General features: G+C 46.4%; 3 protein-coding genes across 3 annotated transcripts in view; 1 reads left to right on the top strand and 2 right to left on the bottom strand.

Annotated features, from left to right (window-relative positions):
* Nucleotides 1–3646, top strand: part of LOC123110776 (cellulose synthase-like protein D4) — a 4267-nt gene extending 621 nt beyond the window's left edge. The window contains exons 1-3 of the mRNA XM_044531387.1: nt 1–638; nt 743–1571; nt 1692–3646. The exon at nt 1–638 is cut by the window's left edge and continues 621 nt beyond it. Of these exons, the coding sequence (XP_044387322.1) occupies nt 1–638; nt 743–1571; nt 1692–3488 (3264 nt within the window). The 3' untranslated portion in view covers nt 3489–3646. The remainder of the gene's footprint in view (nt 639–742; nt 1572–1691) is intronic.
* Nucleotides 3647–18855: 15209 nt separating this feature from the next.
* LOC123114700 (leucine-rich repeat extensin-like protein 5) lies at nt 18856–35068 on the bottom strand. The gene is made up of 3 exons (XM_044536136.1): nt 34977–35068; nt 19712–20565; nt 18856–18912 (listed from the first exon to the last, which is right to left on the bottom strand). The coding sequence occupies exons 1-3, from the start codon at nt 35066–35068 to the stop codon at nt 18890–18892; spliced, it is 969 nt and encodes a 322-aa protein (XP_044392071.1). The 3' UTR covers nt 18856–18889.
* A 19-nt stretch (nt 35069–35087) lies between these two features.
* On the bottom strand, nt 35088–35893 carry LOC123115831 (major pollen allergen Cor a 1 isoforms 5, 6, 11 and 16-like). Its single transcript, XM_044536911.1, has one exon. It carries the CDS (start codon nt 35831–35833, stop codon nt 35318–35320), a length of 516 nt encoding a protein of 171 aa, XP_044392846.1. The 5' UTR covers nt 35834–35893; the 3' UTR covers nt 35088–35317.
* Between the last annotated feature and the right edge of the window lie 36196 nt (nt 35894–72089).

The raw sequence follows: 72089 nt of genomic DNA on the forward strand, positions 1-72089 counted from the left end.
AGCTACGTCTCCGGCACCATCTTCACCGGCGGCCTCAACTGCGCCACGCGCGCCCACGTGCTCAGCAACTCCGCCGACGGCGCTCGGCCGGCCGCCTCCGCCAACATGTCCTGCAAGATGCGCGGCTGCGACATGCCGGCGTTCCTCAACGCCGGCCGCGGCGGCCACCCGCCCTGTGACTGCGGCTTCATGATCTGCGAGGAGTGCTACATGGACTGCGTCGCGGCCGCAGGCAACTGCCCAGGCTGCAAGGAGGCCTACTCCGCCGGCAGCGACACCGACGACTCCGTGGACGAGGACGACGACGACGCCATCTCCTCGTCGGAGGAGAGGGACCAGATGCCCATGACGTCCATGTCCAAGCGCTTCTCCATGGTGCACTCCATCAAGATGCCCATGCCCAGCAGCAACGGCAAGCCGGCCGACTTCGACCACGCCCGGTGGCTCTTCGAGACCAAGGGCACCTACGGCTACGGCAACGCTCTATGGCCCAAGAACGAGCACGGCGGCGGCGGCAACAACGCTGGGGCCACCTCCGGATTCGTCGGCATCGAGGAGCCGCCCAACTTCGGTGCCCGCTGCCGCCGGCCCCTGACGAGGAAGACCAGCGTCTCTCAGGCCATCCTCAGCCCATACAGGTACCCCCACCGGTTCTTCCTGTAAAAAACAATTGATTTTGGCTCCCTCGCACTCGCACGCTTGCAGCTGCTTGACTCGTCGCTTCTTCCTCTGCTCTGTGCAGGATGCTGATCGCGATCCGGCTGGTGGCGCTGGGGTTCTTCCTGGCGTGGCGCATCCGGCACCCCAACCCGGACGCCATGTGGCTGTGGGCGCTGTCGGTGACGTGCGAGGTGTGGTTCGCCTTCTCATGGCTGCTCGACAGCCTCCCCAAGCTCTGCCCCGTCAACCGCTCCTGCGACCTCGACGTCCTCGCCGACCGCTTCGAGTTGCCCACCGCACGCAACCCCAAGGGCCGCTCCGACCTCCCCGGCATCGACGTTTTCGTCTCCACCGCTGACCCGGAGAAGGAGCCGCCGCTTGTCACCGCGAACACCATCCTCTCCATCCTCGCCGCCGACTACCCGGTCGAGAAGCTCGCCTGCTACCTCTCCGACGACGGCGGCGCGCTCCTCACCTTCGAGGCGCTCGCCGAGACCGCCAGCTTCGCGCGCACGTGGGTGCCCTTCTGCCGGAAGCACGGCGTCGAGCCGCGCTGCCCGGAGTCATACTTCGGCCAGAAGCGGGATTTCCTCAAGAACAAGGTGCGGCTGGACTTTGTCCGCGAGAGGCGGAAGGTGAAGCGGGAGTACGACGAGTTCAAGGTGCGGGTCAACTCGCTGACGGAGGCGATCCGACGGCGCTCCGACGCGTACAATGCCGGCGAGGAGCTGCGTGCAAGAAGGCGCCTGCAAGAGGAGGCCGTGGCTGCCGGTGGCGCGCTGGGAACAGCTCCGCTGGCAGAGACTGGGGCCGTGAAGGCGACATGGATGTCTGACGGCTCCCAGTGGCCCGGCACTTGGCTCACCGGGGCGACGGATCACGCGCGCGGCAACCACGCTGGCATCATTCAGGTGATTGATCGAATCCATACATGTTGTTGCAGCTGACATACTAAATCCTTTCGAAATGCTTGTTCAATCGATTCGAAATGCTCATGTATCTTCTTCTCCAATTGATTGATGAACGCGCAGGCAATGCTTGCGCCACCGACGTCGGAGCCAGTGCTTGGCGGTGAGCCGGCGGAGTCCGGTGCGCTGATCGACACGACAGGCGTGGACATCCGGCTGCCGATGCTTGTGTACGTTTCGCGCGAGAAGAGGCCCGGGTACGACCACAACAAGAAGGCCGGCGCCATGAACGCGCTGGTCAGGACGAGCGCCATCATGTCGAACGGGCCCTTCATCCTCAACCTGGACTGCGACCACTACGTGCACAACTCGGCGGCGCTCCGCGAAGGGATGTGCTACATGCTCGACCGCGGCGGCGACCGCGTCTGCTACGTGCAGTTCCCGCAGCGGTTCGAGGGCATCGACCCCAACGACCGGTACGCCAACCACAACCTCGTCTTCTTCGACGTCGCCATGCGCGCCATGGACGGGCTGCAGGGCCCCATGTACGTCGGCACAGGCTGCATCTTCCGCCGCACCGCTCTGTATGGGTTCAGCCCGCCCCGCGCCACCGAGCACCACGGCTGGCTCGGCAGGAAGAAGATCAAGCTGTTCCTGAGGAAGCCCACCATGGGAAAGAAGACGGACAGGGAGAGCGAGCACGAGTCAATGCTGCCGCCGATCGAGGACGACGACCACAACCAGCTCGGCGACATCGAGTCATCGGCGCTGATGCCGAAGCGGTTCGGCAGCTCGGCCACGTTCGTGTCGTCGATCCCCGTGGCAGAGTACCAGGGGAGGCTCCTGCAGGACATGCCGGGGGTGCACCAGGGCCGTCCAGCCGGCGCCCTCGCCGTACCCCGCGAGCCGCTCGACGCCGCAACCGTCGGCGAGGCCATCAGTGTGATCTCGTGCTTCTACGAGGAGAAGACAGAGTGGGGGCGGCGCATCGGGTGGATCTACGGGTCGGTGACGGAGGACGTGGTGACCGGGTACCGGATGCACAACCGCGGCTGGCGGTCGGTGTACTGCGTGACCCGCCGCGACGCGTTCCGAGGCACCGCGCCCATCAACCTCACCGACCGGCTCCACCAGGTGCTCCGGTGGGCGACGGGGTCCGTGGAGATCTTCTTCTCCCGCAACAACGCACTGTTCGCCACCCGGCGGATGAAGCTCCTGCAGCGCGTGGCCTACTTCAACGTGGGCATGTACCCGTTCACCTCCATGTTCCTCATCGTCTACTGCGTGCTCCCGGCCGTCTCCCTCTTCACCGGCAAGTTCATCGTCCAGCACCTGAGCGCCACGTTCCTCGTCTTCCTGCTCATCATCACCATCACGCTGTGCCTGCTGGCGCTGCTGGAGATCAAGTGGTCCGGGATCACGCTGCACGAGTGGTGGCGCAACGAGCAGTTCTGGGTGATCGGCGGCACCAGCGCGCACCCGGCTGCGGTGCTGCAGGGCCTCCTCAAGGTGATCGCCGGCGTGGACATCTCCTTCACGCTCACGTCCAAGCCGGGCGGCGCCGACGACGGGGAGGAGGACACGTTCGCGGAGCTGTACGAGGTGCGGTGGAGCTTCCTGATGGTGCCCCCCGTGACCATCATGATGCTGAACGCGGTGGCGCTGGCGGTGGGGACGGCGAGGACGCTGTACAGCGAGTTCCCGCAGTGGAGCAAGCTGCTGGGCGGCGCCTTCTTCAGCTTCTGGGTGCTGTGCCACCTCTACCCCTTCGCCAAGGGGCTCCTGGGGCGCCGCGGCCGCGTGCCGACCATCGTCTTCGTCTGGTCCGGCCTCATCTGCATGATCGTGTCGCTGCTCTGGGTCTACATCAGCCCGCCGGCCGGCGCCAGGCCGGGTATTGGTGGATTCAGCTTCCCGTAGTGGTTGGCAGTTACCAAAGTTCATCTGAAGAAGCTCGCATGAAGGAGCACTTGCTTCATGGAGTTCAGTTATTGTTTGTAGCTGTTTGATGGTGGATTCCTAGGTAGCTGAGCTCAACTGCTGATTTATCAAGATATTAAGACATGTTGTTCTAACTATTGTAACTGTATACTGTGATTGGGGGTGTACTGTCAGTGTCATGACATTGCTATTCATCTGTGTCAGTGAGCTAGAAATACTTGGAGTTCAGTTATTGTTGAACCAGTGCAGTTTATCTGCACTGTCAACTCTTGTCACATTTCATGAACTTTGGTGATTCAGAGCCATTGTGAACTTTGGTCACTTGTGAATTCTCAGAGTGATTCAGAGCCATTGTGAACGACTTTGGCCAAGCCAATCAGGATTACTGTAGGATGTGAGCAACCCTGTGGTGTATACAAACAATGTCAGATTTGGCACACTGCGGTGTATACAACTAAAAAAATCAGAATCTGTTCTAAAACAAGGATGCCATTTGTCACAAAACCAAATTGCTCGAATATACCTCAAAATACAAGCATAAAACAGTGCTTGAAGCAACTTTCACACGAAATACAAGCATAAGTGATTAAACACTCATATACCTCAAACAATTTATGCAAAAACCAAACTGCTCTTAAACTGCTCTTAATATGTTGATCAGTCAGTGATTTACTGCCATGCTGTGGTGTTGTTGTACCGGCTGCCACCTAGGAGGATGGTGCGACACTGCCAGAGTGTCCTGAATGTGGGATTTGGCCGTACAGGTGACCTTCCTCCCTTGTGAATGGCGTACAACTCTTGTCGCGGCTTGATTTTGCCTGCTTCTGCGAGCATGGAATCTCATGTTATGACCGTGCACGTATGTACCTGTTTGGTTCGTGAAAAGTGGAGGCGACAACACACATGCGTACTTTGATTTGGTGGTGCTTTTCAAATACATGGTAGCTCCGTGGAGAAACCTAGGCCGACCCTAGTTAGTCATATCGGACATTGTTTGGAGCTTGTTCAGACATGATCTCTAGAGTGAAAGCCCACGATCTGGCCTTCAGTGGCCGGCGACGACGAGGCTTACACGTAGTGCCCTTTGTCCAATTCAAATAGCTAGTGGATTAATTCAAAGTCTCAAAATAAATATTTCTAAGCCTCCAAAAATATTGGCTTGAATTTTACCTCTTGCCAGTATTTTCAAGGTTTAACAGGAACATTTTCTTGGGCTCATTTGAAGAGATTTTTTTTAATGATTTATGAGGCTTTGGAAATTCCCACAATTCAATTTCCTTCGAATTTAACATGATGCATGATGATTATGCAATGATAAGTAATGACTAAGCTAGGGTTGCGACATCTGAAGGTGTTGTCAAGATATGGTTGGTGCCCATGGACGTTGATGCATTTCGTCGTTCGCTATTTTGGTCGATTCAGTTTTCTTCTATTCTCTTTTCTCTTATGTTCATGTTAAACTATTTTGATCTCTGTATAGTTTTGGTTTTGTATGACATTGCTCTTTGCGGGCGTGATTCTTTTTATCTGTATGTTGATTATTTGCGTATTAGTTATACAGAGGCCGGGTGTACAATCAACTTGATGCTTTATTATGAGTTAATAAAACTGCTCCACACAGAACAAACTTTGGGTGATCTGTCACGACTAGATGTTGACAAGATTCATTCGTTGGATTTAATCCTTGTCCCCAAATCGTTCAAATATTATTGTCGGCGTACTACATCCGTCTCGGTGAATAAGGCACTCGCGTAGTTTTAGGTCGACGATTTAACTATCTAAATATGTATTATATGTGACAAAAAATATATATTTAGAAACTACATCCGTGTAGAAATCTAGTGATATATTTTTCATGACATATTGTTGGAAATATGCCCTAGAGGCAATAATAAATTAGTTATTATTATATTTCCTTGTTCACGATAATCGTTTATTATCCATGCTATAATTATATTGATAGGAAACTCAGATACATGTGTGGGTACATAGACAACACCATGTCCCTAGTAAGCCTCTAGTTGACTAGCTCCTTGATCAATAGATGATTACGGTTTCCTAACCATGGACATTGGATGTCGTTGATAACCGGAATCACATCATTAGCAGAATGATGTGATGGACAAGACCCAATCCTAAGCCTAGCACAAAGATCGTAGTTCGTATGCTAAAGCTTTTCTAATGTCAAGTATCATTTCCTTAGACCATGAGATTGTGCAACTCCCGGATACCGTAGGAATGCTTTGGGTGTACCAAACGTCACAACGTAACTGGGTGGCTATAAAGGTGCACTACAGGTATCTCCGAAATTGTCTGTTGGGCTGGCACGAATCGAGACTGGGATTTGTCACTCCATGTAAACGGAGAGGTATCTCTGGGCCCACTCGGTAGGACATCATCATAATGTGCACAATGTGACCAAGGGGTTGATCACGAGATGATGTGTTACGGAACGAGTAAAGAGACTTGCCGGTAACGAGATTGAACAAGGTATCGGTATACCGACGATCGAATCTCGGGCAAGTATAATACCGCTAGACAAAGGGAATTGTATACGGGATTGATTGAGTCCTTGACATCGTGGTTCATCCGATGAGATCATCATGGAACATGTGGGAGCCAACATGGGTATCCAGATCCCGCTGTTGGTTATTGACCGGAGAACGTCTCGGTCATGTCTGCATGGTTCCCGAACCCGTATGGTCTACACACTTAAGGTTCGACGATGCTAGGGTTATAAAGGAAGTTTGTATGTGGTTACCGAATGTTGTTCGGAGTCCCGGATGAGATCCCGGACGTCACGAGGAGTTCCAGAATGGTCCGGAGGTAAAGATTTATATATGTGAAGTCCTGTTTTGGTCACCGGAAAAGTTTCGGGTTTTATCGGTAACGTACCGGGACCACCGGGAGGGTCCCAGGGGTCCACCAAGTGGGGCCATCGGCCCGGGAGGGCTGCATGGGCCAAGTGTGGGAGGGGACCAGCCCCATGTGGGCTGGTGCGCCCCCCCACAAGGGCCCAAGGCATCCTAGGGTTTGGGGAGGGGGTGCTTCCACCTAACTTGGGGGGGGGGGGGCAAGTTTCCCCCCTCTCCCCCCTTGGCCGCCACCCTTAGATGGGATTGGGGCTGCCGCACCCCTTGGGGTGGAAACCCTAGAGGGGGCGCACCCCCTTCCCTCTCCCCTATATATACTTGAGGGTTTTGGGGCTGCCAACACATGAGTTTTGACCTCTCCCTGGCGCAGCCCTACCTCTCTCCCTTTTCCTCTCCCGCGGTGCTTGGCGAAGCTCTGCAGGATTGCCACGCTCCTCCACCACCACCACACCGTTATGCTGCTGCTGGACGGAGTCTTCCTCAACCTCTCCCTCCCTCCTTGCTGGATCAAGGTGTGGGAGACGTCATCGGGCTGTACGTGTGTTGAACGCGGAGGTGCCGTCCGTTCGGCACTAGGATCTCCGGTGATTTGAATCACGACGAGTATGACTCCTTCAACCGCGTTCTCATGAACGCTTCCGCTTAGCGATCTACAAGGGTATGTAGATGCACTCTCCTTCCCCTCGTTGCTGGTTTCTCCATAGATAGATCTTGGTGACACGTAGGAAATTTTTGAATTTCTGCTACGTTCCCCAACAGTGGCATCATGAGCTAGGTCTATTGCGTAGATTCTTTGCACGAGTAGAACACAAAGTAGTTGTGGGCGTTGATTTTGTTCAATATGCTTACCGTTACTAGTCCAATCTTGTTTCGGCGGTATTGTGGGATGAAGCGGCCCGGACCGACCTTACACGTACACTTACGTGAGACAGGTTCCACCGACTGACATGCACTTGGTGCATAAGGTGGCTAGCGGGTGCCAGTCTCTCCCACTTTAGTCGGAACGGATTTGATGAAAAGGGTCCTTATGAAGGGTAAATAACAATTGACATATCACGTTGTGGTTTTTTGCGTAGGTAAGAAACGTTCTTGCTAGAAACCCATAGCAGCCACGTAAAATATGCAAACAACAATTAGAGGACGTCTAACTTGTTTTTGCAGGGTATGCTATGTGATGTGATATGGCCAAAAGAATGTGATGAATGATATATGTGATGTATGAGATTGATCATGTTATTGTAATAGGAATCACGACTTGCATGTCGATGAGTATGACAACCGGCAGGAGCCATAGGAGTTGTCTTAATTTATTGTATGACCTGCGTGTCATTGAACAACGCCATGTAATTACTTTACTTTATTGCTAACCGGTAGCCATTGTAGTAGAAGTAATAGTTGGCGAGACAACTTCATGAAGACACGATGATGGAGATCATGATGATGGAGATCAGGGTGTCATGCCGGTGACGATGATGATCATGGAGCCCCGAAGATGGAGATCAAAAGGAGCAAAATGATATTGGTCATATCATGTCACTATTTGATTGCATGTGATGTTTATCATGTTTAGGCATCTTGTTTGCTTAGAACGACGGTAGTAAATAAGATGATCCCTTATTAAAATTTCAAGAAAGTGTTCCCCCTAACTGTGCACCGTTGCGAAAGTTCGTCGTTTCTAAGCACCACGTGATGATCGGGTGTGATGGATTCTTACGTTCACATACAACGGGTGTAAGCTAGATTTACACACGCGAAACACTTAGGTTGACTTGACGAGCCTAGCATGTACAGACATGGCCTCGGAACACAAGAGACCGAAAGGTCGAGCATGAGTCGTATAGTAGATACGATCAACATGAAGATGTTCACCGATGATGACTAGTCCGTCTCACGTGATGATCGGACACGGCCTAGTTGACTCGGATCATGTAATCACTTAGATGACTAGAGAGATGTCTATCTGAGTGGGAGTTCATAAGATGAACTTAATTATCCTGAACATAGTCAAATGATCTTTGCAAATTATGTCGTAAGCTCGCGCTTTAGTTCCACTGTTTAGATATATTCCTAGAGAAAATATAGTTGAAAGTTGATAGTAGCGATTATGCGATCAATAGAAAGCTTATGTCCTTAATGCACCGCTCAGTGTGCTGAACCCCAAACGTCATTTGTCGATGTTGCGAACATCGGACATACACGTTTTGATAACTACGTGATAGTTCAGTTAAATGGTTTAAGTAGAGGCACCAAAGGCGTTTTTTCGAAACGTCGCGGAACATATGAGATGTTTCGAGGGCTGAAATTGGGATTTCAGGCTCGTGCCCACGTCAAGAGGTATAAGACCTCCGACGATTTTCTTAGCCTGCAAACTAAGGGAGAAAAGCTCAATCGTTGAGCTTGTGCTCAGATTGTCTGAAGTGCAACAATCTCTTGAATTGAGTGGGAGCTGATCTTCCAGATGAGATAGTGATGTTTCTCCAAAGTCATTGCTACAAGCTGCTAGAGCTTCGTGATGAACTATAACATATCAGGGATAGATATGATGATCCTTGAGGTATTCGCGATGTTTGACACCGCGAAAGTAGAAATCAAGAAGGAGCATCAATTGTTGATGGTTGGTGAAACCACTAGTTTCAAGAAGGGCAAGGGCAAGAAGGGATACTTCCTGAAACGGCAAATCAGCTGCTGCTCCAGTGAAGACACCCAAGGTTGAACCCAAACCCGAGACGAAGTGCTTCTGTAATAAGGGGAACAGCCACTGGAGCGGAATTACCCTAGATACTTGGTAGATGAGAAGGCTGGCAAGGTCGATAGAAGTATATTGGATATATATTATGTTAATGTGTACTTTACTAGTACTCCTAGTAGCACCAGGGTATTAGATACCGGTTCGGTTGCTAAATGTTAGTAACTCGAAATAAAAGAGCTACGGAATAAACGGAGACTAGCTAAAGGCGAGCTGACGATATGTGTTGGAAGTGTTTCCAAGTTTGATGTGATCAAACATCACACGCTCCCTCTACCATCAAGATTAGTATTAAACCTGAATAATTGTCATTTGGTGTTTGCATTGAGCATAGACATGATTGGATTATGTCTATCGCAATACGGTTATTCATTTAAGGAGAATAATGGTTACTGTCACGCCCAATATGCGACCCTATCCAAAAGGAACTCGAAGGTCCCACCAAGGATAGACCCACATATTGAAACGCTTTTGCAAGGTGGATATCATTACATCAACATTATATAATAGATGGGGATACATACATAAGGCATACAATGCCACACGAATACAACAATATATCATACACAATATCAACATCCGTCTACGGATAAAACACAAACAGAAGCTCAAACGACATCCACCCTGCTAGCCCAGGCTGCCGACCTGGAACCTATCCCTAATCGAAGAAGGAGAAGAAGAACTCAACGCAAGCAAGCATCGCTCTCGCGTCATGATCATCGCATAACCTGTACCTGCAACTGTTGTTGTAGTAATCTGTGAGCCACGAGGACTCAACAATCCCATTACCATGGGTATCAAGACTAGCAAAGCTTAATGGGAAAGAAAGGGGTAAAGTGGTGAGGCTGCAGCAGCGACTAAGCATATATGGTGGCTAACATACGCAAATAAGAGTGAGAAGAGAACAAGCGAAACGGTCGTGAAGCTAGCAATGATCAAGAAGTGATCCTGAACTCCTACTTACGTCAATCATAACCCGGAAACCGTGTTCACTTCCCGGACTCCGCCGAGAAGAGACCATCACGGCTACACACACGGTTGATGCGTTTTAATTCGGATCTGGTGTCAAGTTATCTACAACTGGACATTAACAAATTCCCATCTGCCTATAACCGCAGGCACGGCTTTCGAAAGATTATACCCTGCAGGGGTGTCCCAACTTAGCCCATGACAAGCTCTCGCGATCAACGAAGGAATAGACCTTCTCCCAGGAAGACCCGATCAGACTCGGAATCCCAGTTTACAAGACATTTCGACAATGGTAAAACAAGACCAGCAAAGCCTCCCGCTGTGCCGACAAATCCCGATAGGAGCTGCACATATCTCGTTCTCAGGGCACACCGGATTGTCCAGACTTCCGGTAGGCCAGCCCAGAGTTGCCCCTGGTGGTCACCAGCGGCCGACAGTTTGGACCAACACTCACAACGAGCACTGGCCCGGGGGGGGGATAAAATAAAGATGACCCTCGGGCTCCGGAAACCCAAGGGAAAAAGGGCTAGGTGAGGCAAATGGTAAAACCAATGTTGGGCCTTGTTGGAGGATTTTTATTCAAAGCGAACTGTCAAGGGGGTCCCATAAATCACCCGACCGCGTAGGGAACGCAAAATTCGGGAACATAACACCGGTATGACGGAAACTAGGGCGGCAAGAGTGGAACAAAACACCAGGCAAAAGGCCGAGTCTTCCACCCTTTACCAAATATATAGATGCATTAATAATATAAAAGATATTGTGATATCCCAACCAAAATCCTGTTCACCATGGAGAAATCTTCAACTTCACCTGCAACTAGCAACGCTATAAGAGGGGCTGAGCAAAGCGGTAACATAGCCAAACAACGGTTTGCATAGGAAAGGTGTCAAAGGTTAGAGGTTCATGGCAACATGGGATGGCTCGACAAACAGATGATAGGTAGCGCAGCAAAGCGATAGAACGAAGCAACTAGCATAGCAATGATAGTAGTGAGATCCAGGGTAGCGGTCATCTTGCCTGAAATCCCGCAAGGAAGAAGAACGAGTCCATGAAGTAGACGAACCAACATAGTCGAACGAATCCTCACGAACGCAATGTTACCGGAACTAAGAAGCAACACCGGAAAGAAGCAAACAACATGGTAAACACACCAGCATAATCATGGCATGATGCACAAACAAGTATGATGCATGTCCGGTTTAATGAGGCATGGCACGGCAAAGTGCAACAAACGATACTACAAGTTAAGTGGAGCTCAATATGCAACGAGTTGCATATTAACAAAACACCACATGGACATATTTAGTTTAATCTCGGTTATGCACCCAATAATATTAAATGTTGATTAACATGGCAAGAGGTGAAGCGTATGAAAAACTACCTATCTAGACAAGTTTAAATGAGGCCGGAACAACAAAACAACAATTCCGAAAATCCCCATGTGCATAAAATGAATTTGGTACTGTTCTGTCCTGAACCACATTTTAAGGTTGTTAAACAGGAAAATAAAGTGGATCATGTTAATCTAGGCATTTTTCCACCCCATTTACATATAAAGTTTAATAAATTCGGAGCTATGGTTATCTAGTTATGAATTAAAGCATTTTAGCATGGCATATTAGCAAATTTAAATAAGCAACAAGTTAACCATTTTAAACATGGGTGAAAATGGCATATTATTAATCTACACAATTTTCTGAGCATCTTACATATAAAGTTTGTTTAAATCCGATGCATGGTTAATTAGTTATTACATGCATGAGGTCTAGGGGGTTTTCTGTAAAACTGATAATGCACTGGATAATGTCTAAAATCGCAGGCAGGGAAAAAAAATACATCGGGCCGAAACTGCAGCCTGGCCCAACATGAGAAAAAAACAAAAGGAGGGGCGCTGGGGGTGGCCTCACCATGGGCCAAGCCCGATTGGAAACAGAGGGAGGCCGACTGGGCTTGGGGAGGAGGCTGGCGCGCTGGGCTGCGAAGGGGAGGGGCCGAGGCCCATGTGGGGAGGTCGGGCCACGAGGCCGGCGGCGTGCTGGCGGGAGCTGGGCTGGGCCGGCTTGAGGCCCACGCGCACACGCGTGCACGAGCACGCGAGGCGACGAGCTCCTCGTTCCTGAACAGGGACGAGGCAGGGTGGCGGCGCAGATGGCGCCGGCGGCGAGCAGGCTCGAGGGCGGCGGCGGGGCGGATCCGGCAAGGGCGGGGCCGGCAGAGGCCGGATCTGGCAGCGGCGGGTCCATTCCCGGCGACGAACGGCGGCGGGGACGAGTCTTCCGGGCGGAGGCGGACCCGAGCTCGGGCGCGGCCATGGCAGAGCTCCTGCGGAAGAGAAGGGGTCAGCGGGGGCGCAGGAGAAGTGGAGGAGGAGAAGGGAGAGATGAGGAGGCAGGGCTCCGGCCTGGCAAAGCTTCGGCGGCGGCGGCGCGCTGCTCCGGCAGGACGAGGAGGCGCTGGGGCGACGAGGGCTCGGGGTCGAGGGGCTCCTCCCCTCGATCCAGATCGGGAGCGAGAGTCGTGGGGCGCTCGGGCCCTCACGGGCTGCGGCGGCGCGGCCTCTGGCCGGGCGGGCCCTGCGGCGCTGAGGGGGAGCGCGGGGAACAGGTCGGGCGGCGGCTGACCGCTCAGGACGTGCCACGTGGCGGAGGTGGGCTGGAGGGCGCCGGATTTGGAGGGGGAAGGCGGCGGCGCGGCCCCCGAGGTGGGAGGAGGTGGTGGCTGCGGGTTGGGGGTGCGGAAAACGAGGAGGAGGGGGGGGGGTAGGCTGGCAAAATTGGAAGGGGAAGGAGTATATAAAGGGTAGGGGCTAGGGTTTGAGGGTTTGGGGGCGTTTCGGGGCCTCAGATCGACATCGGACGGCTCCGGACAGAGGGGGGGACTAGGTGGGCTAGTGGGCTGTGTGAGAGAGAGGCTTGGGCCGAGAGGAGAGAAGAGAAGTGCAGCCCGGCGGCAGTTTCGGAGACCGAAACGTCCGACGATTAAACCGACTATATCGCGGTTATAAATATAACGGTTGGGCAGTCAAACGGACTCCGAATGCGACGAAACTTGACAGGCGGCCTGTCTACACTATAATAAGACCGCACGACAAGTTGCAACCCATTCCGAGAACATTTTTATGCCGCTTATAAAAATAATATTTCGGAGGTGCCGCGGGCGCGTGCGAGTGTGTCTGGACTCCGAACGGACAACGGAGAGAACCGGCGGGACCCGAACGGATGCAAGTTTTATGAAAACGATGCCGATGCAATGCGCATGATGCTATGAGATGAGATGCATAACAAGAACAAAATGCAAAACAACAGAGAAACAACCAACCACGGAGGAAATAACATATAGCATCTCCGGAAAAGGCAAGAGTTGGAGTTACGAATATGGAAAGTTGTATCCGGGGCGTTACAATACTCCACCACTACAAGAGGATCTCGTCCCGAGATCTAGGATGGCACCGGAGGGAAACGGAAGAGGAAGATAAGCGGTAAAAGTAAGTTGCTTCTTCGACCAATGAGTGAAACCATGAACCTTGAGAGGTTGAGCAACTAGAGATGAACGAGATTGCAAACAATCCGTTAGAAAAGAGGAACAAGGGATACGACGAGAACCAAGAGGTTGCAAAGATATGATTGACGAGCACAATGGACAAGAAGGAATTGAAACCACTCTGGTTGCAACGAGATAAGAATGAATAAGAATGATATAATTTTGGCAGCACTCCGACTGAACATGGAAGGAATAGAACATGAACTTGAGAAGATGGGATGATACTTGATGAAATCAACAACACACTGCCTCTGGAACTATTGAAATAATGGCACAATGGGTAAGAAGGATTTCAGACAGCACTAAGGTTGAAAAGAGAGGCAAAACTTGATAAGATGAAAGCCTTGAAGAGATGACACAACACTCCGGTTAACTGGATAAGCACGAAAAGAACACGATCCTCACAATTCGAGATGATGAGTGAAGAGAGCAACATCACAAAGCCTCCGGAACGAAAGAATAGAAGCTAGATTGTTGGGATAACGGGCGGAGAAGAAAATGAAATCTTCTACCACAAATGAACTTGGAAAGCATCCTTGCAAAGAAGAATTGAACAGAGTTGTTGGAAAATCAACAACGAAAGACACAAGTTTGTAGTGGGCTTATGGAAACATCTCAACAGTTGAGGTGAAATTCTGCCACTAACGAAAAACAATTGCTTGTTTGAGATCAAAGAAGAGATGAAAACTTCTTTCACCGAGAAGGATATGGAGAAAGCTTGGATCAATGATAAGCACCACAATTAGCAACATTCCCAATGGAAGGCTTTAGGTGAAATATAACCCAAGATAACTCCAACAAAGAGATTGATTGGTCGAAAAGATATCTTGAACGAAGAGAAAATGATGGATTTAATTAACTCATTCCTGACAACTTGTGAACCACGAAGGGAAATTGTCAAGAGTGACATAACACCACCACAAAAGATATTGTAGAAACAATTGCACTTTGGAATGCAAGATGAAGAATACTTGAGCTCCTCAAAACAAAACATGTGTTGAGCACCATGTTTACTTTCGAGTATAGCTTGGAGGATCTTAACTTCAAGAGAAATCTTGAAGAACAATTGAAGAATGAAAAGAATCCTTGACGAACCATCATGTAGAGCCTCCATGAAGAACTCCGGTAATAAAAGGATGATAGAAAGAAAGAGAAGTTGGAAACACAAGGTGAAGCCTTGCGATGATTTAGATGGAGCTTCGCGACGAGATAGTTGAGAGAGCTTGGAACTCCGAAAAGAAAGATGAAGCCTCTCGAACCGAGAATGTGATATGATGACCAACTCCGGAAAGAAAGATGAATCACTTGAACCAAGAATTACTTCATCATGAACAAACTCCGGAAGAAAAGAATTGAATCACCTCGAGGAAAATAAGAATAAGATTTATTGTATGCTTACCCTTCATCAGATTTAATTGATGACAAGCAACGGATTTGGCATACTACTTATTCTTGTAGAAAGGATGGATTAAGAGAGATATAGCGCAAACTTGGGAAGGTCTTTAACGAGCCACCGGTAGGATTGAAAAGAACGAAAGAACGAATGAATTGACACGATAACGAAGGAAGAGAAATCTGGAACGAACCACCGTAAGAATTGAAAATGAACATAGCAAAGGCACAATTCACCGGGAAGAATTTGAAAATGAATGATGATACTTGAGGGGATTCAGATAAATGAGAACGAAGAGAACATGAACTGATTAGAGGATATTTGAATGATGCACTGGTAAGATTTGGAGAACGAGAGCTGAAAGCTTGAATGAATAATTCTGAGATGATGGGCTACGGAGAATCATTCTGAAAAGACTCTTGAATTGCTCCGGATGGGTGAAAAGAATTCTCACAATCGAAAACAAATATGAGAGGATGGCAATAACGCTAGAACCATGAATCTTGAAGAGAATGGAGCAAGATTTAAGAGAAACTCTTCTTCGGTCTTCACATGTTGAGAATGATGATGAGAACCACCATGAATTGTTGAGATACTCCGGAACAAAGAAGAATAGAAATGATGAACCAACGATGAAAATATTCTGAAAGCGATCTTGGATAAGGAATATGACTGATGAAAATTCATTCTTACGTCAAACTCTGCAATGAATTTGAGAATAACTCCGAAAAGAAATTAGAAGAGTCAGGTAAGATCCTGGGAAAAGACCTGTGGGTTAAGGCCCACTCAAAAGAACCATCGTTGGAAATGATTTAAAGAGATATTACACCGGTTGAATTAAATGACTTGAATGAGGTAATAATCTCGAAATATCTTGAACGGATTGAGAATGGAAACACAAGTCTTCTGAGATATCTTCAACACTCCGGAACAAAAGAATAGCAAGAGGTGAGTGATTGATAGGTGCACCGGTATGAGAAAGCATTTGACACGAGGAAAGGAATATGATCAACACTAAAAGCTTGAATTGGATCCACCGGAGAAGAAACAACAATGGAGGATGATGAACTTGAAGCTCGTGAGCATCTTCACGAGGGATCACCGGATCAAAACAATGATTGAAAAGAGTGAAGAGACTTCACATGAATAAATGGATACTTGATTATAATATATGAGTCCTTGAAGAAAAGGGGTGGGAGGGTGGGGAAAAACAAAGACAACATGGGATGAACGAAACAAACACCGTTGAGAAAACTTAGAATTGATCTTGCGGATGTTGAAAAATGATGGGATCCACTTGAAGAGAAGCACGCCGATTGGGAAAGAATTAACATGACGACCTCGATGATCAAGAAGGATTAGTATTCACATAGCAATATGAGAACACCGTTTATGAAAGGTATGGATTCAACCTTTGACTTCGAAGCAACTCGAATACCAGAAATAAAACAAAACAAAGGATTTGGCTTGCAGAATAAGCCAGAACAAACATATGATAGATCCCATATCATATCATGTGTCTGTTGGAAAGATGTCCTATGAGCTACTTGAATTCCCACCTATAAAACTCCCGAAACTTTCTGGTTATGCAATCTGGTGTTAGGGATACAGGGGAAGCAATATATCTCACCCAAACTAACAATACCTACATCCAAGCTGTATCCATCTGTCAACACATAACCAAGAAACCTTCGGAAATCGTGTACCTCAACCTTCGAAAAGCATCCGTTATACGAGTTATGGCAATACTCCCGAGCTCGCCCCAGTACTGGGTTATCAGGGTTATCTCACCAACAACTGCATAAAAGAGATTTTCGATGTCGGCAAAACTCAGGTATTCCAGAACTGCAACGATAAAATTGTGACGACAACACCTCAGAGCTCGACTCCCCGGGTCAAAGCCACATAAATAGACAGGAGGCACCAAGAACAATGTTCTCGTCACAAAACCATCGGAACGATTCCAAGATACCCGCGTGATCCTAAAAAAAATTAGTGAAATTTGAGGAGAGGAAAGACAAAACATCTACGTCAGGAGACCTCACCAGAGCGACGAAGGGACTGAGGAGTAAAAAGAATCCTACTCTCCGATATATATAATCCTAAGACTCAAAATAGTTTTCTTCTAGACTCAACAACGGCCAACAAACAAGGGGGCTCCTAGGGTCGGTCGAGGCTCTGATACCAACTTGTCACGCCCAATATGCGACCCTATCCAAAAGGAACTCGAAGGTCCCACCAAGGATAGACCTGCATATTGAAACGCTTTTGCAAGGTGGATATCATTACATCAACATTACATAATAGATGGGGATACATACATAAGGCATACAATGCCACACGAATACAACAATATATCATACACAATATCAACATCCGTCTACGGATAAAACACAAACAGAAGCTCAAACGACATCCACCCTGCTAGCCCAGGCTGCCGACCTGGAACCTATCCCTGATCGAAGAAGGAGAAGAAGAACTCAACGCAAGCAAGCATCGCTCTCGCGTCATGATCATCGCATAACCTGTACCTGCAACTGTTGTTGTAGTAATCTGTGAGCCACGAGGACTCAGCAATCCCATTACCATGGGTATCAAGACTAGCAAAGCTTAATGGGAAAGAAAGGGGTAAAGTGGTGAGGCTGCAGCAGCGACTAAGCATATATGGTGGCTAACATACGCAAATAAGAGCGAGAAGAGAACAAGCGGAACGGTCGTGAAGCTAGCAATGATCAAGAAGTGATCCTGAACTCCTACTTACGTCAATCATAACCCGGAAACCGTGTTCACTTCCCGGACTCCGCCGAGAAGAGACCATCACGGCTACACACGCGGTTGATGCGTTTTAATTCGGATCTGGAGTCAAGTTATCTACAACCGGACATTAACAAATTCCCATCTGCCTATAACCGTAGGCACGGCTTTCGAAAGATTATACCCTGCAGGGGTGTCCCAACTTAGCCCATGACAAGCTCTCGCGATCAACGAAGGAATAGACCTTCTCCCAGGAAGACCCGATCAGACTCGGAATCCCGGTTTACAAGACATTTCGACAATGGTAAAACAAGACCAGCAAAGCCTCCCGCTATGCCGACAAATCCCGATAGGATCTGCACATATCTCGTTCTCAGGGCACACCAGATTGTCCAGACTTCCGGTAGGCCAGCCCAGAGTTGCCCCTGGTGGTCACCGGCGGCCGACAGTTTGGACCAACACTCACAACGAGCACTGGCCCGGGGGGGGGGGGGATAAAATAAAGATGACCCTCGGGCTCCGGAAACCCAAGGGAAAAAGGGCTAGGTGAGGCAAATGGTAAAACCAATGTTGGGCCTTGTTGGAGGAGTTTTATTCAAAGCGAACTGTCAAGGGGGTCCCATAAATCACCCGACCGCGTAAGGAACGCAAAATTCGGGAACATAACACCGGTATGACGGAAACTAGGGCGGCAAGAGTGGAACAAAACACTAGGCAAAAGGCCGAGTCTTCCACCCTTTACCAAATATATAGATGCATTAATAATATAAAAGATATTGTGATATCCCAACCAAAATCCTGTTCACCATGGAGAAATCTTCAACTTCACCTGCAACTAGCAACGCTATAAGAGGGGCTGAGCAAAGCGGTAACATAGCCAAACAACGGTTTGCATAGGAAAGGTGTCAAAGGTTAGAGGTTCATGGCAACATGGGATGGCTCGACAAACAGATGATAGGTAGCGCAGCAAAGCGATAGAACGAAGCAACTAGCATAGCAATGATAGTAGTGAGATCCAGGGTAGCGGTCATCTTGCCTGAAATCCCGCAAGGAAGAAGAACGAGTCCATGAAGTAGACAAACCAACATAGTCGAACGAATCCTCACGAACGCAATGTTACCGGAACTAAGAAGCAACACCGGAAAGAAGCAAACAACATGGTAAACACACCAGCATAATCATGGCATGATGCACAAACAAGTATGATGCATGTCCGGTTTAATGAGGCATGGCATGGCAAAGTGCAACAAACGATACTACAAGTTAAGTGGAGCTCAATATGCAACGAGTTGCATATTAACAAAACACCACATGGACATATTTAGTTTAATCTCGGTTATGCACCCAACAATATTAAATGTTGATTAACATGGCAAGAGGTGAAGCATATGAAAAACTACCTATCTAGACAAGTTTAAATGAGGCCGGAACAACAAAACAACAATTCCGAAAATCCCCATGTGCATAAAATGAATTTGGTACTGTTCTGTCCTAAACCACATTTTAAGGTTGTTAAACAGGAAAATAAAGTGGATCATGTTAATCTAGGCATTTTTCCACCCTATTTACATATAAAGTTTAATAAATTCGGAGCTACGGTTATTTAGTTATGAATTAAAGCATTTTAGCATGGCATATTAGCAAATGTAAATAAACAACAGTTTAACCATTTTAAACATGGGTGAAAATGGCATATTATTAATCTACACAATTTTCTGAGCATCTTACATATAAAGTTTGTTTAAATCTGATGCACGGTTAATTAGTTATTACATGCATGAGGTCTAGGGGGTTTTCTGTAAAACTAATAATGCACTGGATAATGTCTAAAATCGCAGGCAGGGAAAAAAATACATCGGGCCGAAACTGCAGCCTGGCCCAACAGGAGAAAAAACAAAAGGAGGGGCGCTGGGGGTGGCCTCACCATGGGCCAAGCCCGATTGGAAACAGAGGGAGGCCGACTGGGCTTGGGGAGGAGGCTGGCGCGCTGGGCTGCGAAGGGGAGGGGCCGAGGCCCATGTGGGGAGGTCGGGCCACGAGGCCGGCGGCGTGCTGGAGGGAGCTGGGCTGGGACGGCTTGAGGCCCATGCACACACGCGTGCACGAGCGGGCGAGGCGACGAGCTCCTCGTTCCTGAACAGGGACGAGGCAGGGTGGCGGCGCAGATGGCGCCGGCGGCGAGCAGGCTCGAGGGCGGCGGCGGGGCGGATCCGGCAAGGGCGGGGCCGGCAGAGGCCGGATCTGGCAGCGGCGGGTCCATTCCCGGCGACGAACGGCGGCGGGGACGAGTCTTCCGGGCGGAGGCGGACCCGAGCTCGGGCGCGGCCATGGCAGAGCTCCTGCGGAAGAGAAGGGGTCAGCGGGGGCGCAGGAGAAGTGGAGGAGGAGAAGGGAGAGATGAGGAGGCAGGGCTCCGGCCTGGCGAAGCTTCGGCGGCGGCGGCGCGCTGCTCCGGCAGGACGAGGAGGTGCTGGGGCGACGAGGGCTCGGGGTCGAGGGGCTCCTCCCCTCGATCCAGATCGGGAGCGGGAGGCGTGGGGCGCTCGGGCCCTCGCGGGCTTCAGCGGCGCGGCCTCGGGCCGGGCGGGCCCTGCGGCGCTGAGGGGGAGCGCGGGGAACAGGTCGGGCGGCGGCTGACCGCTCAGGACGTGCCATGTGGCGGAGGTGGGCTGGAGGGCGCCGGATTTGGAGGGGGAAGGCGGCGGCGCGGCCCCCGAGGTGGGAGGAGGTGGTGGCTGCGGGGTTAGGGGTGCGGAAAACGAGGAGGAGGGGGGTAGGCTGCCAAAATTGGAAGGGGAAGGAGTATATAAAGGGTAGGGGCTAGGGTTTGAGGGTTTGGGGGCGTTTCGGGGCCTCAGATCGACATCGGACGGCTCCGGGCAGAGGGGGGGACTAGGTGGGCTAGTGGGCTGTGTGAGAGAGAGGCTTGGGCCGAGAGGAGAGAAGAGAAGTGTAGCCCGGTGGCAGTTTCGGAGACTGAAACGTCCGACGATTAAACCGACTATATCGCGGTTATAAATATAACGGTTGGGCAGTCAAACGGACTCCAAATGCGACGAAACTTGACAGGCGGCCTGTCTACACTATAATAAGACCGCACGACAAGTTGCAACCCATTCCGAGAACATTTTTATGCCGCTTATAAAAATAATATTTCGGAGGTGCCGCGGGCGCGTGCGAGTGTGTCTGGACTCCGAACGGACAACGGAGAGAACCGGCGGGACCCGAACGGATGCAAGTTTTATGAAAACGATGTCGATGCAATGCGCATGATGCTATGAGATGAGATGCATAACAAGAACAAAATGCAAAACAACAGACAAACAACCAACCACAGAGGAAATAACATATAGCATCTCCGGAAAAGGCAAGAGTTGGAGTTACGAATATGGAAAGTTGTATCCGGGGCGTTACAGTTACTCTATTTATTTGAATAATACCTTCAATGGTCTTGAACCTAAAAGAATGGTTTATTAAATCTCGGTCGTAGTGATACACATTTTCATGCCAAAAGATATAAGATAGTAATGATAGTACCACTTACTTGTGGCACTGCCATGTAAGTCATATTGGTATAAAACGCATGAAGAAGCTCCATGTTGATGGATCTTTGGACTCACTCGTTTTTGAAAAGTTTGAGACATGCGAGCCATGTCTATTGGTGTGTACGCATGAAGGAACTCCATACAGATGGATCGTTTGGACTCACTTGATTTTGAATCACTTGAGATATGCAAATCATACCACATAGGCAAGATGACTGAAAAACCTCGGTTTCAGTAAGATGGAACAAGATAGCAATTTATTGGAAGTAACACACTTTGATGTGTGCAGTTCAATAAGTGCTGAGGCATGCAGTGAATATCGTTATGTTTTACTTCACAGATGATTTAAGTAGATACTGTATATTTACTTGATGAAACACAAGTCTGAACTATTGAAGGGTTCAAGTAATTTCAGAGTGAAGTTGAAGGTCATTGTGACAAGAGGATAAAATGTCTATGATATGATCATAGAGATGAGTATCTGAGTTACGAGCTTTGGCACACAATTAAGACATTGTGGAAATTGTTTCACAATTAATACCGCCTGGAACACCATAGTGTGATGGTGTGTCCGAACATCATAGTTGCACCCTATTGGATATGGTGCGTACCATGATATCTCTTATCGAATTACCACTATCGTTCATTGGTTAGGCATTAGAGACAACCGCACTCACTTTAAATAGGGCACCACGTAATTCCGTTGAGACGACATCGTTTGAACTGTGGTTTGGAGAAACCTAAGTTGTCGTTTCTTAAAGGTTTGGGGCTGCGGCGCTTATGTGGAAAAGTTTCAGGTTGATAAGCTCGAACCCAAAGCGGATAAAATGCATCTTCATAGGACACCCAAAACAGTTGGGTATACCTCCTAATTCAGATCCGAAAGCAATAGGGATTGTTTCTTGAATCGGGTCCTTTCTCGAGGAAAGGTTTGTCTCGAGAATTGAGTGGGAGGATAGTGGAGACTTGATGAGGTTATTGAACCATCACTTCAACCAGTGTGTAGCAGGGCACAGGAAGTTGTTCCCGTGGCACCTACACCAATTGAAGTGGAAGCTTATGATATTGATCATGAAGCTTCGGATCAAGTCACTACCGAACCTCGTAGGACGACAAGGACGCGTACTGCTTCGGAGTGGTACGGTGATCCTGTCTTAAAGGTCATGTTGCTAGACAACAATGAACCTACGAGCAATGGAGAAGCGATGGTGGGCCCAAATTCCGACAAATGGTTAGGAGCCATGAAATCCGAGATAGGATCCATGTATCAGAACAAAGCATGGACTTTGGTGGACTTGCCCAATGATCGGCAAGCCATTGAGATAAATGGATCTTTAAGAAGAAGACAGACGTGGACGGTAATGTCACCGTCTATGAAGCTCGACTTGTGGCGAAGAGTTTTTCACAAGTTCAAGGAGTTTGACTACGATGAGATTTTCTCATCCGTAGCGATGCTTGAGTCCGTCGGAATCATGTTAGCATTAGCTGCATTTATGAAATCTGGCAGATCAAAAGTAGTTTCCTTACCAGTTTTCGTGAGGAAAGTTTGTATGCAATACAATCAGAAAGTTTTTGTCGATCCTAAGGATGCTAAAAGGTATGCTAGCTCCAGCGATCATTCTAAGGACTGGAGTAAGCATCTCGGAGTTGGAATGAGCGCTTTGATGAGATGATCAAAGATTTTGAGTTTATACAAAGTTTATGAGAAACTTGTATTTCCAAAGAAGTGAGTGGGAGCACTATAGGATTTCTGATGAGTATATGTTGTTGACATATTGTTGATCAGAAATGATGTAGAATTTCTGGAAAGCATATAGGGTTATTTGAAAGATGTTTTTCAATAGAAAACCTGGATTAAGCTACTTGAACATTGAGCATCGAGATCTATAAGGATAGATCAAAATGCTTAATAATACTTTCAAATGAGCACCTACCTTGACATGATCTTGAAAGTGTTCAAGATGGATCAGTCAAAGAAGGAGTTCTTGCCTGAGTTGTAAGGTACGAAGTTAAAGCTCGACCACAGCAGAAAAGAGAGAAAGGACGAAGGTCGTCCCCTATGCTTTAAACATAGGCTCTATGGTATGCTATGCTAAGTACCGCACCTGATGTGTGCCTTGCCACATGTCTGGCAAGAGGGTACAAAGGTGATTAAGGAGTGGATCACTGGATAGCGGTCAAAATTATCCTTAGAGGAATAAGGATTTGTTTCTCGATTATGGAGGTGATAAAGAGTTCGGCGTAAAGGGTTACGACGATGCAAGCTTTAACACCTATCCGAATGACTCTGAGTAGCAAACCGGATACGTATAGTGGAGCAACCATTTGGAATAGCTCCAAGTGGAGCGTGGAAGCAGCATTTACAATATGACATAGAGAATTGCGATGCACATACGGATCTGAATGTTGCAGACCCGTTGACTAAAACTTCTCTTACAAGCAAAACATGATCAAACCCTAGAACTCATTGAGTCTTAATCACATGATGATGTGAACTAGTTTAATGACACTAGTAACTCTTTGGATGTTGGTCACATGGCGATGTGACCTGTGAGTGTTAATCACATGGCGATGTGAACTAGATTATTGACTCTAGTGCAAGTGGGAGACTGTTGGAAATATGCCCTAGAGGCAATAATAAATTAGTTATTACTATATTTCCTTGTTCACGATAATCGTTTATTATCCATGCTATAATTGTATTGATAGGAAACTCAGATACATGTGTGGGTACATAGACAACACCATGTCCCTAGTAAGCCTCTAGTTGACTAGCTCGTTGATCAATAGATGGTTACGGTTTCCTAACCATGGACATCGGATGTCGTTGATAACGGGATCACATCATTAGCAGAATGATGTGATGGACAAGACCCAATCCTAAGCCTAGCACAAAGATCGTAGTTCATATGCTAAAGCTTTTCTAATGTCAAGTATCATTTCCTTAGACCATGAGATTGTGCAACTCCCGGATACCGTAGGAATGCTTTGGGTGTACCAAACGTCACAACGTAACTGAGTGGCTATAAAGGTGCACTACAGGTATCTCCGAAAGTGTCTGTTGGGCTGGCACGAATCGAGACTGGGATTTGTCACTCCATGTAAACGGAGAGGTATCTCCGGGCCCACTCGGTAGGACATCATCATAAGGTGCACAATGTGACCAAGGGGTTGATCACGGGATGATGTGTTACGGAACGGGTAAAGAGACTTGCCGGTAACGAGATTTAACAAGGTATCGGTATACCGACGATCGAATCTCGGGCAAGTATAATACCGCTAGACAAAGGGAATTGTATACGGGATTGATTGAGTCCTTGACATCGTGGTTCATCCGATGAGATCATCGTGGAACATGTGGGAGCCAACATGGGTACCCAGATCCCGCTGTTGGTTATTGACCGGAGAACGTCTCGGTCATGTCTGCATGGTTCCCGAACCCGTAGGGTCTACACACTTAAGGTTCGATGACGCTAGGGTTATAAAGGAAGTTTGTATGTGGTTACCGAATGTTTTTCGGAGTCCCGGATGAGATCTCGGACGTCACGAGGAGTTCCGGAATGGTCCGGAGGTAAAGATTTATATATGGGAAATCCCGTTTTGGTCACCGGAAAAGTTTCGGGTTTTATCGGTAACGTACCGGGACCACCGGGAGGGTCCCGGGGGTCCACCAAGTGGGGCCACCGGCCCCGGAGGGCTGCATGGGCCAAGTGTGGGAGGGAACCAGCCCCAGGTGGGCTGGTGCGCCCTCCCACAAGGGCCCAAGGCGCCTAGGGTTTGGGGAGGGGGTGCTTCCACCTAACTTGGGGGGCAAGTTTCCCCCCTCTCCCCCCTTGGCCGCCACCCTTAGATGGGATTGGGGCTGCCGCACCCCTTGGGGTGGAAACCCTAGAGGGGGCGCACTGAAGGAAATATGCCCTAGAGGCAATAATAAAGTTATTATTTATTTCCTTATAATCATGATAAATGTTTATTATTCATGCTAGAATTGTATTTACCGGCAACATAATACATGTGTGAATACATAGACAAACAAAGTGTCACTAGTATGCCTCTACTTGACTAGCTCGTTAATCAAAGATGGTTATGTTTCCTAACCATGAACAATGAGTTGTTATTTGATTAACGAGGTCACATCATTAGTAGAATGATCTGATTGACATGACCCATTCCATTAGCTTAGCACCCGATCGTTTAGTATGTTGCTATTGCTTTCTTCATGACTTATACATGTTCCTATGACTATGAGATTATGCAACTCCCGTTTACCGGAGGAACACTTTGGGTACTACCAAACGTCACAACGTAACTGGGTGATTATAAAGGAGTACTACAGGTGTCTCCAATGGTCGATGTTGGGTTGGCGTATTTCGAGATTAGGATTTGTCACTCCGATTGTCGGAGAGGTGTCTCTGGGCCCTCTCGGTAATACACATCACATAAGCCTTGCAAGCATTACAACTAATATGTTAGTTGTGAGATGATGTATTACGGAACGAGTAAAGAGACTTGCCGGTAACGAGATTGAACTAGGTATTGGATACCGACGATCGAATCTCGGGCAAGTAACATACCGATGACAAAGGGAACAACGTATGTTGTTATGCGGTCTGACCGATAAAGATCTTCGTAGAATATGTAGGAGCCAATATGGGCATCCAGGTCCCGCTATTGGTTATTGACCAGAGACGTGTCTCGGTCATGTCTACATTGTTCTCGAACCCGTAGGGTCCGCACGCTTAAGGTTACGATGACAGTTATATTATGAGTTTATGCATGATGTACCGAAGGTTGTTCGGAGTCCCAGATGTGATCACGGACATGACGAGGAGTCTCAAAATGGTCGAGACATAAAGATTGATATATTGGAAGCCTATGTTTGGACATCGGAAGTGTTCCGGGTGAAATCGGGATTTTACCGGGTTACCGGGAGGTTACCGGAACCCCCCGGGAGCCATATGGGCCTTCATGGGTCTTAGTGGAAAGGAGAAAGGGGCAGCCCAAGGGGGCTGCGCGCCTCCCCCCTTCCCCTAGTCCTATTAGGACTAGGAGAGGTGGCCGGCCACCCCTCTCCCTCTTTCCCCCTTGGGAATCCTAGTTGGAATAGGATTGGGGGGGGGGAGTCCTACTCCCGGTAGGAGTAGGACTCCTCCTGCGCCTCCCTCCTTGGCCGGCGCCTCCTCCCCCCCTTGGCTCCTTTATATACTGAGGTAGAGGCACCCCAAAACAGATAAGTTGACACAAGTTGATCCACGTGATCTGTTCCTTAGCCGTGTGCGGTGCCCCCTGCCACCATATTCCTCGATAATACTGTAGCGGAGTTTAGGCGAAGCCCTGCTGCTGTAGTTCATCAAGATCGTCACCACGCCGTCGTGCTGACGGAACTCTTCCCCGACACTTTGCTGGATCGGAGTCCGGGGATCGTCATCGAGCTGAACGTGTGCTCGAACTCGGAGGTGCCGTAGTTTCGGTGCTTGATCGGTTGGATCGTGAAGACGTACGACTACTTCCTCTACGTCGTGTCATCGCTTCCGCAGTCGGTCTGCGTTGGGTACGTAGACAATACTCTCCCCCTCGTTGCTATGCATCACATGATCTTGCGTGTGCGTAGGAAATTTTTTGAAATTACTACATAACCCAACAGTGGCATCCGAGCCTAGGTTATTTATGTTGATGTTATATGCACGAGTAGAACACAAGTGAGTTGTGGACGATACAAGTCATACTGCCTACCAGCATGTCATACTTTGGTTCGGCGGTATTGTTGGACGAGACGACCCGGACCAACCTTACGCGTACGCTTACGCGAGACCGGTTCCCTCGACGTGCTTTGCACAGAGATGGCTTGCGGGCGACTGCCTCTCCAACTTTAGTTGAACCAAGTATGGCTACGCCCGGTCCTTGCGAAGGTTAAAACGGAGTCTATTTGACAAACTATCGTTGTGGTTTTGATGCGTAGGTGAGATTGGTTCTTACTTAAGCCCGTAGCAGCCACGTAAAACATGCAACAACAAAGTAGAGGACGTCTAACTTGTTTTTGCAGGGCATGTTGTGATGTGATATGGTCAAGGCATGATGCTGAATTTTATTGTATGAGATGATCATGTTTTGTAACCGAGTTATCGGCAACTGGCAGGAGCCATATGGTTGTCGCTTTATTGTATGCAATGCAATCGCGATGTAATGCTTTACTTTATTACTAAACGTTGGTGATAGTCGTGGAAGCATAAGATTGGCGAGACGACAACGATGCTACGATGGAGATCAGGGTGTCGCGCCGGTGACGATGGTGATCATGACGGTGCTTCGGAGATGGAGATCACAGGCACAAGATGATGATGGCCATATCATATCACTTATATTGATTGCATGTGATGTTTATCTTTTTATGCATCTTATCTTGCTTTGATTGACGGTAGCATTATAAGATGATCTCTCACTAAATTATCAAGAAGTGTTCTCCCTGAGTATGCACCGTTGCCAAAGTTCGTCGTGCCCAGACACCACGTGATGATCGGGTGTGATAAGCTCTACGTCCATCTACAACGGGTGCAAGCCAGTTTTGCACACGCAGAATACTCAGGTTAAACTTGACGAGCCTAGCATATGCAGATATGGCCTCGGAACACGGAGACCGAAAGGTCGAGCGTGAATCATATAGTAGATATGATCAACATAACGATGTTCACCATTGAAAACTACTCCATCTCACGTGATGATCGGTCATGGTTTAGTTGATTTGGATCACGTGATCACTTAGAGGATTAGAGGGATGTCTATCTAAGTGGGAGTTCTTAAGTAATATGATTAATTGAACTTAAATTTATCATGAACTTAGTCCTGGTAGTATTTTGCAAATTATAGATCAATAGCTCGCGTTGTTGCTTCCCTGTGTTTATTTTGATATGTTCCTAGAGAAAATTGTGTTGAAAGATGTTAGTAGCAATGATGCGGATTGGATCCGTGATCTGAGGATTATCCTCATTGCTGCACAGAAGAATTATGTCCTTGATGCACCGCTAGGTAACAGACCTATTGCAGGAGCAGATGCAAACGTTATGAACGTTTAGCTAGCTCAATATGATGACTACTTGATAGTTTAAGTGCACCATGCTTAACGGCTTAGAATCGGGACTTCAAAGACGTTTTGAACGTCATGGACCATATGAGATGTTCCAGGAGTTGAAGTTAATATTTCAAGCAAATACCCGAGTTGTGAGATATGAAGTCTCCAACAAATTCTATAGCTAAAAGATGGAGGAGAATCGCTCAACTAGTGAGCATGTGCTCAGATTGTCTGGGTACTACAATCGCTTGAATCAAGTGGGAGTTAATCTTCCAGATAAGATAGTGATTGACAGAATTCTCTAGTCACCATCACCAAGTTAGTAGAACTTCGTGATGAACTATAATATGCAAGGGATAACGGAAACAACTCCCAAGCTCTTCGTGATGATGAAATCAATGAAGGTAGAAATCAAGAAAAACATCAAGTGTTGATGGTTGATAAGACCACTAGTTTCAAGAAAAGGGCAAAGGGAAGAAGGGGAACTTCAAGAAGAACGGCAAGCAAGTTGCTGCTCAAGTGAAGAAGCCCAAGTCTGGTCCTAAGCCTGAGACTAAGTGCTTCTACTGCAAAGGGACTGGTCACCGGAAACGGAACCACCCCAAGTGATTGGCGGATAAGAAGGATGGCAAAGTGAACATAAGTATATTTGATATACATGTTATTGATGTGTACTTTACTAGTGTTTATAGCAAACCCTAAGTATTTGATACTAGTTCAGTTGCTAAGACTAGTAACTCGAAACGGGAGTTGCAGAATAAACAGAGACTAGTTAAGGGTGAAGTGACGATGTGTGTTGGAAGTGGTTCCAAGATTGATATGATCATCATCGCACACTCCCTATAATTTCGGGATTAGTGTTGAAACTAAATAAGTGTTATTTGGTGTTTGCGTTGAGCATGAATATGATTTGATCATGTTTATTGTAATACGGTTATTCATTTAAGTAAAAGAATAAATTGTTGTTCTGTTTACATGAATAAAACTTTATATGGTTACACACCCAATGAAAATAGTTCATTGGATCTCGATCTTAGTGATACACATATTCATAATATTGAAACCAAAAGATGTAAAGTTAATAATGATAGTGCAACTTATTTATGGCACTGCCGTTTAGGTCATATTGGTGTAAAGCGCATGAAGAAACTCCATGCTGATGGGATTTTGGAATCACTTGATTATGAATCACTTGATGCTTGCGAACCATGCCTTATGGGCAAGATGACTAAAACGCCGTTCTCCGGAACAATGAAGCAAGCAACAGATTTGTTGGAAATCATACATACCGATGTATGTGGTCCGATGAATATTAAGGCTTACAGCAGGTATCATTATTTTCTGACCTTCACAAGATGATTTGAGCAGATATGGGGATATCTACTTGATGAAACATAAGTCTGAAATAATTGAAAGGTTCAAAGAATTTCAGAGTGAAGTGGAAAAATCATCGTAACAAGAAAAATAAAGTTTCTGCGATCTGATCACGGAGACGAATATTTGAGTCACGAGTTTGGTCTTCAATTAAAACAATGTGGAATAGTTTCATAGCTCACGCCACCTGGAACACCACAATGTTATGGTGTGTCCGAACGTCGTAACCGCGCTTTATTGGATATGGTGCGATCTATGATGTCTCTTATTGATTTACCATTGTCGTTTTGGGGTTATGCATTAGAGACAGCTGCATTCACGTTAAAAGGGCACCATCTAAATCCGTTGAGACGACACTATATGAACTGTGGTTTAGCAAGAAACCCAAGTTGTCGTTTCTTAAAGTTTGGGGCTGCGATGCTTATGTGGAAAAGTTTCATCCTGATAAGCTCGAACCCAAATCGGAGAAGTGCGTCTTCATAGAATACCCAAAGGAAATTGTTGGGTACACCTTCTATCACAGATCCGGAGGCAAGATATTCGTTGCTAAAAATGGATCCTTTCTGGAGAAGGAGTTTCTCTCGAAAGAAGTGAGTGGGAGGAAAGTAGAACTTGATGAGGTAACTGTACCTGCTCCCTTACTGGAAAGTAGTTCATCACAGAAAACTGTTTCAGTGACACCTACACCAGTTAGTGAGGAAGCCAATGATAATGATCATGAAACTTCAGATCAAGATACTACTAAACCTCGTAGATCAACCAGAGTAAGATCCACACCAGAGTGGTACGGTAATCCTGTTCTGGAAGTCATGCTACTAGATCATGATGAACCTACGAACTATGAAGAAGCGATGGTGAGCCCAGATTCCGCAAAGTGGCTTGAAGCCATGAAATCTGAAATGGGATCCATGTATGAGAACAAAGTATGGACTTTGGTTGACTTGCCCGATGATCGGCAAGCAATTGAGAATAAATGGATCTTTAAGAAGAAGACTGACGCTGATGGTAATGTTACTGTCTACAAAGCTCGACTTGTCGCAAAAGGTTTTCGGCAAGTTCAAGGGATTGACTACGATGAGACCTTCTCACCCGTAGCGATGCTTAAGTCTGTCCGAATCATGTTAGCAATTGCCGTATTTTATGAAATCCGGCAAATGGATAGACAAAACTGCATTCCTTAATGGATTTATTAAAGAAGAGTTGTATATGATACAACCAGAAGGTTTTGACAATCCTAAAGGTGCTAACAAAATATGCAAGCTCCAGCGATCCATCTATGGACTGGTGCAAGCATCTCGGAGTTGGAATATACGCTTTGATAAGTTGATCAAAGCATATAAGTTTTATACAGACTTGCGGTGAAGCCTGTATTTACAAGAAAGTGAGTGGGAGCACTACAACATTTCTGATAAGTATATGTGAATGACATATTGTTGATCGGAAATAATGTAGAATTATTCTGTAAAGCATAAAAGGAGTGTTTGAAAGGAGTTTTTCATAGAAAGACTTCGGTCAAGCTGCTTACATATTGAGCTTCAAGATCTATAGGGATAGATCAAGACGCTTGATAAATTTTTCAATGAGTACATACCTTGACAAGATTTTGAAGTAGTTCAAAATGGAGCAGTCAAAGAAAGAGTTCTTGCCTGTATTACAAGGTGTGAAGTTGAGTAAGACTCAAAGCCCGACCACGGCAGAAAATAGAAAGAGAATAAAAGTCATTCCCTATGCCTCAGTCATAGGTTCTATAAAGTATGCCATGCTGTATACCAGATCTATTATATGCCCTACCACTAAGTTTGGCAAGGGAGTACAATAGTGATCTAGGAGTAGATCACTGGACATTGGTCAAAATTATCCTTAGTGAAATAAGGAAATATTTCTCGATTATGGAGGTGACAAAAGGTTCGTCGTAAAAAGGTTACGTCGATGCAAGTTTTGACACAGATCTGGATGACTCTAAGTCTTGATCTAGATACATATTGAAAGTGGGAGCAATAAGCTAGAGTAGCTCCGTGCAGAGCATTGTTGACATAGAAATTCGCAAAATACTTACGGATCTGAATGTGACAGACCCGTTGACTAAATTATCTCACAAGCAAAACATGATCACACCTTAGTACTCTTTGGGTGTTAATCACATAAATGATGTGAACTAGATTATTGACTCTAGTAAACCCTTTTGGGTGTTGATCACATATCGATGTGAACTATGGGTGTTAATCACATGGTGATATGAACTATTGCTGTTAAATCACATGGCGATGTGAACTAGATTATTGACTCTAGTGCAAGTGGGAGACTGAAGGAAATATGCCCTAGAGGCAATAATAAAGTTATTATTTATTTCCTTATAATCATGATAAATGTTTATTATTCATGCTAGAATTGTATTTACCGGAAACATAATACATGTGTGAATACATAGACAAACAAAGTGTCACTAGTATGCCTCTACTTGACTAGCTCGTTAATCAAAGATGGTTATGTTTCCTAACCATGAACAATGAGTTGTTATTTGATTAACGAGGTCACATCATTAGTAGAATGATCTGATTGACATGACCCATTCCATTAGCTTAGCACCCGATCGTTTAGTATGTTGCTATTGCTTTCTTCATGACTTATACATGTTCCTATGACTATGAGATTATGCAACTCCCGTTTACCGGAGGAACACTTTGGGTACTACCAAACGTCACAACGTAACTGGGTGATTATAAAGGAGTACTACAGGTGTCTCCAATGGTCGATGTTGGGTTGGCGTATTTCGAGATTAGGATTTGTCACTCCGATTGTCGGAGAGGTGTCTCTGGGCCCTCTCGGTAATACACATCACATAAGCCTTGCAAGCATTACAACTAATATGTTAGTTGTGAGATGATGTATTACGGAACGAGTAAAGAGACTTGCCGGTAACGAGATTGAACTAGGTATTGGATACCGACGATCGAATCTCGGGCAAGTAACATACCGATGACAAAGGGAACAACGTATGTTGTTATGCGGTCTGACCGATAAAGATCTTCGTAGAATATGTAGGAGCCAATATGGGCATCCAGGTCCCGCTATTGGTTATTGACCAGAGACGTGTCTCGGTCATGTCTACATTGTTCTCGAACCCGTAGGGTCCGCACGCTTAAGGTTACGATGACAGTTATATTATGAGTTTATGCATTTTGATGTACCGAAGGTTGTTCGGAGTCCCGGATGTGATCACGGAGATGACGAGGAGTCTCGAAATGGTCGAGACATAAAGATTGATATATTGGAAGCCTATGTTTGGACATCGGAAGTGTTCCGGGTGAAATCGGGATTTTACCGGGTTACCGGGAGGTTACCGGAACCCCCCGGGAGCCATATGGGCCTTCATGGGCCTTAGTGGAAAGGAGAAAGGGGCAGCCCAAGGGGGCTGCGCGCCTCCCCCCTTCCCCTAGTCCTATTAGGACTAGGAGAGGTGGCCGGCCACCCCTCTCCCTCTTTCCCCCTTGGGAATCCTAGTTGAAATAGGATTGGGGGGGAGTCCTACTCCCGGTAGGAGTAGGACTCCTCCTGCACCTCCCTCCCTGGCCGGCGCCTCCTCCCCCCTTGGCTCCTTTATATACTGAGGTAGAGGCACCCCAAAACAGATAAGTTGACACAAGTTGATCCACGTGATCTGTTCCTTAGCCGTGTGCGGTGCCCCCTGCCACCATATTCCTCGATAATACTGTAGCAGAGTTTAGGCGAAGCCCTGCTGCTGTAGTTCATCAAGATCGTCACCACGCCGTCGTGCTGACGGAACTCTTCCCCGACACTTTGCTGGATCGGAGTCCGGGGATCGTCATCGAGCTGAACGTGTGCTCGAACTCGGAGGTGCCGTAGTTTCGGTGCTTGATCGGTTGGATCGTGAAGACGTACGACTACTTCCTCTACGTCGTGTCATCGCTTCCGCAGTCGGTCTGCGTTGGGTACGTAGACAATACTCTCCCCCTCGTTGCTATGCATCACATGATCTTGCGTGTGCGTAGGAATTTTTTTAAAATTACTACATAACCCAACACGCACCCCCTTCCCTCTCCCCTATATATACTTGAGGGTTTTGGGGCTGCCAACACATGAGTTTTGACCTCTCCCTGGCGCAGCCCTACCTCTCTCCCTTCTCCTCTCCCGCGGTGCTTGGCGAAGCTCTGCATGATTGCCACGCTCCTCCACCACCACCACACCATTGTGCTGCTGCTGGACGGAGTCTTCCTGAACCTCTCCCTCCCTCCTTGCTGGATCAAGGCGTGGGAGACGTCATCGGGCTGTACGTGTGTTGAACGCGGAGGTGCCGTCCATTCGGCACTAGGATCTCCGGTGATTTGAATCACGACGAGTACGACTCCTTCAACCCCGTTCTCATGAAAGCTTCCGCTTAGCGATCTACAAGGGTATGTAGATGCACTCTCCTTCCCCTCGTTGCTGGTTTCTCCATAGATAGATCTTGGTGACACGTAGGAAAATTTTAAATTTCTGCTACGTTCCCCAACACATATAACACATATTTAATTCCTCAAATCGATGACCTAGAACTACGCGAATGACTTATTCACCTAGACGGAGGTAGTAGCACTGCTCATTGTTGTGTGTGCAGTTCTACACTCATGAGTTAATAAAGAACCCCCTTTGCCGAAAAATAAAACCAGACTGCTCAAATATTTATCTTCATTAATGCTTGAAGCAACTTACACGCTATGTTGCACGTATACTTGGATACGTATCGGATACACGATACGAGGATACGCCCGATACGCCAATTTTCTGAAAACATGGATACAACGATACGTTTATATATAGATATTACATATATTAATTATTAAAAATATTGAAAATAAAATAGAGCTTCTAGGTCAAAGCATGCCTCAATAGGATTATTATTCCCTTTGTTTTCTTGCGCTTGGTCCACTTTCATTAATTAGCAATGGGAGTTTTCCGGGTTTGTTATTCCAATCAGTGCATCTACTCTCTCTTGGTCACCTCTCAATTGAACAAGAATATTGACAATAATGGTTTGGCATAAACTCACACCCATGTTGGGTATCTTCAAAAGGTATGCCTTTACTATTGAGGGGATTTCACGTCAAACGAGGGGTTTCAGGTATCCAAAAAGTATCGCAGAAGTATCCTAGGAGTATCAAACATTATTTTCTTTTTTAAAAATCAAAAAATCAAGGGATACTTACGGGATACGTATCGGGCTGTATCGGGGCAGTATCCGAGTATTGGGGCAGTATCGAGCTGGATACGTGCGCTTTCTGAAGTATCCGCGCAACATAGCTTACACACGAAATACGAGCTTAAAACAGGGACTAAACACTCATATAGTACCTCAAACAGTTTATACTAAAGACCCTCCTTTCTTCTCACGAAGTCGATCATGAAGCAGACAACACCGGTATATACTCGCCGTAATGGTAGATTTATCTTTCACATATGATTTCATCAAAATAGAGACATGCACTCACCGTGACAGTAGATTTATTCTTCTGTCTTATAAGGGCAGATTAATTTATTTCTGATGTTTCTAGTGCTGGTTTAGTGAGGCGTACTCGGCAGGGTGCGCGACGAGGTAAGCCTCGACCATCTTGAGCAGGTCGAGGTACCCCGCGACGAGCGCCGCCTGGTCCTCCGCCGACAGCGCCCCGCTGCCGTCGAGCCTCTCGTACTCCACCCTGAGCTTCGCCACGCAAGCACCCTCCCCGGCCGCCTCGAGCTTCACCTCGGCCACCTGCGACTTGAGCTGGCCGCTCACCTTGCTGCCCTCCAGCACCTCCGTCTTGATCACGCGGGCCGCGTTGTCGCGCGCCACCAGGCGGGTCCTCATCAGGCCCGAGCCCGCGAGCTCCGCTGCCGCCGGGCTGAGCGTCATGGTGGAGACGCTGCCGGGTCCGCCGTCGCCCTCGACGTCCACGGCGTCGATGAAGCCCGCGCAGGCCTTGGGCAGGGCGGCCGTGTCCTCGCCGGAGAAGACCACCTTCCACATCCGCTCCGTCGACACCGCCAGGGCGCACTCGTCGGTGATGACACAGCCGGCGACCATCTTGTTCTTGTCCGTGTCGGTCACTGGCTCGCTGCACACTAGCGCTGCTGGTAAGTTGTTTCAAACTACTATTGAAGAGTGACGAGTGAGAGCAAGCAAGGGGGCTGATTTATATAGAGTACTGTAGGTGCAAGAGAAAATTCACAGCAAGCACAGGGATTCATAAAATAGCAATTGATCAACTTGGACCGGAGATCACATGGTTGGACTCTTGGTGCATTCAGGCTGCTATTTCTTTCCGCAGCTGTTCAATCTTCTTCCCATGTGTTCCTGTGCAGAGACTATTCTCCAGCATACTTTTTTTTGCGGGTAAACAAAACTTGTATTACTCAATTATCAAGTCCTTACAATCCTCTAGGACAATCTTCACAACATCCTCAGGTCCTGACCCAACCCATGTCATGGTCCGACCTTCTAATCTAGCAAAGCTGGCAAGCCTATCACTCGCTTTATTCTGACAGCGAGGGACATGAGTAATACAAGAGTGCCTAAGGTTTAACAGAAATTTAATTTCACCAACTAAAGAAGCATAAACTGAACGGTCCATCACACCACTGGATAGCATCTCCACCGCCACCCTCGAATCCATCTCGATTTCAATGGGAAGATCATATCGTTGAATTGCAAAAGACAACCCTTCCATGCAAGCACATAACTCCGCTTCTAGTGCGTCTCTACACGAGAACAAAGCCCTGCATGCTTAGAAGACAATAGTGCCATCAACATTCCGCAATATCATCCCAGCTCCCGCGCCACCTTCCGATGAGTAAGAACCATCCGTATTAAGCTTGACCCAACCATGTTGAGGCGGTTTCCATGAAGTTTCAGCAACAGGGGCTTGCACTTGTGGTAAGGCTGTTTGTTCAAAATTAATGTTGTGCTTTCCCTTTGCCAGGTCCATATGGGGGTTTATTTTGATGCAGAACAAAATATCCATATATTCCTGTAAGAACAGCACCGAGACAACCATAGGTGGGGCAGGTTTGAAGTGAGTAATTTCGTTCCGGACATACCAGCTTCTCCAAAATATTAGCATCACCATACTTCTCTGAATATCAGTTAGAGGAGCTAGGACCTGCAGTTAGCCATTCCTTCCCAATGGGTTTCAACGATTCAAGTGATGGTACAGACCACAATTCAGCCATGGCCAAGTACAAATCTCGCCCAAACTGGCACTCACAAATGGATGGAAATTGTCCTACTCCTCCATTCCACAAACTTGACAGCTGCTAGACGTTTCGAGGCCAATCTTGTGCTTGTTTTTCCATGTCGGAAGTGAGTCATTCGACAGTCTCCAAGCAAAATTACGCATAGTTGGTGGAATGCTGCAACTCCATATGTACTGCCAACATTTCCTGCTTCCGTCAGGTGAAATACTAGACGCCTCCGAGGACCCCCTGTGAGCCTCGTCAAAAGCCAGTGCATAAGCAGACTTCACAGTAAAAACTCCCATCTTCCCCGAACCCCATGCAATGATATCTTCCGCCAGTCTCGGCGATGCCCTTATCTTCAACCATTCCCAACCCTCCATAATAGACCTTTCTTCAAAAGGTCAAGGCCGTGACTTATAGCTTGCCACGAGGAAGAAGCGTTTCCTGAAAACACCGTATCTACAAGGTTACCATGAGGATAATATCGAGCTTTCAGAAGTTGGGCACATAAACTGTCCGGCTTAGACAACAAACGCCAAGCTTGGCGAGGCAACAATGCTTGATTGAACAAATGAAAGTCTCGAAATCCTGCACCCCCTTTATCTTTCGGCTGCATTAGGTAATCCCAGCCTCTCCAATGGACCTTCCTTTTACCCTTCCTAGATCCCCAATAAAAGTTCCTCACTATCCGTGTTAAATCATCACAAACCGAGAAAGACAGTTTGAATACACCCATAATATAAGTTGGTAAAGCCTGCGCAACTGACTTAATCAACACCTCCCTACCTGGCTGTGCTAGGAGCCCATCTCCCCACTGAATCAAACGTTTTGTGAGACTAGTTTGGAGGTTTTGAAAACGTCCTTTAGACATTCTCCCTTCAGGAGTAGGCAGGCCCAGGTATTTTTCCTCAAACACCAAGCTTGTAACTCCCAACACATCTCTTACTTGCTCCTGTGTTGTCGCCGGGCAAGCAGCACCAAAAAATATAGAACATTTACTATAGTTCAAGCTTTGGCCAGTGGCAGATCCATACAACTCTAGGGCAGTCTTCACACTCTCCGCTTGGGCACTAGAGGCCTCAAAGAATAATAGTGTATCATCAGCAGATAGCAAATGGGAAATACCCGGAGCCCTTCTACAGACTTTGACAGGAGTAATCTCACCCAAGGTCACTTTATTCTTTAAAATTGCTGACAAGCCATCCGCAACAAGAAGGAATAAGAATGGTGATAGAGGGTCACCTTGCCGAAGCCCACGCGTCGGTGCAAATGAATCCAAGAGAGTCCCATTTAATTCTCCAGCATACTATTCTTGTTGTTGATGTAGACTGGGGCTGGGCTGGGCCAGTATTAGGTTGAACATCGCATAGCTTACCGGACCAACCGGCACACACGCTAGGAGCAACTAAGAGCATCTCCACTCGCCCCCCCCCCCCAACAGGGTATTTACTATTCGCTGCTCGTTGCGTTGAAATGTCGACCCACCTCACAGGCCAACGACTCGACCGGTGGATCTAAGCCGGCCCACTAAGATCGCGACCACAGTGGGAGCAACCGGTTTTGGGAACCTTCTAGATGGTTTCCAGAATTGGGTTTTTCTGTTTATTTTCTTCTACTGGCTTTTCGGGGTTTTTCTGTGTCTTTTTCTCTTCCTTTTTATTTTTTCTTTTCTTTTATGTTTATTATTTTGTATATAATTTTTTTCTTTTCTTATCTTTTTTTTAAAAATCGACAATTTTAAATTTTGTTCGTGTTTCCAAAATATGTTCTCATTACACCTTCCGAAATTTAGAAATTATACCGGATTTCAATTTTTTGTTCACATATTCAAAAAATGTCCGCGCTTCAAAATTTGTTCGTGATTTTGAAATTGTTCTCCGTTTCAAAATTTGTTCCCAAGATTCAAAAAATGTTCGTACTTTAAAAAATTGTTCGCGCTTCCAAATTTGTTAGGGATTTTTCAAAATTGTTCTCCATTTCAAAATTTGTTCTCAAGATTCAAAAAATGTTTGTGTTTCCAAATTTGTTCTCAAGATTCGAAAACCATTCATACTTTAAAAAATTGTTCACGCTTCCGAATTTGTTCGGGATTTTTTAAAATTGTTCTCCATTTCAAAATTTGTTCTCAAGATTGAAAAAATGTTCGTGCTTTAAAAAATACTCCCTCCGTCCCCTAATGTAAGATGTGTTTTGACACTAGTGTAGTGTCAAAAAACGTGTTACATTATGGGACGGAGGGAGTAGTTCGCGCTTCCAAATTTGTTCTCAAGATTCAAAAATAGTTCGTGCTTTAAAAAATTGTTCATAAATTCCAAAAATGCTCATTTTTTTGAAAAATATTTGGAAATTCAGAATTCGTTTGTTTTCATAGAATTTGTTTGCATTTTTGAAAAATAATGTAAGTTCAAAAAATTACTCAAATTTTGGAAAAAGTAGGGATTTTTTCGAATTGTGTTTGCAATTCAATATAATGTTAATAATTTGCGCTGCTTCAATTTAATAAATCTTTGTGTTTTTTAAAACATTGAGTAATGGTCATTTACGTTGCTGCAGTTTTGCTCTTTAGACTTGGTGCTACTGATTTTCACATCCATGTATACAGTTCGGCTGGCTAGTGCGGTACCGACCACAACAGGAGGTCTGGAGATGGAAATCCAAGTTGCGGATTCTTTCTGTTTTGGATTTTTTGCGCACAACCAATCACTAACAGTTTTACTCTAATGGGCCGGCCCAGTTGCGTTTGCTCTGTGTGAAGAGGCGCCTGTTTGCTGCAACTGGCGCGTACTGGCCGGCCCATGAAGAGCAGGTGGCAGTGCAAAAATGTATTCATGTCAGGAAAAGACAAACGCAAATGAAGCTCCCGTGAGGATTCGAACCCGCACCATTAAGGTCCTGCGCATGGTTGCCTAACCACTAGACCAATACAACCCTTCGAAAAAGACTGCAACGCGAAATGTCTAACAACTATATTTTAGTCGCGCTCTTTAGAAAAATAGGATTTCTTTTAAAAAGAAATCTGAACAAAATTTGAATGTCCACATACTTTAAAAAACATCACGAATTAGGAAAAAAAGTTCATGTACTCAAAAAACATTGACAAATTCAAAAAGTAAAAGTTCATCGATTTTCAAAAAATTCAAAATTTTTGAAAAAATTCATCGAATTTGGAAAAAGTTCATCATTTTTGAAAAAAAATTCATCAACTTAGAAAAAAGTTCATTAAATTTGAAAAAAATTCATCGAATTTGAAAAAAAGTTCATCAAATTTGTGAAAACTTCGTTGATTTTGGAAAAAGTACATCAAATTTCAATAAAAGTTCATGGAATTTGAAAAAAGTTCATCAAAATTTTAAAAAAAATCATCAAAAATGAAAAATAGTTCACCGAATTTGGAAAAAATTGAATTTGGAAAAGGTTCATCAAAATTGAAAAACAATCCATGGAATTTCAAAAAAGTTCATCAAAACTTGAAAAAGTTCATCGAATTTGAAAAACAGTTCACCGAATTTGACAAGCCAACTCATTGAATTTGAAAAAGTTCATCACAAATTGAAAAACGTTCATCAATTTTGCAGAGAAAAAATCATGAAGAAAAAAGTTTCTCGAATTAGAAAAAGAAAGAATAAAAGAACAGAAAAAAGAAAAAAATAAAGGAGAAGGAAAACATGTAAGTAATCACAACACGTGAAGTGGTCTGGTGGTTGTCGAGACTTACACTAGCCAGCTTGTAGCGGGATAGAATCCCAAATCTCAGGCTGTTTTTGCTTCTTAGAAACAGAAAAATGGGCCGGCCCAGACGTGACGAGCGCAAAAGGCACCGAACAGGATTTGCCCCTCCCCCCTGGGACCTCCTATTGCGCGCCTTCAGCGCCGCGCAAGGAATCTGGCGCCCGCAGAACCCGCTCGATGGGCCGTCCCACGATCGCGCAAGGCGCAACGCGAAAAACATCGCCAAAAAATCCATCGAGAATGGGATTCGATCTCGCGTCCTAACGATTCCACAACGAGACCCTGGACCAGGTTCGAATTTCTTGCATACAGTGGGGAAACGAGTCTACTTAACGCTTCCTTCAGTACAAGTAAAAATGACTTGAAAAAACTTTCATCGATTCTGAATTAAAAAAAATCTCGAATTTGAAAATAGCTCACGAGGTTATGAAGAAATTTCATCCAATTTAAAAAAAGTAACTGATTCTGAAAAAAGTTCACAGATTTGAAAAAAATTCATTAAAATCGAAAAAAGTTCATCCATTTTGAAAAAGTAGTTCACTGGGTTTTGAAAAAAGTTCACGGATTTGAAAAAAAGTTCATTAAATTTGGAAAAAGTTCATCCATTTTGAAAAAGTAGTTCACTGTGTTTTGAAAAAAGTTCATGGATTTGAAAGAAAGTTCATTAAAATTGAAAAAAATTCATCCATTTTGAAAAAGTTCACAAATTTTAAAAAGAGTTCATTGATTCATAAAAACAAAATTAAGAAATGTTCGCGCATTTGCAAAAGAAAAAGGAAACAAAAGAGAAACAAAGAAAAAACAAGAAAAAGAGAAATACACGGGCATCGCGATCTTTGGAAAGAATAAGAACAAGGAAACCGAAGTAAAGTATCACAAGTTGGTTGTTGTCCGAGCGGTTGTTGCGTTGTCTTGTAAACCTCTAGGTCCCAGGGTCGAATCCGGCTCGCAGCGCTTCATTTTTAACAGTTTTTTCTAGAAAGAAAAGCGAAGATGGGCCGGGCCCAACTAGCCGCGCCCTGCAGGCGCCAGTTTGCGAGCGGGCGCATAAGCGCCAAGTAGGATCCCCCCCCCCACCCACCCAATAGGCCCCCAGGCTTTTTTTATCGCTGGTGTGAAAAAAGGCCCAGTCGCGTCCTCAGAAGCTCATTTTTTCGTCGGTTAGGACAGAATTTGACGCCGGCAGACCCACGCCGAACACGGCGCGCTGGGGGCGCCGGGGAAAACGGTTTTGGCGTGAAATCTCGTGTTCGTCGTCCTCATCATCTCGGTTTCCCGCGGGAATCAATGCGAAGGCTGCCGCCGGTCAGCCTTCCATTGATTCCTCACGGGCGGCGTTGTGAAGGCGCGCCGACGCGCGTCCCGCCCCTCCCGCCACGCGTACACACATCTGCCGCTCGCTCGCCGCCCACCCGCAGCTATAAAAGCCGCCCCTCCCTCGCTGGTGGCCGCACACTTCCTCGCCACAGCCCCTTTTCCCCTCTCGCCGACGACGCCCCTCTCGCTCCCTCGCCTCGACGACGACGCCCCTCTCCCCTCTCTCTCCTGTCTCAAAACCATGGCCGAGCGCTACCCTGGTGATGGAGCCCGCCACCTGCACAAGGACGAAGCCCGCCTCCTCTACGAGGCGGACTACCCGACGCCGTCGGACATGCGGGTGCCGGGCTCTTGGAGGCTCAGCACCGGCGGCGTCCCGGTGCCTTTGGCGCCCACCAGTGCTGATCGGTGCACCGAGATCGTGCGCATCCGGTCATCGCTGCCGGAGCACGCGCGGCAACAGCCGAGGTATGCCCCCGACAACCACACGCTATGGACGACGTACTTCAACCGCCGCCATGAAGACCAGCTCGCCTCCACGAATGGCGTCGAGCCCCGCGGCTGCCTCAACTCCAAGGGGAGGCGCCAATGGTGGGCGTCCACGGTCACATGCTCGAAGTCGTCCTCAAGCACATCGAGGCTAGAAACTTACCGCGCTTGGTGTACCCGGTGCCACCTCCTTCTCTCACCGCCGCGGCAGCTCCTGGACGATGCGGCGAATGAAGACGACGTCCTCCTTGTCGTCGGGCTCCCGTTCCTTCGGATCGCCGGCGCTCCTCCCCGTCAAGCCGGAGCCACGGGAGACGCCGCTCAGGCGGCGCACCCGCGGTGGTGCCCTCGTCATCAACGAGGGCGGCGTCCCTTCTCCCTCCTTCCACTTCGTCAAGCCAAAGACCGAGCCAGCACTCCTTCCCGTGAAGAAGGAGCACGAGGCCATGGCCACCGATGAGGAGACCGGCCTGAAATGGGCGTGGGACGACTACGTCCGGCAGGAGATGAAGCGCCAGCACCGTGCCCTCGAGGAGATCGCCACCCGGCGCCGCGACCGCGAGGAGGGCGGCGTCGTCATCCTCGACGACAGCAATGAGGAGGCACCCAGCCCGTCCAACCCCCACACATCGGCGACGCGGGTCAGGAGTGCAGCAAGGACAACGACGGCGTGCAGGACGGTGGCGGCGACTACACCAAATTCTATAGGCTCCTCGGCATCTAGAAGGTGGCACCATGGGCGGCGGCGGCGTAGTAGTAGTAGTAGTAGTAGTAGTAGTAGTAGTAGTAGTAGTAGTAGTAGTAGTAGTAGTAGTAGTAGTAGTAGTAGTAGTAGTAGTAGCTGTTGTTGTCTTTTTAGTTTGTTTTTAAATTATATTTTCAGTTTGTACAAATATCAATGAAACGGCTAAGAGCATAATTGGTTTGCTACCAATATTTGGCATTGCCAATATTTGGCAAGCCAACATTTGGCAAAATCCGAAGTTGCCAATATTTGGCAACTTTTTGTGAGATTGGCAACGAGAATTGGCAAGCAACCAATGTCTAGCCAATATTTGGCAGTTACCAAAATTTGGCATGCCAACTTTTGGCATCAAACCAATTATGCTCTAAATTTCCTCCAAATTTGTGTTGTGTGGCGAATTTTGGCTGAGTTTGGTTTTTTAAAAACGGCGTCTGGGGTGACCTTGGGGCGGCGGTTGGGAAACCGACCGCCCCCACGCCGATTTTTTCGCCGGTGCGCCCCCAAGCGACGCTGTTTGAAGCCCCTGGGGGGCCGAACGAGTGGAGATGCTCTAAAGATTACCTTTTGCGGGTCCTCCATAAGGATCACTTCCTGTGGAGCACGCCAAATGATGTGCCACGTGTTGTGTGTTGGAAACTTCTTCTGGATTTCAAATTTTTTGTATGTGTTTTTAGATTTTAGATGGTTTAGTTTTTTGACTTTTCGATCTTTGCTTGGTTTGCCCTAGGTTTTGAAGGGATTTTTTTGTTGATTTTTTCAAACGCAGTGTTTTTTCATAAAGAGGCACATCATATGCTTCTATGAGAAGCACAACTGTGCTTCCTGAAGAAAAAAAACATTGTGTGTGCTTTCAGGAGAAGCACATTGCTTCTCGTGGAGTCACATATTTCGTTCCATGAGAAGCACATCATGTGTTTTCCATGAGAAGCACAATCCATGTTTCCACGGGAAGCAGAAGCACATATTTGCTTCTCCTGAAAGCACAGATTTGCTTCAGCATAGATTTGCTCCTGCCATAAGTACAACATGTGCATCTACCAGAAGCACATCTCAAAAATGAAAAGGCAAGGTTATGCTTCCATAGGCTGCATGTCTGTAGCCTGCCAATACACACGAGCCCAATGTTGTGTATGTAGGCGCGGCCGTGCATGATAGGTATATAGTTTCCCCCAGCCGGTTACAAGCCATCAACGTTGCCTCTCAGATGGGTAGTTGAGACCCCCAACCGGTTGCAGGCCCCTCTCAATATAGGATCTCGATGGTGAGTTTGGCGTGCGCTATATGTTGGGCTCATGTGTAGAAAACAAAAAAGAATCCACTCTACGATCAACCAAGAACACTATAAAGATGCAATAATGGTTTGGATAGGACCGTTACCAACTCTGAGTTGCGGTGGAAGAAGACAAATCGGTGTAGATCATACTTGAAGTCCCTTGAACCATTGATGAACGACCCCTCAAAGTGAAGAGCAAAAGCACATCCTCTTTATGGATTGCAAGCGTATGGTCTTCACGACCCGGCAACGCTTCGCCGTTCAGAGTTAATCGTCACTGGAGAATTAGAGGGAGGATATTATAACCACATCAGGCTTCTAATTATAAGGATTAGAGGATCTAGGTCTAGCTCTAATTAGATTAACTAGGATCAACTAGAACTAGAACTAGAACTAGAGGACTAGAGGAAGCTCCAAAAATTGTGTGTAAAATGTGCCAATACCTCTAATATATATAGGAAAAAAACTCCCCTCCAGTGTCGCCCTCCCCGCGGGCGACTAATAACCCACAAGTATAGGGGATCACAACAGTTTTCAAGGGTAGAGTATTCAACCCAAATTTATAGATTTGACACAAGGGGAGCCAATGAATATCTGTAAGTATTAGCAGTTGAGTTGTCAATTCAACCACACCTGGAGATTAAATATCTACAACAAACTGATCAGTAGCACAGTAATATGATGATTTTGATAGTAGTGGCAACAGTAGAGACTTCTCCTTTTTTGATCTCCATAGCCCGTTGATTAGCCTCGTCAATGTGAGACTTTCTCCTTTTTTGTCTTCTCCACACAATCCCCATCATCATGGCTCCCACCTTCACCTCTCCTCTGGCAACTCCTAGGGCGACTCCTCGGGCGATCCATGGCGCTCCATCCTTGTGAATCTCTCCGGCCAAGATGGTGCCCCCTCTCCTGGATCTCTCTTCGGGGGTGGAAATTGCCAACAAGATTAGAGCCAGATTATCCCCCTCTGTTCATTGCTTCGATCACAACCATGCTTTCCACCTGGTGGTTTTATTTAGCCATTCTTCCTTCCTCCTAAATGTTGAACACGTTGGACTTTCCCTAGAGGCTTGCATTGGGGGAGATCCATCTCAACTCAATGTTTCTCTCATCCGTGGGCAAGTTTTTAAATTCTCTGTTATATCAAAAGCGGTTGGATTTATGATCTACCGCTTAAGATCTTTTTCATGCCCCAGTTTTTCATGTCATTTTCACCTTTGGGGATTTGGTGGGCCATCTTGGATTAGGGAATACAATCTTTGGCTTTACGAGCTAGAGCACGAATGGACTACGGTTTCTAGATCCCCTCGTGGACATCTCACCGGTGCAAATTCTGTTCCCATCGGCGCACAACGATCACCTAACCCACCATCGTGTTCCACTCTGGCGGCCATCAACAATATCCCGTCCTCATCGGATCACGTGCCAACGGCGAGCGGGATTCTCTCCATTCAAAATTCTATCCCCAGAGACCCAACTACGAGGCCTACCGAATCACCACAGCCCACCACCACCCCACATTTGACTGGAGCCCAGCCCACTTCCATCACCAACCCCCGATCCAATCAAGCCCACTGCACTGAACGTGGCCCTCCTGGCCATCAACAAACTCCTCTTTTATCTTTCTGTGGTAAGTGCTTATCTGCTGGACATCTACGCAACGAATGCAAAAATCAGTTTAGATGTCGATCTTGTTTTCGTTATGGGCATATATCCCATTTCTATTTTTTATCCAAAAACAAAACCCTTGTCTATCGGGTCAAATCCCACCAAACTCCCCCTCGCCCTCCAACACCCATACCCGATAGCCCTCTTGACAACTCGTCTCCCCAACCCCCCCCCCTCCACCTCTATTCGACCGCCCGGCCTGCCAAACCCCCTGCTCTCCATTACACCCCTGCTCTACTCCGTCGTGTTTCTCCATTGTCGCCCCAGCTTCCACTTCAACCATGGCCAACTACCCTTGCGACCGCCTCCCTCTTCTTCCATCGGGCACGGCCATCATGGAAGCCCATGGAAACCATCGCCGTCGATCTTTCCACTACCTTGGCGGAGAATCTCTGGTCCAATCGGGAGATTGGGCCATTATCTCCCTCGCCCCGCCTCTGGATCCCAACCAGTTCGACACGGAGGCCATGCTCATTCGTCACTATCTTGACCATGAGCGTGGCTTCCGCATTGCTGAAGTTTCCAGGTGCGGCATGGGAGCCGCTCTCGTCTGTTTCCAGCATGCCTGTGACATCGGCACTGCTATCGCCAACAGTCCCTACTTCGTAGGTGACTCGACACTACGTGTTCTCCGCCATGATCGAGGTATAAACTATCGAGACTGCACCTTCTCCCATGATGTTTGGATCATGATGCCCTCTTGAGGCATGGAGACCTGACAAAGTCCGTGAATCTGTCAGTGGGTTTGCCAAGTTTTTAGTTTGGAATAGAGATTTATCCAATCGTGCTCGTATTTTGGTCAAGATTAGAGTGCCTGATCTCTTGGAAATACCTGTCAGTCATGTCATATGTGAAAGCCTAGATGATTATGGTCATGGGCAATCTTGGACTAGTGCTGTGTACATCATATCTTCTTAACTCCTTAGTGCTATGGGTGGCGATGAAGACCCGATCCCACCTGATGGTATCTTGCACCCCATGCCTCATGCTCCATTTGGTGGTATCTGGAACGATGCTGACTTTGTCCACAATGAAGACCCACATGCCACGCCTGCAGCCCACCATGCTCCTGGTGGTGATCATGAGGACATACCCATGGTTTACACCCCTCCTCAAGACCCAGAGAATGCTCATGAGGATCAACCACTACAACCTGCAGTTGAAGCTGCTGATGCATTTTTTGCCCTGCATGACATGATGTCAAAAATTATCTCCTTTGCACCTGATGTTCTTGAGATGCTCGAAGGTGTTGCTGTGGTCAGTACCCGTCTCCAAATGATGAATGTTGATGATGCTCATGGCCCTGTGAAGAAATGCCTGCCGACTGTTGTTACTGAAGCACCACCTGAACCCATGATCTCCTCCGTCATGATCTATGAAGAGCTGGATATCTCTGAAACTTCTTCTGGTGTTCTGTCACCTAGCAATGAAGCTGCTATGTCACCAGCCATGCTTGATTTCATGGCCAGTAACCCAAACTCTCCTTCTGCTGAACCAACTGTTCTTCCTGCCAACCCCTCCATTCATGTGGTTAACAAAAGAAAGAAGGCCAATGCCCCACTTGATGTAAATGATCTGTGCCACAGCCGCCGCCTTGCTGGACTGAGTGTGGGCTTCAAGAATGAAGCTGCTACAAACAAGGCCAAAGGCATCAGCAACTGCCAGAAGAATCTCAACACTGAATTTGAGCATGAAGTCAGGGACCCAACTGCTCCTCCACCACCAGAACTGCCACTTGGAACCATCCAAGCTCTTGCTACTAAACAATGCATGATCCCTCCTGAGGAGGTTTCTGAAGAGAAGCTGATGGCCAAGGTGGACCATGAATAAAGAACCTAGATGCTATATTTGGTCTTGTTGCAACAAGATCAATGCTGGGTTTAGGCAGTATGTTTACTTTATCTGTTTTTGGACAATATTATCTGTTTCTATTATGAACCTGGGTTGTAAGGAGTTAAACTCCATATTATTTGCTTATGAGTGGAATGTCATGCATTATCTATATTATGTTTCAAGTGGTCTGAATGGTTAGTGGAGTATGTACTTGCTGCCTCATAGCACTATATTTTATCAGATCACAAGGCTGTCATAATCCATCAATTCCTATGAATGTTGCTATGTTTTTTTGGATTTGATTAAGTCTATCCAAGATAACCACTTCCATACTAATTTGATCAATGAGTAGAAACTGGAACATACTAAATTGGAATGTCAGAGGGATAAATTCCCAGATTAGATGGGATGATATTAGAGCAAAAATTGAAGAAAGCAGCTGTGGCATTATTTGCTTACAAGAAACTAAGAGGGATTATTTTGACCAAGCTTACCTCAGAAATTTTTCACCAAGGAGATACAACCAATTTGCATATACTGCTCTGTCTCTGTTGGACTGTCAGGAGGAATTATTACTATTTGGAATGGCAGTCTTTTTTCTGGATCTGTTGTTAGCCAAAATACTTACCAAATCACTATAAGGTTATCATGCAATCTATCTGGAAACATTTTTTACATCAGCAATATATATGGACCCTGTCACAATGATGATAGAACTGAACTTTTTGACTGGCTGAGCAACATAGATGCCTCTCAGATGGATCATTGGATTTTAATGGGTGATTTCAATCTCATAAGGAGCCCACTTGACAGAAATAGACCTGGAGGAGACACCAACAATATGCTTATGTTTAACAGCTTACTCCAACAACATGATCTTGTGGAAATACCTATCAAGGGTAGGAATTTCATCTGGTCTAACATGCAGGACTCTCCACTTCTAGAAAAGCTAGACTGGATTTTTACTTTTGCTAACTGGACCCTGACATTCCCAAATACATTGGCTCACCCACTTGCTAGAGTCACTTCAGATCGTATTCCTATTCACATTCAGATAGGCAGTGATATTCCAAAATCCTCTATATTCAGATTTGAAAATTACTGGTTTGAATTTGATGGATTTCATGAGACTGCGATTCAATGTTGGAACAGAAATCAACAAATGACAAACTCTGCCAAGGATACTGCTGCAAGGTTCAAATGTCTTAGAATGGGCTTAAAAAAATGGAGCAAAAATCTATCAAAGCTCAACACTAATATTACTTCTTGTAATTATGTTCTATCTATGATTGATGGCATTGAGGATCAAAGAAATCTGAGCACTATTGAAGCTAACTTCAGAATTATTATCAAGAATCACATAGCAAGGTTATTGGAAGTTAAAAGATTATATTGGAAATCTAGGTTTAAGATGAGGAGTATACAACTTGATGATGAAAATACTGAATTTTTTCATGCCATGGCTACCCAAAGTTACAGAAAGAATTTCATAACTTCTTTGCAAGATGAAGATGGGACCCTTTTTCAAAATCATGAACACAAGGCTTCCATTATTTGGAAATCATATAAAGACAGACTGGGAAAAGCTATCAACCCACCTATGCTTTTCAATCTTGAGGAAATTATTCAGCCTAAAGATTTATCTGAGCCTGAAGCCCCATTTTCCATGGATGAAATTGACCAAGTCATTAAAGACATCCACTCTGACAGAGCACCTGGACCTGATGGTTTTAATGGCTTATTTCTGAAGAAATGTTGGGATATCATCAAACAAGATATTTACACTATGATCTGGGATTTTTTTGAAGGAAACATTGATATACAGAGTATTAATACTGCTTTTATTACTCTCATCCCAAAGATTTCAAACCCTATTGACATGAATGATTTCAGGCCTATTTCCCTGGTGAGCCTTCCTCTCAAAATAATCACAAAGCTCATGGCCAATAGAGCTCAGAAAATCATTACAACTATCATTCATCCAAATCAATATGGTTTCATAAAAGGGAGAAATATCCAGGACTGCTTGGGATTTGCATTTGAATACATTCATCTATGTCATCAATCTAGGAAGCCTATCATCATACTCAAGCTTGATTTTGAGAAAGCATTTGATAAGATTGAATACAATGCAATTATTAACATGTTGAAAGCAAAAGGTTTTGGTCCAAGATGGATAAACTGGGTAACAAATATTCTCAATACTGCATCAACATCTGTTCTGTTAAATGGTGTTGCTGGGAAAAAAATATATGTAAAAGAGGAGTCAGACAAGGTGATCCTCACTCTCCCCTTCTATACATCATTGCTGCTGATCTACTGCAATCTATTATCAATGCTGCTTGGGAAAATGGTGAAATTACTCTACCCACAAATCAGGCATATGGACTGGACTACCCTATTATCCAATATGCAGATGATACTTTACTGATCATGCCTGCTGATGAAGAACAACTCAGCCATCTCAAGTACCTGCTTAATCTTTTCAGTATGTCCACATGGCTATTTGTTAATTACAGCAAATCATCCATGATCCCAATAAATATGGACCAACAATCAATCAACAACCTGGCTAGCTCTTTTGGTTGTAGAGTTGAAAGCCTTCCTTTCACCTATCTTGGACTACCTATGGGCACCACTAAACCCTCTGTTCATGACCTCATTCTAGTCATATCTAAGATTGATAAGAGATTATCAGGGGTTGCCAGGTTCATGAACCATTCAGGAAGACTCACTTATGTCAATTTTGTTGTTGCTTCCATGCCTATATTTGCCATGTGCTCTCTTAAAGTCCATGTTACCATTCTGGACCATGTGGATAAATCAAGCAGAATTTTCCTTTGGTATGGAAATGAAATCAATAAAGGTGGTAAATGCCTGACCAGCTGGGAGATGATATGCAAACCCAAATAGCAAGGAGGTCTTGGGGTTTTGAATCTTAGAGAACAAAATAAAGCACTCCTCATAAAGCACTTATTCAAATTCTATAACAAAGTGGATGTCCCATGGGTAAAGTTAATTTGGGAAGCTCACTACCATGACAATGTTGTCCCTCATTCCAACAGGAACAAAGGATCTTTTTGGTGGAAAGATTGCATGAAAATGTATGACCTTTTCAAGGAAATGACTAATTGTGACATCAAATATGGTTGCACTAATTTGCTATGGGAAGACTTATGGAATGGTGGCATTATGAAAATTAAATACCCTGAGCTTCACTCTTTTACCCAAAAGGAAAGCATATCAATCAAAGAAGCCAAGGAACTAGAGAACTTTTACAGTCTGTTCCAACTTCCACTTTCCATTCAAGCCCACCAGCAATTCCACTTACTATCAGGTGAGCTAAATAATATCAGGAACTCAGATAATAAGGACATATGGACTTTCAAATGGGGAAACAATCAGAGCATTACAAAGAAGATTTATGGATACCTTACGAATGGTGAGGATGCAGCTGCCACCTTTAAATGGATATGGAAATCATGTTGTCTACCAAGACACAATTTTTTTTGTTGGCTCATGCTAAATGACAGAATAAATACATGTGACCTTTTGATCAGAAAAAGCATGCACCTAGACTCCACTATATGTGTTCTATGCAACAATGAAGAATATGAAGATAGGACTCATCTTCTATTCACTTGTCCATTTAGTCAAGGGTTCTGGTGGAACATTGGGTTTGAATGGAATTCTGATTTGGAGATCAACACTATGATCATTGATGCTAAACACAGATATAAAATTGACCACTTCATGGAAGTCATGATTCTTGGATGCTGGAGTATATGGAACCAAAGGAATGGGTTGATTTTTGAGGGGATACCTTGCTCAATAAATGATTGCAAGAATGACTTCATTAGATATTTCAAGATGACCATGCTGAGAGCTAAACCCACTCTAAAAGAGGGCATGTCCTCATGGATAGACAATATTTAAGTTTTCAATAATTTCCTTACTTTCCCCCACCTAGAATGTACCTTCTTGGTTGTCCCCCCAACAACCACTAGATTATGTATTTTGAATACTTCTCTTTATAAATGAAAAATGACTCACAGTAGGGGGTTTACCCTACTGTTCTTTGGTAAAAAAACAGTAGAGTGGTAACGGTGACAGCAGTAACATTTTTGTAGTAGTTGTAACAGTAGCAATAACAATAGTAACTTAGCAAGAACAATATGTGGAAAACTCGTAGGCATTGGATCAGTGCATTAGTTGGATGATATTCATCATATCACAATAATAACCTAGGGCGACATAGAACTAGCTCTAGTTCATAAATATAATGCAGGCATGTATTCCGTAAATAGTCATACATGCTTATGGAAAAGAACTTGCATGACATCTTTTGTCCTACCCACCTGTGACAGCGGGGTCCATAAGGAAACTAAGGGATATTAAGGTCTCCTTTTAATAGAGAACCGAAACAAAGCATTAACACATAGTGAATATATGAACTCTTCAAACTATGGTCATCACCGGAAAGTATCCGAATTACTGTCACACTGGGGTTTATAGATTATAACACGTAATAGCTGAATATGACTTGCAAGATCGGATCTAGAACATAAATATAATGGCAAAAACATAAATGGTTCAAATCTTAAATCATGGCACTCGGGCCCTAGTGACAAGCATTAAGCATAGCAAAGTCATAGCAACATCAATCTCAGAACATAGTGGATATTGGGGATCAAGCCCTAACAAAACTAACTCGATTACATGATTAATCTCATCCAACTCCTCACCGTCCAGCGAGCCTACGAAGGAATTACTCACTCCCGGTGGGGAGCATCATGGAGTTGGTGATGAAAGAGGGTTCGTGATGACGAATACCACAGATTCCCCTCTCCAGAGCCCCAAACGGGCTCCAGATCTGGCTTCCCAATGAAGAACAGGAGAGGTGGCGGCGGCTCCGTATCGTAAAACACGATGAAACTTCCTTTATTTTTTTCCTCTGAAAATAGGTATTTATGGAGTTGGAATTAGGGTCTGCGAAGCCCCGAGAGCCCCACAACTCGTGGCCAGCTAGGGCACCCCCTCCGGTGGTTCTTGGTTCCAGTATTTTTATTTATTCTGAGATAATTCTCCAAAAAATTGTCGAAATCTGAGAACTTTTATTTCTGTACAAAAACAACACCATGGTAGTTCTGCTGAAAACATCGTATGTCTGGGTTAGTTTCATTCAAATCATGCAAATTAGAGTAAAAAACAAGAGCAAAAGCATTGGGAAAAGTAGATACAGCGGAGATGTATCAACTCCGGCCAAGCTTAAACCTTTGCTTGTCCTCAAGAAGTGCAGTTGACAAACTGAAAGTGATAAAGAAAAACTTTTATGAACTCTTTTGTTCTTGGTTACATAAATAAGCTTAAGTAGCACCAAGGTTTTCAGCAAAGATCATGACTAACAATGTCAACAATAACTCTTAGAAATTATATGAACTTATATCAATGGCATAATCAACTAGAGAACAATAATGAGATATATCAAATGCCAACACTTGTTCAAAACAATCATGATACAATATGACAACAGTGGTATCTCGCTAGCCCTTTCCGAGACAAAAAAACATAATTGCAGAGCACCTCCAAAGTTCAAGCAGCGACTAAACATTGTAATTCATGGTAGAAAAGATCCAGTCATGATGCATCCAACATTAACTAAACACAATGCATGAGGATGACAATAGTGATCTCAGGTCTGGCGCTTGTTCGAGAAGGTGATGACTCATCATAAAATTAAATAGATAGTCCCTATGAAGAGGGAAACAGGGATTTGCAAAGGTGCTATAGCTCAAAGCTTAAAACAGAGATAAATATAATTTTGGGAGGTGCACCCTTCCTGTCAATGTTAGGACCAAGAGTTATCAATATCTTCCATGCTAAACACATTAGCGACGGTTCCCAAGCAGTAAAAGTAAAGGTCTACTCCCCCTCCACCAACAAACACACTCCATGTCTAGCCAAGTCCACGGGTATTGTCCTACCAACAACAGTCCTGGGGGAGTTTTGTTTAATTATTTACAATTTTGATTTCAGGACTGGGCATCCCTATTAACGCCCCTCTCGTGCAAGGATGAGTGAATAACCACTCATCATGAGAATAACTCGCTTAGAATGGAAGATATTGACTGCCTCTATTGCTCCATGAGTGGTCTAGGCACACAAAACAGATGTTCATTTGAAATTTTGGAGGTGGCACATGCAAATTTACTTGGAACGGCAGGGTAATACCGCATATAGGTAGATATAGTGGCTCATCTGGAATAACTTGGGTTTAAAGATTTTGATGCACAAGCTATATTCCTGCTTAGTACAGGCGAAGGCTAGCAGATAGGTTGAGAAGCGGCCAGCTAGAGAGCGAAAACGGTCATGAACATGCATTATGCATAATCAACATTGAATACTAGCATGAGTAGGATATGAACACCATGAACATAAATAGCGTAGAGGCTATGTTGGTTTTGATTCAACTACATGCATGAACATGTGCCAAGTCAAGGCACTTGAAATATTCAAAGGAGGATGCCATATCATCAGACTACAAAACAATCATTTTAATGCATGTTGACATCCAAGATAAATCATTATCCACTCCTAGCTACTTAAGCATGGCATGAGCAAGTATAATCTCTAATTGTCTTGCAAACATGTTTGATCATAATAGGCTGAATCACGGATATTAGGTTAAACATATTTACAAAAGCAAAAGCAAGTTGAGTTCATACCCGCTTCTCTCTGCCACAATCAGTTCATCAAATGTCGTCATTATTGCCTTTCACTTGCACGACCAAATGATATGAAAATAATAATACTGCAAGAGTGTTGTGGACTAAGCTGGAATCTGCAAACATTTTATTCCAAAGGAGAAGACAAGGTAATATGGGCTCTTTATTAAATCAACAGTAATGCATATAAGAGCCACTCAACATTTTCATTGTGATCTTCTCCTTGGTACGACTCAAAAAGGAATGAATTTCAGAGAAACACACTGAAATATTTTTGGAGTTTTTAGTTTGTCTTGAAGAAAGCAAATTAAAGAAAAAAAATAAAAAAAATGAGAAAAACTATTTACAAGGGAGAGCTCCCAACAAGCAAAAGAAGAAATGAGAAATCTTTTTGGGTTTTCTTTTAATACCAGAACTAATTTAACTAGAAAGAAAAACCGAAGAGAAGCAAGAAATATTTTTGGATTTTCTCAAAGTTTTTCAAACACACAAGAAGATAGCGAGAAAATAAATCTAGCATGGATATTACAATGAAAAAGTGTGAACATCGACAACTGGAATGAAATGTGTGAACATGAATATAATGTCAGTGGAAATACGTACTCTCCCAAGCTTAGGCTTTTGGCCTAACTTGGTAATCACCATCTGCAGCCTAGATAATAATCTGAATGATAGCTCATGGAGGCTCTTGGTGCAGCCTCTTCAGCCCGCCGAGCAGCCTTGACCTCCGCATTGTACAAGTGGGCCTTGCTCTCAATAACATAATATCTTCTTTTGCTGTGATAATCAAAGAGAGCAGGCGCAGGAAAAACAACAGACACAATGTGTTCTTTATTGAACCTCAAGTTATAAGTATAATCAGTGATTGTGCCCTGAAGGAATTGATGGCGCTTCATGGCCTCAAAGTCTAAGTACTGAGTAGGTAGGCTGGGATCATTAGACAGGGGTGTCACACCAACCTATTTAGCTAAACGAGAATCATAAATCCCACCATAAAAGTGACGACTATCAACATTACGTTGCAGCGTACGTGCAATGATTGCTCCCAGATTATAACGTTTAATTCTGGTCAAAGTTGTGTGTATGAGGCTCAAGTCAGGAGCACATAGTGTGCTACAATCTTGCTTGCCCATGTTGCATTTGCCATTAAAGAGTGCAAAGTAGTGAACTGATGGGAAATGAATACTTTTAATTCTACATTGTGCCACTCCTCTATCCTCTCCAAATCGAAGATTAATCAAGAATGACTCATACTCAGATTTTGGCGGTTCATCCAGCGAACCCCAATCTGGAATTTTACAGGCATCACATAACACATCTAGAGGCATGGTAAATGGATGATCATAAAGACTAAATGAAACTCTAGACTCACGAGGATGATATTTAAATTTCCTAGTGAATGCTTCTGCGAGGTTGAGATGTTAGATGCACTTATCTTCAATGTAGGGACCGAGCTCGGTGTTGTGAACAGATTGCTCAACTTCTTCCTTAATACCTGCACTCACCATGAAATCGTTGCACGACCATAGGCATGATTTGGTAGCAGCATCTTGCATTGAGCTTGCACTTGGTTCAACATAGGACCATCGTATCGAGCCACTACTCGATGATGCTTCCGAAGACCTTCTCTTCAAAGAACTCCTAAAGAATTGCATTTTTATTTTTGAACAATTTCTGAAAAAATTTGGGACACAAATTTTTTGTCGACAAAACTTCCCAAGATTGATAGAAACTACTCATATGGATGCCTAGAGGCCATAACAAGCATTCAAACTACTTAGAATCTAAGAATTCAACATGCAAGCCCATTTATAGCAGCACCAAGAGTAGCTAATTATTCAAAATATAGATCACTAAAGAAAAAACTAATTGGAGCAATGGAGGAGTCACATACCAAAGAGCAATCCCCCAAAATAGTTTTGGAAACAGAGCTTCGAGCAAAGAGATCGAAATCCGCGGGTTTGAGAGCAAGAACACGAGGGAGAGAGCTATGGTGATTTGTTTTCTGGAGGTAGGAGATGACATGGGCTAAAGGGATAAGTGAGCGGGTCCACATGGGGACCACAACCCACCAGGGCGCACCTGGGGTTGCTGGCGCGCCCTGGTGTCTTGTGGGCACCAGGGGCACCCCCTGATGTTATTCATACCAGAAATTCAGAAATATTCAAAAAAATCGTATTAAATTTTCAGGGCATTCTGAACACTTTTATATTCGACCACTTTTTTATTGCATGGAAAATTTAGAAAATAGGCTAAACATGGCATTTTGTTATAATTAACTAAAAAAACAAAAAAAGGTGGGAGCAGAAGGCTGTGCCTATTAAATTCATCAACTTCATACCTCTCAAAAATGATCTATTAATAAGGTTGATCAAGTCTTATTAAGAACCACTTTTGATTAGCATGAAACCGAAGAACTTTCGTAAAACACTAAGTTACCTCAATGGGGATATGCATATCCCCAACAACAAGTATTTCATATTTCTTTTTGGCAGAAGGTAGAGGGAGTTGAAAACTTCCAATACAAATTGTCGGAGATTTCTCAGTAACATTAATACCATTGATTTGGAATCATTTCTTCAGGAAATGCACCGTATGCTCATTACTATTGATATGAAAAGTGACCTTGCTTTTATTGCAATCAATAACAGCCCCTGCCGTATTCAAAAAGGGTCTACCAAGGATAATCGACATATTATTGTCCTCGGCCATCTCAAGTATAACAAAGTCTGTTAAGATAATAACATTTGCAACAACAATAGGTACATCGTCACAAATACCGATGGGTATGGCAGTTGACTTATTAGCCATTTGCAAAGATATTTCAGTAGGTGTGAGTTTATTCAAATCAAGTCTTTTATATAAAGAGAAAGGCATAACACTAACTTCAGCTCCTAAACCACACAAAGCAGTTTTGACATAATTTCTTTTGATGGAGCACAGTATAGTTGGTATTCCTGGATCTCCAAGTTTTTAGGTACTCCATCCTTAAAATAATAAATAGCAAGCATGGTGGAGATTTCAGCTTCAGGTATCTTTCTCTTATTTGTGATGATGTCTTTCATGTATTTTGAAGAAGGGGCCATCTTTAAAATATCAGTCAAGCGGGTGCGCAAAAAGACTAGCCTAAGCATTTCAGCAAAGCGTTCAAATTCTTCATCATCTTTTTGTTAGTTGGTTTAGGTGGAAAGGGCATGGGTTTTTGAACCCATGATTCCCTTCCTTTTCCATGTTTTCTAGCAACAAATTCTATTTTGTCATATCTTTTATTTTTAGGTTGTTGGTTATCAAGATCAACAACAGGTTCTATTTCAACATCATTATCTGGTTCTTTATCATTGTCTGGTTGGGTGTCTTCATGAACGTCATCATTATCATTTTCATTTTCACTAGGTGAATGTTCATTACCAGATTGAGTTTCAACATAAGAGATAGAGACATCATTATTATCTTCAAGAGGTTTTTCTATTTCAGGTTCACTAGAGGTATGCAAAGTCCTATCTTTTTCTTTTTCTTCTTCTTTTTAGAAGAGGTGCATCAATATTAATTCTTTGAGAGTCTTGTTCAATTCTTTTAGGATGTCCCTTAGGATAAAGTGGTTCCTGAGTCATTTTGCCTCCTCTAGTTGCTAGTCTAACAACAAAGTCATTCATATTATTATTCATTTCACAAAGCAATTCCTTTGAGATTTAGCAACTTGTTCTAACCGGGTTTGAACCATAGAGGAATGCTTTCCTACACCTCTAACATCAATAGTGATTCTAAATAACAAGTCACTCAAGCGAGTAATCATATCGGAGTTGTATTTCAATTGTTTCTTAACATTTGCATTGAAGTGATCTTGTTTGATGATGTACCTATCAAATTCATATAAGCATTGACTAGGATGTTTATTGTAAGGGATGTCACTTTCATCAAACTTTATGAAAGAATTTACCTCTACCACCCGCGGAGGTGGTGCATCAAGACCATGTATTTTTCAATATGGGGTAAATTCTTAACATCCTCGGCTTTAATACCGTTTTCCTTCATGCATTTCTTTGCCTCCTGCATATCTTTAGGACTGAGAAATAAGATACCCCTCTTCTTCGGAGTGGGTTTAGGCGGTCGTTCAGGAAGAGTCCAATCATCATAATTCTTCAATATATTATTCAATAATTCTTCAGCTTGTTCAGCAGTTCGTTCCCTAAAACACAACCAGCACAACTATCTAGAAAGTCCCTAGAAGCATCGGTTAGTCCATTATAGAAGATATCAAGTATTTCATTTTTTTGAAGAGGATGATCAGGCAAAGCATTAAGCAATTGGATAAGCCTCCCCCAAGCTCGTGGAGACTCTCTTCTTCGATTTGCCCAAAGTTAAATATTTCCTGTTGTCGGGGAAACCGAACACCTATGGGGTCACAAGGATCCCTTCTAGTTCGGCGGGGGATTAGGTGCACGAAGAGTAGGTCGAGCCGTTAGCACACAGTGGATTTTACCTAGGTTTGGGCCACAAAGATGCGTAATACCCTAGTCTTGCTTGTCTCGATATATGTGTTCTTGAGCTTTTGAACTAGCTACAATGCGAGCACGGTCCAAAAGTCTGAATGCTCTCTCTGTATGCCTTGGGCCTCCTTTTATACGTAAAGGGATTGCCACAGTGGCACACAGGAGGTGGCAAGCTATAGTGATCGAGCTTATCGCTCGGTCAACGTAGGACAAACGCATTTAATGCGTTGCCTACGTGTCCTCCTACTTTATCGGGGATGGTAACAGGAGTCATCCCGTCTGTTGCCGCCTCCCCTCTCTTCGACACGCGTCCATGTTGACGAGGCATGCAGTGCCATGCTGGCTACTTTGCTGCTGTGTTGGCGTGAAGGTAGAGCTTCCACGAAGATCTACATGCCGCCACGCAGGCGTCTGCTTAGTTGGCACGCTGATCGTCGCACTGGAGTGGAGGTGAGGTGGTGAACCCTTGCCGCAGGTCCGGCCGCGGCCCAACGATCGTCCCTGGCAAGGCTTGCCGGGGGCCTTGGAGTCGTCCCCGGCGAGGATCTCTGGTCCCACGTGGGCCTGTGGGCTGTCAACCTTCATGAGGATCTGCATGCTACTAGGCATGAGTTCTTAGATCTTGGTCTTAACATTGTCGATGGTGTCAGAGCTCTCAGCCCCAAGGGTGATGGGCTTGCTGGTGTTTTGCAGGCCGACCTGACAAGGGTGTTGCCAGGGGTGGTCCAGCTCGCCCTCTGTTCCTTGTGCTTCGAGTATATGTCTTGGTAGTCTTTGGGTTTTGTCTTCCTCTGCCCCGCCAAGCCCTGCCGCTGCTGTGGCTGCGACTGCCCATGCACCAGTAAGGGGTACAGAAGTACCCATACTTTTGTACACCGATAGGAGCCCCGGGCCTAGGCCACACATAAGCGCAAGGCATAGTTCGGCTAGGCCCAAGGCAATGTGCGGGCGGGCGTGGCAGAGATGGATCACCACGATCTTTCTGTCAGTTGCGCTTCCCCATGACCCGCATTGAGTGCGTGACATGGGGGCCGTGCGTAGGATGGGTGTGGCACGCATGCGTCACCCTACAGTAAATGGTAAAGAGGTGGCCCGGGCCTTCCCCATAAAAAGGGGAAATCGACAGGGGCACTGCTCATTTACCCCCTCCGCTCCTCCCAATCTTGGAACCGCCATTCCCCTGCTTCTTGCTTGAGCGAAAAACCAGAGTTCTTGCTCCTCCTCGCCGCCGCCGCGCCACCATTGCTTTCAGATCCCTTGCTTCTCCTGGCGCGCCAAAGATGTCGGGGAAACCGAACACTTATGGGGTCACAAGGATCCCTTCTAGTTCGGTGGGGGATAGCTGCACGAAGAGCAGGTCGAGCCGTTAGCACACAGTGGATTTTACCCAAGTTTGGGCCGCAAAGATGCGTAATACCCTAGTCCTGCTTGTCTGGATATATGTGTTCTTGAGCTTTTGAACTAGCTACAATGCAAGCACGGTCCAAAAGTTCGAATGCTCTCTCTGTATGCCTTGGGCTTCCTTTTATATGTAAAGGGGTTGCCACAATGGCACACAGGAGGTGGCAAGCTACAGTGATCAAGCTTATCGCTCGGTCAACTTAGGACGAACGCATTTAATGTGCTGCTTACGTGTCCTCCTACTTTATCGGGGATGGTAACAGGAGCCATCCCATCCGTTGCCGCCTCCCCTCTCTTCGACACGCATCCATGTTGACAAGGCATGCAGTGCCATGCTGGCTAGTTAGCTGCTGTGTTGGTGTGAAGGTAGAGCTTCCACGAAGATCTGCATGCCGCCATGCAGGCGTCAGCTTAGTTGGCACACTGATGTCGCACTAGAGTGGAGGTGAGGTGGTGAACCCTTGTCGGGTGCGGGTCCGGCCGCGGCCCAGCGATCGTCCCCGGCAAGGCTTGCCAGGGGCCTTGGAGTCGTCCCCGGCAAGGTTCTTTGTCAGTGTCAAAACCGGCGGATCTCGGTAGGGGGTCCCGATCTGTGCATCAAAGCTGATGGTAACAGGAAGCAAGGGACAAAGATGTTTACCCAGGTTAGGGCCCTATCGATGGAGGTAAAACCCTACTTCCTGCTTGATTAATATTGATGATATGGGTAGTACAAGAGTAGATCTACCACGAGATCGTAGAGGCTAAACCCTAAGAGCTAGCTATGATGGTATGATTGTAATTGTTATCGGCCTTCTAAGGACCAACCTCTCCGGTTTATATAGACACCGGAGAGGGCTAGGGTTTACATGGAGTTAGTTACAAGAAAGGAAATATAATATCCGGATCGCCAAGATTGCCTTCCACGCAAAGGAGAGTCCCATCCGGACACGGGCCGAAGTCTTGAGTCTTGTGTCTTCATGCTTCAATAGTCCGGACGTTATACACAGTCCGGCTGTCTGGATACCCCCTAATCCAGGACTCCCTCAGTAGCCCCTGAACCAGGCTTCAATGAGGATGAGTCCAGCACGCAGTATTGTCTTCGGCATTGCAAGGTGGGTTCCATCTCCGAATACTGCAAAGTACCTGTTACGACGAATAGTGTCCGGCCTCCAATCAATGTTGTGCTCCTTGGCTTCAGTGCCTCAGTAATGACCATCTCCACGTGTCGAGCGAATGCAAGGAGTCGAGGCATTTTTGCATTTGCCACCCTCGATCCGCCGGGCCAACCGTCTATTTGAAGGGACGGGGATTCTCAGATCCAAACCTCACTCTCCCTCCCAAGGCTAGCATCCAACGGAGCGCTCCGTAAAAAACCATTCCAACATGGCTGGCCGTCGCAGCTCTTCTGCTCGCCCTTCTCGTTCCAAGTCAGGGGATTGGGGAGAGTGTTTAGTTCCTCATAGCCGTTTGATAGAGTTACAAACCCAAGGGTTTCTCCCACCGGCGTTCACGGTCCCCGTCCGAGCTGGAATAGCCACTTATGACGGAGGGGAACAAGCTGAGTGATCTCCTAACCCATCTCCGGAGGAGCGCATATGCCTCATCCCGCATCTGCTGAGGGGCGTCGGGTTTCCTATTCACCCGTTTCTTTGCGGGCTCCTGGAGTTCTACGGCCTCCAGTTACACAATCTTACCCCCGCCTCTATTCTGCACATAGCGGGGTATGTCGCCCTTTGCGAGCTGTTTTTAGGCTGTGAACCACACTTCGGATTATGGAGGAAGCTGTTCTGCCTCATCCCCCGCACCCAGGGAGAGTCCCTATGTCAAGTGGGCGGGGCCAAAGTATGGCGCATCGCCGAGACTGGATACCTGTCCGGCACTCCTGAGAAGGCACCAGAAAACTGGCCTTCAGAGTGGTTCTATATAGACGACGTTCCCCTTCCGGATCCAGTCCGGACAGGTCTCCCCAAGTTCAGCAACGCCCCGCCGAGGGCACGCCTAAGCTGGCGCCCCCGGGGCCCTCAAGAAGAGGACACAAGGGAAATATACCTCCTGATGAATAGGATAAAGCTACTGGCCAAATCCGGACTGACGATAGTCGAGGTCATGGCGATATGCATAAAGCAGGGAGTGCAACCGCTCCAATATCGGGGAAGCCCATGTGGCATTTCAATAGGGAAGACGACGCCACCCGCTGCGGCCGTAAGGGTCCGGACTCCACTACCACTTTGGCAAGGATATTGTCCGATTTGTACAAAGGGGAAGTGGAGGAATTCCTTCGCATAAAAACGCGGGACGGATTCTCCATGTACAACCCCCAGAGTGGGTAAGTTGCCATTCTTTTCCCTGCTTCACTTACTCTAGTGTTCTTCTGCTAAGGTTACTTGCATCAATGCTTCTGAGCAGGAACTGAGGAGGGCCGTAGAAGGAGTCTTCAGCCCCTCCCCGCAACCAGAGGACCCCGGAAGGGCCCTAGATCCGGGACTCAGAGAAGATCTAGATATCACTATGGAGCTTGTCGACGGGGTATTCTATCAAGCGAGCTGGGATGGCGCCCTAGTGGCCATTACGGCCGACTACCCTGGACTGCTCCCCATGTCGCATGTAAGCCGAACTAAAAAACCTTATCCTCTGAAGAGGACTCCCTCCGGGTATTATAATTTACCCTTGAGGCGTCGTCCTATTTGCAGAGACTACGGTCGGAGCAAGGGGCCGAGCCCCTAGGGACTCGTCAACCACGGGCGTCTGGATCGGGCAGGCTCAAGAGGAAGGCGGTGAGGGTTGACACACTGCTACAGAGGTAAAGTGATAACCTGTCCTGCAATTATAGAATTTGAAATATGACAGCGTCCTTTATGTCTGGTAGGAAGAGGAATAACCGGACTATATCCGGGGACCCCACCAATCACGCCTCCACTAGCCGGGTTCCAGAACCGGCTTCGGGGGCAGAGGCGGACATGGGGCCAACACCGCATAGCTCCCCGACGGAGGATGCAGATATGTGTTTGGCCACAAACTCCGAAGTGGAGAGCGCCATGAATCACCGGCGCCGGAGGGCCGTGCTACGGAACAACATCTTTTCCGAAGAGGCTTTTAATGCCTTCAATTTGGCGGACGCATATGTCCGAGCTGCTCGAGGCGGGCTTGCCCAAGCGACAAACCAGTATATCAAAGACATACGGGTAAGAAATTTTGATAAGTATGTATAGCAGCAGCCCCTGAGACTTGGAATAGTTGGGACAACAGTTTGAAGGATCAATATATGCATAGGTCCTTGTGGACAAGAATGAACAATTGGCGCAGGAGCTGGAGGCATGCAAGGCCCAGCTGACTGATGCGGTAGCCAAGTTAGAGGGACCCCGAAAGGCCCCCTCTGGTAATATTTGTCTCCATTATACGTAGATGTACCAGTTAGTAAATGGCTGGTGCAGTTAGTCTAACAGAAAATTTTGCAGACAATCCTGGGGTGAATCCAGAGGGCGTAATGGGTGACGACTCGCATCTCCAATGGCAGCTAAAGGCTGGCGAGCGCATCCTTACGCAGGTGACGCAAGAGAAGAACAAGCTACAAGATGCCAATATTCGTCTGGACGTGGAATTAAAGGACGTCCGCGCTCAACTGGCGGACTTCGTGAAGGAGAACAAAAAGCTTCGACGCTGCATTTATGGTAAGAGCTCAACCGAACTATGTGATAGTTCGGTGAGGAAGTTTTTAAAAAAATTTGTCTGCAGGAATGTTAACGGGTCGCCCTGAAGAGGAGATGCCCTCATCTGCAGGTGATTTGCTGCAAGAACTTTCCCAGTTGCACGAGCATGCTCGGCATGTGATGCATGGCGTTGCTCAGGCCTTGTGGCCGTCAAGCCTCCTGCCAAATGGCATGGGGGAGCTTGCGGACCTGCTTCAAGGAGCCCGGCAGCGCTTTCATCTGTGGAAGATATCAGCGTGCCGGCAAGGTGCAAGAGAAGCCTGGGCAATGGTGAAGACGCGCTACACCAAGCTGGACCCGAACCATATGGCCGAAGTAGGACCGGCGGGGCCCGATGGGCAAGAAATTCCCATAAGTTTGGTATATGACCAGGTAGCGTTAGCCGCTAAGTACTCTCAACAGGATTGTAAGCTAGATAGCCTATTAGATGGTATAGAGGAGGAATATAGTCAGTCCAAGTGACTGTGTAATTTAATGGGCGTAAGTAGCCCCTAGCCGGATTAAAATCATTTGTCATGGCAGACCTTTTCGCTTCAGTCCCCGGATCCTACAGTCCGGGGTGTGTCCGAATACCCGCTGAGTCATACAAAACTGGGGTATGCGTGGAGACCAGGCGTAGGGGTCATAAGTGCTTGAACAGACAAGTACCCAACTAGTTATGTTATATTACATGGATAGTAAGAAACATCTTCCAGGGAGAATAGTTCCATTAGGGGTTCCTTTCCCTGGGTATGCATGCGTCAATGCACATGTCCGGACTGCAAACGATGGCGTAGGATACAAGACTTCTGGGGATTTTTGTTGTAACCAACGAATACATCCTTTGTTCACTGATCGAATATTCTCTTAAGGAAACTAGCTTTCGGCTTCACCCAGTCTGAGGTACACATCTGGCTTAACCGGCAGTAACAATCGCAGAGGTGCTCCCCTTATGCCCTAGCCGAATTAACGGGAACATAGGGCATAAACACAAGAGCCAGGCAACCCAGCTTGGCCACATCTTAAGTCATATCGATGCATATAATGGTGAAGAAAAGGCACATATGGAAAAAGAATGCATATGCGATGGGCAAAAAGCCATTTAAAGTAATTATGTCTAGCTTCCGAATAGGAAGCCCCCAGGTACAGCTTACACACATAGTACGTCCGGAATGATCCGGGAGTCCGCACTATATTAAATACTTTGTGTGAAGAGAAAAAGGGTCGAGAAAGGAGATAAAAAAGAGGTGGAGCATAATTAAAAAGGAGGGGTAAGGAGACGAACACTGAGTTCGACATCTGGCCGCGTTCCATGGGTTTGGCTCGAGTCTGTTATCAGATGCATTACGTAGATGGTACGCTCCTCCGGTGAGGACTTTTTCAATGATGAAGGAACCTTCCCACTTGGGTTTGAGTTTGTCCTTCTTCTTCTCCGGTAGGCATAGAACAAGCTCGCCAATATTGTAAGTTTTGGCCCGCACTTCTCTGCTTTGATATCGTCGAGCCTGCTGCTGATAGAATGCGGAACGGGCTTTTGCGACATCGCGCTCCTCCTCCAGGGCATCCAAGCTATCCTGCCGATCTAACTCGGCTTCCTTCTCTTTGTACAAGCGTACGCATGGCGAATCATGTATTATGTCGCAGGGTAGTACTGCTTCCGCACCGTACACCATAAAAAATGGTGTATATTTGGTGGTGCGATTCGGTGTGGTCCACAGCCCCCAGAGTACAGAGTCGAGCTCCTCTATCCAGTGCGTATCCGATTCTGTTAAAGATCGCACTAGTCTGGGTTTTATCCCGCTCATGATGAGACCATTTGCTCGTTCGACCTGGCCGTTTGTTTGGGGGTGGTAGACGGAAGCGTAGTCGAGCTTAATGCCCATTTTGCCGCACCAAGTTTTCACTTCATCGGCTGTGAAATTTGAGCCATTATCGATGCTGTGGGGGACACCGTACCGGTGTACGACCCCGGATATGAAGTATATTACTGGTCCGGATTCGGCCGTTTTAACTGGTTTGGCTTCTATCCATTTGGTGAATTTGTCCACCATGACCAATAAGTATTTTTTTTCTTATGGCTTCCCCCTTTAAGAGGTCCGACCATATCCAGCCCCCAGACCACGAAGGGCCAAGTTATGGAGATTGTTTGGAGAGCGGTAGGGGGCATATGACTCTGATTGGCGAAGAGCTGGCAGCCGACGCAATGTTGCACAAGGTCCTGTGCATCTTCTCGGGCCGTCGGCCAATAGAAGCCTATACGGAAGGCTTTACTGACTAGCGCTCGAGCTGCGGCGTGGTGTCCGCCCAGTCCGGCATGGATTTCAGCCAAGAGTTGCCGCCCTCCTCTTCGGAGATGCACCTTTGGAGCACTCTGGTCGCGCTTTTCTTGTAGAGTTCCCCTTCGTGGACTTTGTAAGCTTTAGAACGCCGGACTATGCAGCGTGCTTCATTTTGGTCTTCGAGGAGCTCCTGCCTGTTTAGGTAGGCCAAGAAAGGCTTGGTCCACAGGGCGATTACGGCCATGATTTTGTGTGCCGAAGATGTTTTTTCGATGGTAGAGCCTCCGATTGTGTCTGATGGTTCGGAGTCTGGGGGTGTGTTCGGATCCGTGCTGGTATTGCCGGACTCCCCTTCCCATACTACGGATGGCTTGAATAGCCTTTCCAGGAATATATTAGGTGGGACGGGGTCGCGCTTGGCGCCGATGCGGGCGAGGACGTCCGCCGCTTGATTGTTTTCTCGAGCCACATGGTGGAATTCGAGCCCCTCGAACTGAGCTGACATTTTGAGGACGACATTATGATAGGCCGCCATTTTCAGATTGTTGGCATCAAAGTCTCCATTTATTTGTGATATTGCGAGGTTCGAATCCCCACGCACTTCCAGGCGTTGGATGCCCATAGAGACTGCCATCCGAAGACCATGCGACAGAGCCTCATATTCGGCTGCATTGTTGGAGTCTGTGTATAATATTTGTAGGATGTACTGGACCGTGTCCCCGGTGGGAGACGTCAGGACTACCCCTGCTCCCAGTCTGACCAGCATTTTGGAGCCGTCGAAGTGCATGATCCAGTTGGAGTACGCCTCGTACTCTTTAGGGAGTTCGGCTTCTGTCCATTCGGCGACAAAGTCAGCCAGTACTTGCGACTTAATGGCTCATCGTGGTTTGTATATTATGTCGAATGGAAGGAGCTCAATAGCCCATTTAGCAATCCGGCCCGTAGCGTCGCGGTTATTAATGATGCCATTGAGTGGTACTTCGGAGGCGATGGTAATCGAACACTCTTGAAAGTAGTGTCTTAGCTTCCGGGATGCCATGAAGACCATGTATGCTATTTTTTGATAATGTGGGTATCGGGATTTGCATGGGGTGAGGACCGTGGATACGTAATAAACCGGCTTTTGAAGCGGGAATTTGTATCCGTCCACCTCTTGTTCGACAACGAGCACTGCCCTTACCACTTGATGTGTTGCCGCTATGTATAGTAGCATAGGTTCGCCGATGTTTGGCGCTGTTAGGACTGGATTACTGGCCAATAAGGTCTTTATCTCATCGAGTCCGGCCGCGGCTGCATCCATCCATACAAAGTGTTCGGTGCATCGAAGGAGGCGGTAAAGAGGCAATTCCTTTTCTCCTAGCCTGGATATAAAGCGGCTCAAAGCGGCCACACATCCAGCTAGCTTCTGGATGTGCTTGAGGTCTGTTGGTATAGCCAACTGCGACAGAGCTCGGATTTTTGCTGGATTCGCTTCGATTCCTCTATTGGAAACAATGAAGCCCAGTAGCTTCCCCGAGGGGACACCGAAAACACATTTTTCTGGATTCAACTTGATGTCGTATGTCCAGAGGTTATCGAATGTAAGCCTCAAGTCATCTATTAGGGTTTCAACGTGTCTGGTTTTTATGACCACGTCGTCCACATATGCTTCCACTGTTTTGCCGATTTGTTTTTCCAGGCATGTTTGAATCATGTGTTGATAGGTTGCACCGGCATTCTTGAGCCTGAAGGGCATAGTGTTGAAGCAAAAAGGGTCATATGGCATTATAAAAGCTGTTGCAGCTTGGTCAGACTATGTCATCTTTATTTGATGGTATCCGGAGTATGTGTCGAGAAAACACAGCGAGTCGTGTCCAGCTGTGGCATCGATGATTTGATCGATGCGAGGGAGGGGAAAGGGATCCTTGGGGCAAGCCTTGTTGAGGTCTTTGAAGTCGACGCATAGGCGCCAGGATTTGTCCTTTTTTGGTACCATTACCAAATTTGCCAGCCAATCCGGATGTTTAATATCTCTGATGAATTCGGCCTCAAGTAGCTTGGCTAGCTCTTCCCCCATGGCTTGCCGTTTGGGTTCTGAAAACCGCCTTAGGGTCTGTTTGACCGGTTTGTATCCCTTTAGTATATTGAGGTTGTGTTCGGCCAGCCGGCCTGGGATGCCTGGCATGTCTGAAGGGTGCCAGGCGAAAATGTCCCAATTCTCGCGTAAGAAATCTCGCAGCGCGGCGTCCATCACGGGGCTCAACTGTGTCCCGATGGATGCTGTCTTCGTGGGGTCCGTTGGGTGGACTTGGAATTTGACTATCTCGTCTGCAGGTTTAAATGAGGTGGACTTGGGTCGCTTGTCGAGTATCATGTCGTCCCTGTCCACGGTGGCCCGTAGTGTTGTTAACTCTTCGGCTGCTAGGGCTTCAGATAATGCTTCCAGGGCCAGTGCCGCGGTTTTGTTTTCGGCGCGAAGTGCAACGTCCGGATCACTGGCTAGAGTGATGATTCCGTTGGGTCCGGGCATTTTAAGCTTCATGTACCCGTAATGAGGTACAACTTGAAAGCTTGTAAACGCGTCCCGCCCTAGAAGGGCGTGGTATCCGCTGCTAAAGGGAGCCACTTGGAATGTGATTTCTTCGGACCTATAATTTTCCGGGGTGTTGAATACCACATCGAGTGTGTTTTTTCCCGCACACCGCGCTTCCTGAGTAGGGATGATTCCCCTGAAGGTGGTGCCGCTTCGCTCAATGCGCCCTTTATCAATTTCCATCTTGTCGAGCGTTTTCTCATAGATCAAGTTTAATCCGCTTCCTCCGTCCATGAGTACTTTGGCGAGCCGAAAGCCGTCCACGATTGGGCTAAGGACCAAAGCAGCCAGTGCTCGGACAGTCTAGAATCGAGGTTCATCACTGGCATTGAAAGTTATAGCAGTGTCGTTCCAGGGGTTTATTTTTGCCACATGGTAAATTTCAGCGGAGCTTCGACGAGCTCGCTTGCGCCTATTGTTCGAGGCAAAAGTCTCGAAGACTGTTAGTACCGTATCGTGTTCGCTGGCAGGATGCTGTTCCGCTTTATGGCCTACAAGGAGATCCTCGCCACTTTTCGCCACCTGTCGGAGTATCCAACATGCCCTAAGGCTATGAGTTGGTATTGTATCCGGAGTGCTGTGGAGCTTACATGGCCCGTCGAGCCATTCTTCCAATGCGGATCCCCACCCTGGGGTGGGTTTTGGTTTCTTGGGGATTGGATCGGACGACTTACGAGAGTTTGTCCGTTTAGTTCGGGCAAAGGTCTTGGTGAGAGCGGTACTATCCCAAAATTCCGTTTGGGTTTTCCACGCGCTCTCCATCTCACAGTACTTCCGTACTATGATTGCCAAGTCCGCGAAGCATACTATGTCGCGGCGGTTTATAGCATTCAGGAGTCCTTCATCCGTGCAGTTTTTGCAGAAGAGTGAGACCACGTTCTCCTCGCGGCAGTCCTTGACCTTGTTAAGCGCAAGGAGGAATCTGGCCCAGTAGTGATGTACGGTTTCCTGGGGCTCTTGCCTGATGTGGGAGAGACAGTTTAAGTCCAGGTAGGTGTTGTTAGCAGAATCCAGATTTTGATCCGATCTAACGCCCAAGGGCGCGGACGGTTCTGAGCTTAACAGCTCAGAATCCGGAGTGCTGCCCAATTTCTTTGGCCCAATGCCCGATTCTAAGTCCAGGACCTGGGTCATGTTTTCCTTTGAGAAGGTTTTCGGCTCAAGGAGTTCGGTGATCCGAACATAATTCGTCCTCAAAGTTGAGGGACAATCCGCGTGTGGTTCCTCCACTATCGCTATCTCATGGGTGACCGGCGGGGACCTGATGTCCCTTCGATCGGGTTTAAGCCCAATCCGGTCATAGTTCATAGCGACTCCCAAAGCGGCGATGCAATCTAAGAGTTCATTAAGGGAGGACAGCTCTATTGGATCCATCAGTTCGGCAAATTCCGAACTTACGCGAAGGTTATGATTGATGACCCGAGAGGCCATCGTCGGCGCTACTGCCGATGGGGCGGCCATGATAAAGCCGCCGAGTCGGAGCGTCTGGCCTACAGCCAGAGCTCCCTCCGAGGTGATGTCGTCCTTGACGATGAGACGAGCCATCAAGCCTTGCGGCGACGACACAGAGGAACTCTCAATGAAAGCACCAATGTCGGTGTCAAAATCGGAGGATGTCGGGTAGGGGGGCCCAATCTATGCGTCAAGGCTGATGGTAACAGGAAGCAAGGGACACAGATGTTTACCCAGGTTCGAGCCCTCTCGATGGAGGTAAAACCCTACTTCCTGCTTGATTAATATTGATGATATGGGTAGTACAAGAGTAGATCTACCACGAGATCGTAGAGGCTAAACCCTAAGAGCTAGCCTATGATGGTATGATTGTAATTGTGATCTGCCTTCTAAGGACCAACCTCTCTGGTTTATATAGACATCGGAGAGGGCTAGGGTTTACATGGAGTCGGTTACAAGAAAGGAAATATAATATCCGGATCGCCAAGCTTGCCTTCCACGCAAAGGAGAGTCCCATCCGGACACGGGCAGAAGTCCCGAGTCTTGTGTCTTCATGCTTCAATAGTCCGGACGTTATACACAGTCCGGCTGTCCGGATACCCCCTAATCCAGGACTCCCTCAGTCTTGCCAGGGGTCTTGGTCTTCTGGTCCCACGTGGGCCTGTAGGCTGTCAACCTTCATGAGGATCTGCATGCTACCAGGCATGCGTTCTTAGATATTGGTCTTAACATTGGCGATTGTGTCAGAGCTCTCAGCCCCAAGGGTGATGGGCTTGCTGGTGTTGTGCAGGCTGCCCCGATAAGGGTGTTGCTGGGGGTGGTCCAGCTTTCCCTCTGTTCATTGTGCTTCGAGTATATGTCTTGGTAGTCTTCGGGTTTTGTCTTCCTCTGCCCCGCCAAGCCCTGCCGCTGGTGTGGCTGCGACTGCCCGTGCACCAGTAAGGGGTACAGAAGTACCCATACTTTTGTACACCGACACTTGTAAGGCAGCTTGTTTCTTATGAGCAGGAAAATATTTTTAGAAGAAGTAATAAATCATATCCTGGGGACTACGCACACAACCAGGAGAAAGAGTATTGTACCATATCTTAGCATCACCCTTTAATGAGAACGGGAGTAATCTGAGGATATAGTAATAGCAAATTTTCTCATCATCAGCAAATAAGGTGGGTATATCATTTAATTTAGTAAGATGTGTGATACGTCCATTTTACATCATGTTTACTTACTATTATTTATGTTGTTTCATTGCATAATAATGCTTTTTGGAGTAATTCTAATGCCTTTTCTCTCATAATATGCAAGGTACACACAAAGGGGGAGAATTCCGGTAGCTGGAAATCTGGACCTGAAAAAGCTACGCCAGGCTACCTACTCTGCACAACTCCAAATGAGCTAAAACTTCACGAGGATTTTTTATGGAATAAATGAGGATTTTTGGAGCCAATAAGTACCATAGGG

The sequence above is a fragment of the Triticum aestivum genome, chromosome 5B, assembly GCF_018294505.1.
Source record: "Triticum aestivum cultivar Chinese Spring chromosome 5B, IWGSC CS RefSeq v2.1, whole genome shotgun sequence".
Taxonomy (NCBI): Eukaryota; Viridiplantae; Streptophyta; class Magnoliopsida; order Poales; family Poaceae; genus Triticum; species Triticum aestivum.

Bases quoted from the DNA above. Each gene is read 5' to 3' on its own strand.
- LOC123114700 (XM_044536136.1), bottom strand. From the start codon at position 35,068: ATGTTGCGCGGATACTTCAGAAAGCGCACGTATCCAGCTCGATACTGC. The intron at 20,566-34,976 runs GTAAGTATCCCT...CAATTTTGGCAG, and splicing joins TACAGCCCGATACGTATCCC to CCTACCCCCCTCCTCCTCGT. The intron at 18,913-19,711 runs GTGAGGCCACCC...GTTGCTTCTTAG, and splicing joins CCAATCGGGCTTGGCCCATG to TTCCGGTAACATTGCGTTCG.
- LOC123115831 (XM_044536911.1), bottom strand. From the start codon at position 35,833: ATGGTCGCCGGCTGTGTCATCACCGACGAGTGCGCCCTGGCGGTGTCG.